General features: G+C 45.3%; 3 protein-coding genes across 4 annotated transcripts in view; 2 read left to right on the top strand and 1 right to left on the bottom strand.

The window, feature by feature from the left end:
* Positions 1-15836, top strand: part of nhlrc2 (NHL repeat containing 2) — a 21000-nt gene extending 5164 nt beyond the window's left edge. Inside the window, exons 3-12 of the mRNA XM_079756543.1 lie at positions 1780-1829; positions 2629-3046; positions 3941-4062; positions 4469-4598; positions 6905-6998; positions 8658-8889; positions 10183-10305; positions 10447-10656; positions 12940-13165; positions 14246-15836. Coding sequence (XP_079612669.1) covers positions 1780-1829; positions 2629-3046; positions 3941-4062; positions 4469-4598; positions 6905-6998; positions 8658-8889; positions 10183-10305; positions 10447-10656; positions 12940-13165; positions 14246-14532 — 1892 coding nt within the window. The 3' untranslated portion in view covers positions 14533-15836. The remainder of the gene's footprint in view (positions 1-1779; positions 1830-2628; positions 3047-3940; positions 4063-4468; positions 4599-6904; positions 6999-8657; positions 8890-10182; positions 10306-10446; positions 10657-12939; positions 13166-14245) is intronic.
* Positions 15837-18513: 2677 nt separating this feature from the next.
* On the top strand, positions 18514-19734 carry adrb1 (adrenoceptor beta 1; the record flags this gene model as incomplete). Its single annotated transcript, XM_079757524.1, has 1 exon — positions 18514-19734. The coding sequence occupies one exon, from the start codon at positions 18514-18516 to the stop codon at positions 19732-19734; it is 1221 nt and encodes a 406-aa protein (XP_079613650.1).
* A 9812-nt stretch (positions 19735-29546) lies between these two features.
* ccdc186 (coiled-coil domain-containing protein 186) lies at positions 29547-67916 on the bottom strand. 2 transcript variants are annotated; one of them, XM_079757043.1, is made up of 17 exons: positions 67812-67916; positions 65730-66807; positions 62521-62647; positions 59365-59493; positions 57925-58137; positions 56038-56157; positions 53661-53765; positions 52665-52763; positions 49711-49797; positions 48663-48805; positions 46551-46806; positions 45935-46124; positions 43793-43876; positions 43549-43575; positions 40880-41153; positions 33872-34091; positions 29547-32675 (listed from the first exon to the last, which is right to left on the bottom strand). In XM_079757043.1, the coding sequence occupies exons 2-17, from the start codon at positions 66785-66787 to the stop codon at positions 32592-32594; spliced, it is 3216 nt and encodes a 1071-aa protein (XP_079613169.1). In that variant the 5' UTR covers positions 66788-66807; positions 67812-67916; the 3' UTR covers positions 29547-32591. The 2 variants fall into 2 exon arrangements, with proteins under 2 accessions (XP_079613169.1, XP_079613170.1); XM_079757044.1 differs by lacking the exon at positions 43549-43575.
* Between the last annotated feature and the right edge of the window lie 4173 nt (positions 67917-72089).

Genomic DNA, 72089 nt, shown 5'->3' with positions numbered 1-72089 from the left:
AATTACTTTATAGCCGTTTTCAGACATGTCTCCCGCATTATTTTCGATAATTGGATCAGGAGGACTGTAACTGTTATTATGTTATGTTGCCCACTCAGACTTTAGTTCAACAAAACAACGACGTAGGGTGATCCAATATCATTCAAGATCTTTGGTTGGATAGGGGTATAATTTAATATGGGGGATGAATTGAACAAATGAGTTGCACTCTTGGTCTGTAAGTTTTGTGGCTGAGTTTCAAAGCTCTGTTCTTTGTAGGAGCAGCACTCGGACAGTACTACCTCATTTTGGTATTATATAACTCAAAATGGATGGTAAATTGAATGCATTTATATAAAGAGACACACATGTCAAATAAGATAGATATTTAATAAAGAATCCATATACACAAGCCTTTACATTGTAAATAGAATGAAAATGTACACTTGAGAGTAGACATTATTCAAAGATTCTGGTGCATTATTGAAACTAGGTAGATTAAGATGAATAAGTAGGGGGGATGGGAACAATGCATGGAATATGAAGCTCTCCTTAGTAACCCCGTTGCATAAGGTTTGCCCGTCTAGGGGCACTTATGTAAGGCTTGCCGCCTTCAACGGGCACACACACAGACCCAGACACACAGTCTGATCAATCTGACTCCTTGTGTCCATAACTAAAGTGAGCCTGCTGTTTTGATAGGACTGATGGATTCTTTTGAAAAGCCGACTGGAGGTTTAGGGCAGCCCCCAAGGATCACAGAGCTCACTTGTGCTCTGTGCAAATCAGGGGAGATTTGTCGAATATCTCCCCTGTTGCTTCTGTTGGGATGTCATGGATCCTGTTTTCAGAGATGAGTGGGCAGTATTTGTATGGCTCTTTTTTTGTCCCCATGGCCGCTCAGAGAGATTTTTAATTTTCTTTTCGATATACTATCTGATTGATTTCCTTTGTGCCTTCTGTGGAGAGGACAGTGGGTTGAATAAAAGAGAGGGCATCATGACATCTAGCATAGGGTTTAGTTGGGTATCAAAACTGTATCAAAACGCCTGGGTTAGCGAACTGGCAGTTGCAGCCACTTTGCCGTTGTGTTTTTGTATATTTATTTGCTCTCTGCACAAAAAAAATGCAAGCCTTGTATGTACTCACATTGTCCCTCAACGTTACATTTCACTCCTCTTCTGCCTCCCATTCCTTTTCCTTTTTTCCTCCTTCTCTTCCTACTCTCCCTCTTTTCCATCATCTCCTTTCTCTTTTCTCTTCATCCTTCTTCTCCTTCATCCACCTCCTCCTCTTCCTTTTTGAAGTTAGCCATTTTACAGTCACATGAACTGTTGAACTGACAACTCATGTTCCTTCCAGTGTGGGGAAATCTACCAGACAAGCGATTGTTTATTACCCAGGCTTTTTTTACCTGCCAAAGGGTCAAATGTAATATAGTCAATGAAAAAATGCAAATAATTGTATGAATTATATACATGTTTCCTCCGAAGAAAGGTTTCCTTTGGTATATTTGCAAAGTAAAAAAAAGACGTTTATTTGTTATTTTACGTTTGTTATTAAAGTATAAATTTGTTCACTTTCCAGTATCACAGCTGAGTTCCAATATTTCTTTATCAGATAATTGTTTGAACAGGGAGGGAATATATACTCATGAGTTGTCAAAGTGGGCAGTTAAATTTTTAGCATTTTTTTTATCAAACTTTTAAATCACTCTGCTAACGTTTGTTTATCCTGCTTGTCTCCCCATCTATCCACTGGTTTGTCCTATTGTCCATACACTGGGATACCCACCTCTAGATGGACTGGTTATTGTGGGTGTACACTCCGCCAAGTTCCCAAATGAAAAGGTAAGTGTCCGATTTGTCGTGAGCCATGAATGTAAAACCAGTTTCAATGATACTTTACCTAAACCCACGCTGGATACTTGAAAATAACAGCACTATTTTAAAGCTTTAGATCCTTGTTTTTTTGCGTGTTATTTTGCTATCTGCACAAAAAATGTGCAAGCCTTGTATGTACTGACATTGTCCCTCGACATTACATTTCACTCCTCTTCTTCCTCCTATTCCTTCTCCTCCTTTTTTTCCTCCTCCTCTTCTTATTCCCCCTCTTACTTTTCAACTCCTTCACCTCCGCCTTCATCCTTACTCTTCCTCTATTTCCTGTCTCCTGCTAACCGTCCTTCTCCCCTTCCTTTTTTTCAACTCCTTCCCCTCAACCTCACCCTGCATCCTTCCTCCTCCTCCTCCCCCTGCTCCTACACCTCCTCCTCCTGCTCCTACACCTCCTCCTCCTCCTCCTCCTCCTCCCCCTGCTCCTCCACCTCCTCCTCCTACTCCTCCTCCTCCTCCCCCTGCTCCTCCCCCTCCCCCTGCTCCTCCACCTCCTCCCCCTGCTCCTCCTCCCCCTGCTCCTCCTCCTCCTCCCCCTGCTCCTCCCCCTCCCCCTGCTCCTCCAACTCCTCCCCCTGCTCCTCCTCCCCCTGCTCCTCCTCCTCCTCCTCCCCCTGCTCCTCCCCCTCCCCCTGCTCCTCCACCTCCTCCCCCTGCTCCTCCTCCCCCTGCTCCTCCTCCTCCTCCTCCCCCTGCTCCTCCCCCTCCTCCCCACCTCCTCCTCCTCCTGCTCCTTCTCCTGCTCCTCCTCCAGGTGCTGGAAAATGTGCGCAGCGCCGTGCTGCGCTACGACATCCGCCACCCGGTGGTCAACGACGGCGAGGCGCGGTTGTGGAGCGACCTGGAGGTGACCTGCTGGCCCACCCTGGTGCTGCTGGGGCCCCGGGGGAACCTGCTCTTCTCCCTGGTGGGCGAGGGCCACCGCCAGCGGCTGCCCCTCCTGGCGGACACGGCCCTGCGGTACTACCGTGAGCGCGGGCTGCTGACGCCGCAGGGCTTGGGGCTGAAGCTGTACCGGGACTCCCTGCCGCCCACGCTCCTCTCCTTCCCGGGGAAGGTTGCCGTGGACGACGGCGGCGACCATGATGGGAAGAGGCTGGCCATCGCCGATACCGGGCACCACCGGATCCTGGTGGTGTCGTCCACGGGGAGGCTGCTGCACACCGTGGGAGGTAGGGGGTCAGAGGCAGGGGTCAGGGGGTTGGGGTCACTCCAGACATCCTGGTAGAGGCCTGAAAACGACAGGGTCCGTCTTTTCAAGAATGTCCAAAGAAATATGTACGGTACATGATGTACTTTTGTTAGTTTTCTTTTATAAAGACAAAATGTAGACAGGTTATTTATGTATAAGGAGATATTTTAATTGGTGCCAAAAAGCATCTGTCTAGCAGTAGACATAGATTCCTGAATCAAGGTTAATCCTGAAGGCTTGGGGCTGTGACGACACAGCAGTGCTCTTCCAGATGCCTTCCATACTCGTGTTCTTTTGGATGCTTGCCTTCCTTTAACTGCTTTTTGTTCAGTCTGATCCTGCTGTCAAAGAATTTCTTCGATAGCACCTTTGTTGTAAGTTTTGTATCACATATGCAACAACATATGGAGATAAGCCTAATTATAAATTCAAGTTAGTTCATGTCCAGTTAATGTTGTCACAGCATTTTCTGTTTTTGCAAACGCGCTGGGCTGTGCTGTGTGTCAGCTGTGTGCATGCGGTCGTTGACTGAACCGATAATGCCCTGAAGGCTTCATAACAGCAGAGGGCCGGTTATGTAGTCGTTTTTATCAATGGGAAGTGTTTTGCTGACTGCTTTTGCATAACTGAGCGCCTTGTGTCCCCGGGTTGCAAACTCATTAAACTCAAAAAAAGCCCCCCAACGTAATTGTATGTTTAGATATAGATGTTTTATGGTTGACTTGACACAGTAGAAAGGCGATTCACACTGCTCTGGTTACTCTGGCCTTCAACAAAGAGGCCGCACAGTGCAGTGCGCCCCGCAGGTCATCGATGTGATTGCCACCCTAATCCCTCATGCTTCTGGGTGCCGCTCACATCTGCGATGTCACAGGTCCGGAGAGCGGGTGGCGGGACGGCGATCTGTCGGAGGCGACCTTCTATGCACCGCAGGGCGTGGCCATGAGGGGCGACCTGGTGTATGTGGCAGACACCGAGAACCACCTGATCCGCAAGGTCAGCCAATAAGCAGCCTCCTGAACTCGAGTTAGTGGTTCCCAACCACTGGGTTGAGAGCCCACTCTGGGACTCCTTATTTGCATATGGGGGTCCTTGGAGATTGCTGACATACAAGCTATATATATTTATGCATTTTCATTTCAAAAATAAATAGCTTTAAGATTTTTTTTAGATAACATAAGATGGTACTTAATCACCTAATATGGCATGTCACATTAGAACAGTAGAAGGGTAGTTCATACAGGTGGTCCTGTATGAACGGACAGACTGCCGTATGAGACGTAGCCATGTGGGAATTACTACGTACCACTTACTGTGAGGCTTGTGCATACCTTCTAAGGGCCGTTGATATAACAGGCAGATGACGGTGGGTTATAACAATGTGTCTGTGTGTGTGTTCTAGATTGACCTGTTGACGGGGAGAGTCACCACCATAGCTGGGGACGGCACTCAGGGAACCGACAAAGAAGGCGGAGCCATGGGACCCCAACAGCCAATCAGCTCTCCTTGGGATGTGTGCCTGGGAACCGCGGGTAAGACATGAACAATTTGTTTAGATTATTTATTTACTTATTCAATGATATATATAATTACATCATATCATCATATACAATTCCTATGGAATAGAGAGGCATTTTAGAGAGGGTAGCAAAGGTTTTGTGATGTTTTGATAGGCTTTTTAATTTATTATTATACTGTTAGTGTCAAGTGATTAGTTTTGGTATGGTTATAAGTAAGCATAAAGATAATAATAACAAGGATGTTGACATTTTCTCACTCTCATGATCCTCAATTTAAGTCAGAACATGATTCAGGCAAACTGACTAGTTAAATGTGAGCTAAACAGCACTTATGTTGACCTTGTGGTTATTATAAGGTTTTTCACAAAATGTATGAAAAACCTACGATTCTTTGCCACCAGCTACAGAAAGCGTATAAAATGCAGAAAATAAATACATGAAATATGTATAAGACATACACAATATGATTTGCCACAGTTGAGATCTACATCAATGCCATCAATGTATGCTATATTATTTAAACTATGCATTATTGACCCATTCTACATGATAAGAGTTTAATTGTGTCTCATCGCATGGATCGTGGTGTGACTTGGAAACACAAGCGCATTAACGGAAAACACAAAGGGCATCTTTTATTGACAGGGGACTATTATTATTTACTCAAACAGTGAATATTGTGGATAAACCACAGGACAATAAAGGACAATAGCCTCACATTGGAATCCATTAAAACTTTTCAAGAACTTTCCTCTTCAAAATGTCAAGGCTAGGCAAAGCTATCCACATTCTACACTGAATGCCTGCAGTATATAATAATAGTCCGCCGGCAATAGGGTCGGATTTTTTTCATTTAAGTTTTGGCCTTTGCATTACTGTTTTGGCTTTTGCGTTTGTGTTCTGGCTTTTGCCTTTGTCTTTCAGAGTTTGTGTTTCCCATTAATGCGCTAGTGTTTTGGGAATTTGGGAAGCCTTTTTGGATACGTTGTTTGCTCAACAACGGCTCGAGCACCGTACTTAGTCCCACAAAACGAATGGGAACCACTGATCTGATATTGAAAGGTTAAAATCATACACTAGAAAAAAGTTGGAGCTTGCATCCAACTCCTATAAGATCACAGTCCACTCCTTCAGAAGAGCCGATCGTCTCAAATGCAGCCTGAGACCAAGATGACCGATATCGGTCCCCAATCGGTCGTCGTTCCCATGAATGCTAGCCGACTGTTAGCACGATCGCAATCTGCGCTTAAAGACAAATTGCTGGTTTTTTTAATTAATTTTTCTTTTTTGTTTAAATGGAGTCTTAGACTTATGAACTGAAAGTGGCTGATGTGGTCTTCAAAGCTTTAAAAAGGGATTAAAAGACAAAAGGATTTTTTTTTTCACTCGCTAACTTCTTTTTCACTCGTCCATTTAGCTTTGGGAAAGAGGAAAAGAGCCGTCAGAATTATAAGGTGCCCACTCTCCTCAGGATCTTTTGGTCATGTCGTATGAAAGTAATTATTAATCTTATATTGCAATCTCCTGCTCCTGATTTAACCTCAAAGCAAGCGGAACGGCTGATATTAAGCTTTTATTATTTTGACCCAGGGCAAGTCCCTTTTTTTCATTATATTTTAATGTTCGGGAGTCTTATCAGTCTGTTGTTACTCAGCAGTATTGGGGGGGGTGAGGGGGGGGGGGGCAGCCGTGACTGTTTTCTTTATCAGTCTGTTAAAAGCTTGTGTAAGACTTGGTATCAACAAACGCTGTCTCTGTTCACTGTGTTCGTCACCGCGGTCATCTGCTCTCTCTCGCTCTCTTTCTCTTTCTTTGTTTTATAAATATATATTGCAATGAACAAAACAAAAACAGATGCCTCATTGCCTAAGTGTAACCTTTATTTGTGTTGGCCTTGATCGTTGTAGATTGTTGAATGTCTTACTTTGAATTCAAATGTGTGTACGGATTTTGAACCATCAAATCAATCGATCCCAGGCGCTGCATGTGGTGTATGAGGTTTCATTACTGCCAATACGGCACTCTTCCACATCGGAGACCCTTTTGCGGAAGTTACTCATGACGTTCTATCCGGGATATTACCGCACGGTAACATGGCACTGATGACTTATGTGTCTGAAGTCATTCATAGGCTTGGTTGAATCCAGTCAGTCTGAATGGATGACATAACAACTTCAATCCACCTTCAGCATGGACTCACTCTGTGTGTCTGTATTTGTGTGTGTTGGTGTGTGTGTGTGTTATTTTTGTGTTTATTTTGTGTGTGTAATATATTTTTTTTCTGTGCCTTTGTGTGTGTTTGGTGCGTGTGTGTTCAGGCGGTATGGAGTGGAACGTGCTGTGGGTTGCCATGGCAGGCTGCCACCAGATCTGGGCTCTGTTCCTGGAGGACGGAGCGCTGCCAAAGGGAAGGTGGGAGACCAGACGCTTCACACCCCATAATAACCCCGCTCAGTGCAGCTCGGCTGGGCCCTGCGTCCCTAAACCCGTTTGATTCATTATTAACCCGTTTGTTTTTTTAGGTTCATGTTGTTCTGTCCGAAAGTCCGTTATTCAGAGGGCTTCCTGACCGCTCCCTTCTCAGTGACATTGATCTGAAGGCACTTAATTAGTTCAGATTAAATTGAGCAGATTAATCTATCTGCTGATTGACTAATTAGTACAAACGTCAAGCTAATTAGCAGCCGCTCCAGAAACGTTGGATACAATTCATCCCTCATACGTTGTACATTATTTCTCTGTTCCAATCGAGTTTGGTCAGTAGAACGATCCAATGATCACCCGTCTCCTTGGTAGATGTTGCTACTCACTGAATCAAATTTCCCCATTAATTATAACGATTATAATACAGGAAATTCAGCTGGCAAGCCCACTACACAATGTAGTGTGATGTGGGATGGCAAAGTGATTGATTTGTGGAAGAAAAGAAATGTCAGAAGATCCCGATCCTTCTTATTACTTGAGCTATCGGGCCCCTGCATTAACGAAAGACGGAGAGAGAAGCAGACCGTACGAGCCCCTCCCTAACGAGGGGGTCCACTCAGAACTGTCAGGGGTTGATAGGGTGGGTGGGCGTTTTGCTAATCATCTGTTGAGTAGAAGACGTAGGCGGGTGCCACTCATCGGTGGGACGTTGTTGTTCAGGCACAATGGGTCCCCCCCCAATCACTGCCTGATGACAATATGATTCGCACAGACCTTAATCCTTAAGAGGGCTTTTGTTTTTTTAGTCCCAATGGAAACACAAACACACGTTTTGGTTTTATTGTCATCGTCGTGAGGATGCGCCGCACACGGGGAACGAGGCTCCAAACTGTACTAGTACCCTGTATATATACTGTGTACTGTGCAGGCGGGGGAAAATACTAGAGAAGTAAAGGTACATTTGAGGTGATTTCGGGTCATTAAGGAGCAGGTTAGAGCATCTTGCTCGAGGAGGCCTCCAGGTAGACTGCAGACACTGGGCTCTGAACCAAGAACCTTGTGTCAGCACAGTGTCCCATCACAAATCCTACTCTGCACACTGTACTATATTGTACTCCTACTCTAGTCTGCATGCTTGTCTATATTGTACTGTATTGTACACGCTCGCTATATGTTCTAAACTGTACTATAGCATATACACTGTAGAGTAGAACTGTCCGGTTCTATAATGCACTAAACTGAATATAAACTGTACTGCACTGGTGTGCTCTGTACTGGTGCGTTCTACTGTACAGTATATACACTATACAGTAGGACTACTAAGTACTACAATATACAACATACATACACTATACCAACAATTATTCGGCGAAGGCGAAGTGAATAGTGGGGAATAGCCCCCACTATTCACGGAGCTTGAGGTGAATAATTGGTATAGTATATGCTACAGCACTCCAAAAATGAGCAAGATAACACTTTTTACCGGGATTTATTTGTTTACATTAGCGAACAAAGCAAGATATTTTGCGATGAAAACAATATCCTGAGAGTGAGATTGCAGTAGGACTATACTCTAGCATGCAGTAGAACTGCACTGTACCACAGTATAGTTGTGTAGCCCCCTCACCTCTGTTTCCCCCCCTCCAGCCCATCCAAGGCGGGGACGTGTGTGCGCTGGGCGGGCAGCGGCAGTGAGGAGAACCGCAACAACTCGTACCCCCACAAGGCGGGCTTCGCCCAGCCTTCGGGCCTGGCGCTGGCCCCCCGGGGCCCCTGGAGCTGCCTGTTCGTGGCCGACAGCGAGAGCAGCAGCGTGCGCACCGTGGCCCTGGGGGACGGGGCCGTGAAGGCGCTGGTCGGGGGGGAGCGGGACCCCATGGTGGGTGAGGGTTCTATTTGGGGGGGAGGGACCCCATGTTGGGTGGGTGAGAGTTCTATTGGGGGTGGGGGGGGATTTATGTTTATGATTAGGTTCTTTAGCTTTATAAATGCAGCGCGACTTATCAAGGGAGCACTGAGGAAAGTGAGGGCCTGCAGTGGATGTGGGAGTTCTGGTGCTGTACAAAGCAACCTTTGTTTGGGTGTGTTTTCTGGTTTTGTAACACTTCATTTTGGTTTGTGTTTCGGTTTGGTTTTGGTTTTGCAACCGTTTGTTCTGGTTTGGTTTTGGTTTTGTAACCGTTTGGTCTTGGTTTTGGTTTTGAAGTGCCTAATTTGCGGGTTTACCTTTGTGGTTGTTTGTGGTTTGTGTTCAGGTCATGAATTCGTATTGGTTTGATTGTGATTTGGTCGTGGCTGGTGAGTCTGATTGTCAGGGGGAGAGAGTGAGGGAGATGGAGAGAGCTCCAGCTCCATCGAGGAGATTAGAGAACAGTAGACATGCAAGCAGTTGGACTGACTTGAAGAGAGCAGAACCTGGCAGAGAGCAGAACGCCAGCAGGCCAACTGGCGAGGTTAGGGAAACAGACTCCTGCGATAACACTGTAGGAATGAACGAAAGAAACAATCACAACAAGGCGGGCTGCCGTGGGAACTTGTCAAGTCGTAGAATAACAAGACCACTGTATAACAAGCCCCTCAGCTCCACTGGAGACGGTGAGCAATGCGGCTAATGAGCCGTTTTGTTTGTTAAATCGGCAGGGAAACGCTTCAATTGTCAATGCTAGCAAACGCTAGATTAAACTTGTCCCTCCTATATGAGGACGTGGTTTTTTGTACGTGGAGTTTTCAATGTACAAAGAAGCGGTTTGGGACTCCCCTTGTGGAGAACCCGATGGTGACACGATTCAGCCTTTGTAGCGTAAGCCCAGATTTAGAAAAGACGGAAATGTTTTCCCTGGTCAATTCCGGGCAGGGTAGGAGGGGAATTCCTGGCAAATCAATTTGCATAAGAATGGAACTATAATCCTAGGCTATGTAAAGGAAATGCTTTATTTCATCTCCATAACACCATTTTATATTAATTCATTATATTGTTACAAATATTATTTAATCTATTATGTATTAATTAATATTTGGCTTAATTACAATTTTGTTCCCCTCATTCCAACTCCCTCTCCTCAATCTTCCATCCCTCCCTCTCTTTCTCCCTCTCTCCATCCCATCCTCTCCTCCCCCCCCTCACTCTCCTCCCCCCTGCCTCCCTCTCCTCCCCCCATGATCCCTCCTCCAGAACCTGTTTGCGTTCGGGGACGTGGATGGGAAGGCGGTGGACGCCAAGCTGCAGCACCCGCTGGGTGTGGCCTGGGCGCCGCAGCGCAGCCTGCTGTACGTGGCCGATTCCTACAACCACAAGGTAGCCCCGCCGCACACTATGAGTCACACACCAAGTAAAGCTGCCCTTTAGCACGACGTATTACACACATCTTCAAGCTTCCAATTTGTCTGTGTGTGTGTGTATGTGTCTGTGTGTGTGTGTGTGTCTGTGTGTGTCCAGATTAAGGTGGTGGACCCCAAGAGCCGGCAGTGCCGGACCCTCGCGGGGACCGGGCAGTGTGGGAACCAGGTGGGGCCGGCGTTCTCCGAGTCGTGCTTCAACGAGCCGGGGGGCCTGTGTGTCGGGCCGGGGGGGCGGGTGCTCTACGTCGCCGACACCAACAACCACCGTATCACCATGCTGGACCTGGACACACACACACTCTCCCTGGTGGGTTCATGTGGTTCTGTGTGTGTGAGGGAATGGTTTTAAACATCTTTCCCTTAGCGCTACTCGCTCAGTACTATCCTCAGTCTGCCCAGTTGGGGTTTCTCAAAATAGACTGAAAAAATATTTATAATCATTTGCCTACTGCGCTTGTTTTTAGTGTTTTGTTTCCTTTTTTATTGTTTTTAGCATTTTCCGTACGCGTTTAATGTCCGTTTTCCCCAATCTGTCTGCATGTGTATTGTTTGTGTGTGTCCTGTAAAATAATCCGTACAGCACTTTGGCACTAACCTTCTCATTTATAAAACATAGGATCCATATTAAAAGTGTACGTGCGCTCCAAAGCAAAAAATGGCATGCGCACAAAAGAATCCGGACTTATAAAACACGGCCTATGCACACCTGCAGGCAATTTTCCCTTTGTAAATCACAGTCCACCTGGAACTGTGCGCACGTGGATCAGCCTCGTGTTCTGCTGCCTCCATGTCCCAATCCAACTGTTAATGGAAAAGGGAAAGCACCACATGAATGTGGCTGCGTATCCATGAGCCAGCTGATCAATGGTACGTTATGGTGAGCCATGTTCACCACCCAGAGAAGGTTGTTTATGTAACTGAGGTTCTTGTGGGTGGAGGATGGAAAGCAAATGTTGCTTGCTGGCCACGGCGGCGTGGTCCCAAACAAAAGAAAAGGCAGCTGCTGCTGGGCTGAGCGCTGTGCCCGCGACAGACAGGACAGGCGACTTCACTGCAGCGATGTTACACCAGAAAGTGCTATATTATCTGTCCAGTCACTCACTCATCTTCAAGCGCTTATCTGGGGTCGGGGCGTGGGGGCAGCAGCTCTAGCAGGGGACACCAGGGGTCTGAAAAGGATATTAGCGCTATGTTGTGAATTTCTTTGGAGCTATTTGATGCTCATAATCAAAGTAATACTAGACTTCTACAAAGGATGTCAATCTCTGCACTCCGGGGATGGGGAAAATGATGTTAGGATAGTGCTGAGGAAATATGGAACCGACTTTGGGTTACGATTCAAGCTTAGGTTTCGGCCAAAGCAGTGTCTTCTCCAATTGAAAGGTGCTGAGTAGCTATGGCTCAGTAAACGCGCAAGTACAAATAACACTGATTGTTAGAATTGTTATAATGCCGTGGATCTAAAATTTGCATTTGATATTGAGTTGAGTTAAATGTGGATGAGGCAACATTATACAAGGACATCTCATCCATTAACCAGTCCCTCCAGAAAAATGCGGCATTCTTTTGTGATTGTTGCGGCCAAAAATCCTTGATTATGCGGCACGTTTTCTTAAAAAATGCGATGAAATATGCGGCATATTTATGCAATTTTATACGATGAAATTGCGGGAACTTGCAAAAATTGCGGGAACTTGCGAAAAAATGCGGGAGCTTGCGAAAAATGCAGCTTTTTGATGACGTTCACGTCGCGTAATTATGTCACTTCATAACGTTCCCATGGCAACAGGGGGAAATGGCTACTCTTGTGTGAAGTAAACGCAACATTTTTCAACTTTCTGCTAAGATATATGTGAGTTTTTTGCAACGAAAATGCGGAGATTATGAAATCATGCAAGCCCCGCATATTTTGCGCGGAAATTGGCAATTTATGCGGTGAAAGTGCGGCATATTTGAAAAAATGCGGCCCCGCATGAATATGCGAACTTTGGCTTATTATGCGTTGAATTATGCGATCGCATAATCGCGTTTTTCTGGAGGGACTGATTAACATACACACACACACGGACACATACACACGCGCACACACACACACACACACACACACACACACACTTTAACACTAAGTAAAGTGCTTTGGGTACCTAGAGAAGTGCTATAGAAATCCAATACATTATGCGTGATTTTGAATGAATTATAATAACTGGCTTTCAATTTACTACCTCACCATCTGCATCTCCAATGTTTATGTACGCATGGGTCAGAGTTAACGTACAGGAGACCAGGTTCAAGATTGTTTTTATATATAACACATTTTGCATGGGAAGTGGCCGTCTCCTCTTTCGGGCCCGTTTTGTGTGCAAGCAACCGTTATAAATAACACCCTGTTTCTTTTTTAATGGCGCTTTATAAATAAAGTTCACTTTAAACTTGAAGCATCCAATCACAGCCTTCCTGGTGATCATGCCCCGCCCTTATAACCTGTAAATGCATCATAACCTGAGGCGGAGCTAGCACCTCTGTCCGTCCCTCACTCTGACTCATCCGGAGTGGACGCTCCCCACCCTAACCCTGCATCCCTCCTCTCCAGTTCCCCATCTCCCTTCCTGACGTCACCGACTCTGGGCCCCAGCGTGCCCAGTCCGGAGCTCCAAGCACCAGAGCCCCCACGCTGCCCAAATCGGCCCCCCACATCAAGCTTGCCCCGGTGGAGGTGGCCCTGGGGCAGAGGCTCACCCTCGAGCTCAGCCTGGAGCTACCGGAGGGGGCCAAGCCCACCGAGGACGCCCCCAGCTTCTGGAGGCTGTCTGCTGAAGGTGAGTCCGGGACCCCACGTCAGGGAGAATGAAGGGGGCTAGGTTCTCGGTGGATTCTAGATTTGGTGTAAATTCAGAATGGTATTAAAATGCAACTTTTGGTTTGGGTACAAGCTTAATGTATTGAGTAATGCATCAACTATGATAGTAAAGTGAATCACGATCGTTGGTTAAAGTTGTATGCTTTAAAGACACGGTATTCTAAGATACCAAACTTCCTAAGAGATACAGATAAGTAATTAACCCTTTGGAGGTGACTGTCGGTAAACAATGACGTGGAAAAGCTCCTCCAACATTGTTTCACCTTCACACTAGACAGACGCATTGCATGCAGCCTGATACACTGCCAAATGAAAAGCCCCTTTCACCCTCCAGATCTTGGCAAAGATTTACTAGCAGAAGGACGATTCAATAAATGACAATAAATAAATACGAAACCAAAGGGCTTTAGTGTTTTAATGTCCTCATGACATGTGATGCTACACATGCTAGCCTAACGTTAGCCTCATAACTACGTCACCCTGGGGGTTCATCTCTTCTTGGACCACATTTTGAGAACGCAATACATATTTTCTCTTTTAGTTTATATCATAAACATTTATAAATTAACTAACTTCCCCCAAACATCCATCCACCAAGAAGGCCAACCCTGGAAGTTGTACCTCACCTGCAGCATTCTGTATTCCACTCTGAATAGGCCTTCAGTTTAGAGGTGTGAGGGCAGGGCCGAACACAGGTGTGTCTCATGCTGTTAACCATGAAGCTGCATGGATATCAGTGGTCCTTATTAACGGGATGGGCTTCACTTGTGTTCACCCGACCATCAAACATCTGTGATGAAGGCCTATTCAATTCAAGTCAGACTGTGCAGAAAGACAGTCGGATCCCGTCCCAATGGTTTCAGAAGAGGATCAGGAGGATTAGTCAGAATTATGACTTTTTTAAATTCAGAATTCTGAGTTTAATCTCAGAATTATGACTTTAAACTCTCTTTAAACCCTAAATAAAATTCCCATGTGGCCCTAATCCCCTTCAACACAATGGTAAAGAGGGTGCTCATCTGCTTTCCCCGTCTCCTAGGTAACGAGTGGCTGCTGGAGGGCCAGTCCCTGGGCGGCGGCATTGTGGACGTGGCGGCCCCTGTGTCGGTGTCCCCGCGGCTGCCCCGCGCCCCCCCGCCGGGGGTGGATCCTGACCTCACCCCCTCCCTCACCCTCAGTGTGTGGGTGTACTTCTGCGTGGCGGCGGGCGGCGCCTGCATGATGAAGGCCGCCTCCTTCTGCCAGCCGCTACACCTCCTCCCCGCCCGACCCGGGGAGGAGGTGGGAGAGGCGGTCACCGTGGCGATGACGCACGCCTTGTTGTAAAAGGTTCTCGCTTTGTCTCGGTGTCCCGCTATCTTTGTCCCTGACTTTGTCTCGCTCTCTCTCTCCCTCTCTCCCTCTCTCTGACTCTCTCTCTCTCTCTCTCTCCCTCCCTCTCTCTCTCTCTCTCTGACTCTGTTTCTCTTGCTCTCTCCCTCTCTCTCTCATTTTCTCACCCTGACTCTCTCTCTCTCCGTCTGGTCTTGCCTGTTGATTTTTCATGATATCATTGTTTTTCTGTCCGTCTCTCTTCAGAATATTTATGAAGTCTGACGATAAATCTGTACGAACCCTGATAATCCGTATGAACCCTGATAATATCACCAGGAATTTTGGTGCACCATGTAATGCCAAGTCGATAGAATCTGTCTGTGTCTTTCACCCTCGTTTAACCAGCCTGATACAATTATACCAAACTGTCATGAATCACCTTTTCATCATTAACCAGCGTCACCGTTGGACGTCATCAGCAGCTTACAGTGTCAAACCTGCTCACCTGTCGAACGGGAGCGATCTATAAAACTATTGTGCTCTCTGTAACTCTATAAATCCGTCCTAAGGGTGTAAAAGGACAAAAATGATAATAGAATTGACAATAGGTATTTTATTTAATGTACGTTATGCAACTCTATAAGTCTTCCATAAGTTGTAAATTAATATATTATATGATTGGGTATCACGGTAGCTAAGTAAAGTATGTAGGTCTTAATTTGCCTAATAGGCTTACGAACTTGTCAGCTTTAACTGGAGATGTCTGGGATTTCCGCCCGCATGCTTTAAACGCTCCTAAAACATGTTTGCCGTCATGTGTCCTTGAGTTTAATATTACGGTGTACAAACAGTGTTGTTCTTGTTGTTTTTGTGCAGCGGTTTGAACAGGGGTTGAGCACAACGCACACGTTTTGCATTGTACTCGCCACTGTTGAAACTGAAAGCACCGGTCCAGCGGATCAACAGTGTGATGCCCATGGGCGCTACGTCAGCCAATAACGACTATGGAGTGCCACGCAACGTAAAGTTTGCTCTTCCGTTCTTTTGTACGATGTCTAATCCTTTTGTGTGTTTTTTAAATTTTTTATTATTTTGTCCGCTAAACGTTCATGTTGTCATGGGGACTGCGCTGCAGCCATTTTGCGTTTATATTCTAATTACGCCTCCGGCACGAAATCCCAACTGTAGGATTCCCTGCACGGTACAAGTGCCTTGGATGACGATGCGTGTGCGCGCGCATGTGTTGTGCTAGATGGAAACAAAAATGTCTCAATAATGGTTTTAAAAGCAATAAAAAAGTAAGTGTTTCCATGTTGGATGTGATGTCTCATTCCGTCCGTTAGCGAGGTGGGGGTGTTGTTTCTCCTGGGATTGTTTGTTTCCCAACCGTTTCTCTTCCTCTCCAACGCCTCACTACTTCAGCGCCTCCCTCCATTTTCCATCTCTAATAGTGTGCTGTTAGCGATAGCAATGGAGCAATGCATTTTTAATGGAGTGTATTTAACTTTACCGCTGGTTGGCTAATGATAGGTAGGTCACACACACGTGGCGGGAACACTGGAGGGGGATGATTTAGGTAGGTGTGTGTGTGTCTGAAGGGGGGGGGGAGGGTCCACGTGGTGCTTGTTATCTGGCTGATCAGCCCTGAAGGCACAGTGGCACCACAGGTCTGCAGCAAGACGCCCGCAGCCCAGACAGCATCTCTGCTCTCCACATGTACGCCATGTGTCTCAAGAGTCATTAATGTCTCCCTTGGCTCTCGGTATTGTAGACTTTATCATCTACATTTCTACTTATGTAGTATTTAAGTATATAGACATATTGAGTCATTGTATTATTGTTTTTATCAATCAATTGCATTGTTCCAGTTCAGAATCTGATGAAACCTTTAAAAAAACAAAACCTATAGATAGTTAAAGACACATTATTAAAGCTAGGGTCTGCAATTTGGGGAAACCAGGCGGGGAATAAGCCCTCCCCACCATTCTGGCCTCCCTCTAAAGCTACTCCCCAAAAACATATGAATAGCTCGCTAGCTTTAGCCATTGGTCTGCCTAGCCTTGTGGGAGACTCAACTCCTGCGTAATGAGTGCAGGGGCAGTGGTTGGTTGAAAGACAGGTATGCATCCAATCATTTAATTTGGGCCGAATGAGGCCTTCGACAGCCACAGACACCAGCTTTTAAACGGTTAACGGACTACATTGATTTTCTAACCAGTGGCCACTGAAGCGCTTTTCAATATTGCCTCACATTCACCCACTCATGCCCATATTCACACACCAATGGCGGTGTCAGCCAGCTTATCTGGAGCAGCCAAGGTGAGGTGTCTTGCTCAGCGACACCTCGACACTCAGCTAGGAGGAACCGGGGATCGAACAGGCAACCTTCCGGTTACCAGCCAACCCGTTCTACCTCCTGAACCACATGCCGCCCAGTGAGAGAAGTCTTGACATCCCTGTGGCCTGATCTTTTCTCCTCTATCCAGGGAGAGGGTTCTACTCCGGCCCACCTGCCATCCACTCTCCTCTATCCCACGAGGGCCAGGGCTTCAGCGGTGAGAGCTCCTGTTTTAGGATCATGGAGGGTACTGGAGGTGAGAGTCTAAAACCCAGCACTGCCTGTGGAGAGCAGAGAGAGCGAGGGGGTTAAGCTGGCACATGGAGAGGCTCCACCTCCATAGATAAAGTGCAGGTCTAAACATAGCCCAGGCACCATGAGGACACACTTATGGTCGTTTTTGGCAAAGATGAATTTCAAAAATCCATGATTCAGCTATGATCTAATATCCTGAGGCAAAATGGTCAATTCTTTCTCTCTCTCTTTCTCTCCCTCCCCAACGTTCTCTCTCCCCCCCAACCCCCTGTTTACGTTTACATTGGGTCATTTCGCAAAGTCTTGCGACTTACAAGGGTCCATATTTTTGCATATTCATGGTCTGTTGCTCTCTGCTGCTGGAAGCACCGAGCCGCTCATCAAACGGCAGGAGGTCACAGGTCACAGGGATTCACCTGAGTAATTAGGGACGTTACATAGTGGTTCTCTGTGGCTCTCAGTTTCTCTAGGGTAAACGTCGGTCTTCTGGTTGGGTTTGTTCTTCTGGGATTGGTTTTAAGAGCCAACCTCCAACCTCGAGGTCAGAGATGGAATTTCCCACATCTATGTGATGGCAAAATAAACCTAGTACATATTAAGGTATTATGAATAGGCAAGAAAACAGATTACAGACCATCTATATGCAACTCTCATTCATATCCCGATATTGTGTGTGTCTGTGTGTGTGTGTGTGTGTGTGTGTGTAAAAGTTATCTCATATTAAATAGTATTTCTTAATATGATAAAATAATTGAATGTGTCCATAGGCCTAGGCTATATGTTTCCATTTTTTGATTGTTGATTGTTTCATAAAACACACCAGTGGAAAGGATTTTTTTTTCATGGACTGAAAATGCTCTTGGCTTCTCTTTAGTGTTTGGAGTAGGTTTTTGTTGTATGTTTGCATGCAGTACAACATTTTAAAGGGTGACTTTATGAATTTAAAGTGACACTTAGGACTTGCAGGTAGCTTTTTGTAAGCAGAGCAGTGCGTAAAACAGGTGCTTGTAGGTCTAAGGCCACCAGAAAACCTCGATATGACCTTATCAAGCGGAAAATGTTCGTACAAACTCCGTTCGTTGTTATTAGCCTGAATGGCGAAGGAGTTCGAGCTGTCCTGCTCGGGCTCGTTGTTCAAAGATCCAACTGACACGGCGGCTCGCGCATTGGCTCTGAAGTGCACTGACGTCACTGCGGCTTATAATGTCCCGGAGCGGCTCACGGGAGGAAGAAGAGCACGAAAGCGCAAGAGTGGCTCCAGATGGAGCTGGCGCGCGCTGGGAGTAGCAGCAGCACCATCAGCACCATCGGAGCTCGCGGACGCACGGCGCCGACGGCGGAGCAACGCTCGCTTGCCTTGATGTCCTCGCGCTGCCTTCACACACACAGCGCGAACCGTCATGGGGGAGGGTGGTCTCACGCAACTCGCCAATTTTCCCAATGACACTGAACCCGTGACGGCAGCGACCGATGATGCCGGTGCCGCGGCTGCCGGCGCGTCGGAGCGCTGGGCGGCGGGGATGAGTTTGCTCATGGGCTCCATCGTCCTGACCATCGTGTTCGGCAACATCATGGTCATCGTGGCCATCGCGCGCAACCAGCGGCTGCAGACGCTCACCAACGTGTTCATTGTGTCCCTCGCGAGCGCCGACCTCATCATGGGTCTGCTGGTGGTGCCGTTCGGCGCCGCGCTCGAGGTGCGCGGTGCGTGGTTCTACGGCTCCTTCTTCTGCGAGTTCTGGATCTCGGTGGACGTCCTGTGCGTCACGGCAAGCATCGAGACGCTGTGCGTGATCGCCATAGACCGCTACGTGGCCATCACGGCGCCCTTTCGCTACCAGAGCCTGCTGACCAAGGCGCGCGCAAAGGCGGTTGTGTGCGCCGTGTGGGGCATCTCCGCCATGGTGTCCTTCCTGCCCGTGCTGATGCACTGGTCCCGGGACCGCGTGGACACCGCGTGCTACGAGGACCCCGAGTGCTGCGACTTCATCACCAACCCCGCGTACGCCATCTCGTCGTCCGTCATCTCCTTCTACATCCCGCTCACCGTCATGATCTTCGTGTACGCGCGCGTGTACCGTGAGGCGAAGAACCAGCTGCGGAAGATCGACAAGTGCGAGGGCCGCTTCCTGAGCGCGCTGCAGGGCAGCACGGTGTCCGCCGCCGCGTGCAAGTCCAGCAAGAAGCGGCCGTCCAAGATGCTCGCGTTGCGCGAGCAGAAGGCGCTTAAGACGCTGGGCATCATCATGGGCACGTTCACGCTGTGCTGGCTGCCCTTCTTCATCGTCAACGTGGTGCGCGTGTTCTGCGCGGAGGTGGTCAACAAGAACCTCTTCGTGTTCTTCAACTGGCTGGGCTATGTCAACTCGGCGTTCAACCCCATCATCTACTGCCGGAGTCCGGACTTCCGGAAGGCGTTTAAGCGGCTGCTGTGCTGCCCGAGACAGGTGGACCGGCGACTGCACATCAGCTCGTGCGACCTGTCGCGCTGCTCCGTGGGATTAGTGAACACGCTCGTGCCCAACACGCTGGAGATGTGGTCGGACTGTCACGCGCTGGACAACAGCGACAGCAGCTGCGAGGGAGGCGGGAAGCTTTCCCGCTCCGAGTCGCAGCTATAAACCGACAGGACAGGTCAGGACAGGTTGGACCAACTCAGCGCAGATGAGGCGCAGCGTCTGGGCGGAGATGTCTGACCACCGGGGAAGCGAGGCGCAGCCCCAGGCGGACAGGTTGGACCACCGGAGCGCACACGAGGCGCAGCGTCCGCAAGAACAGGTTGGACCGCCGGAGCGCAGCGCCTGACGGTCTAATTTCTGCCTTTCGGTAAAGAGTGGCGCATCGCACATAGGAGCCGATTCACGCTGAAGACGCTGTCATTTTAACTTAAACTTGTTAGTTTTTTTGTATTGTACTACTACCAGATGTAAAGCGGAGTGCACGTTGGACGCTTCGTTCGTCCCCAGGAAGACCTTGTGTGTATTGGGTGTAGAAAAAACGTGTTTACCTCATGGCCAAAAAACAAGTGCAACTTGAACTATTTGTTTATATTAAACATTTTTATGTAAATAACATTTCTATTTATTTGACTTTTCCTACAATTAAATAATTAGATGAACACACACACTCCGGGATATGACAACATATCATTTATATTCGTATATATATTGTATCCTTATTGATTCATATTCATCTGGTAAGCCCCGCCCACATTTTCCCTCCGTCTGTCTGTGTCTCTCTCAGCCTTGAGTTAGCTATTTCTGCATCGACACTTTGGATTATGCCAAACACACATCAACTCTGATGGGCATATTTTATAATTAGACGATAATGAAGGAGAGTTATCAAGATGTCGATCAGAAAGTCTTAATAACTCCCAATATTAACATGTAAGAACTCTTCCAGTCACTTCTAGATGTATAATTAAAGAGTTTCTTGTGTATTTTTGGTTTTATACAGACCATATACATCTGAAAACAAGTGATTGATTCATATTGCTATTTTATTAGTTCATTGGTGGCCAGTGTACTTCTATCATAGGACGTATTGCCCAACCAAACAAACAGGAGGGTTGTTATTCGAAGACTTGGTTAAATCACTATTTAGCAATTATTTGACTTCAGTAACGAGCTAATGGGGCTTCCTCAACTGGAAGTGTTGTTCTTACAAAAACTCTAGCCTTCAAACGACCGATCAGTAACACTTCACACACATAGGCTTTAACTAACAGTTAACTAACTGTTAACTTATGGGCTGGTATTCATTGACAAATGGTCTTCATGTTAACTAATGTAATGGAGTTCATGTTAACTAAGGTATTCCTTTCTTCATTATTTAATAGGGTTAGGGTTAAGCCTAACCCCTATGCTAATGCTATATAATAATGTTTATTACTGCATTAACTAATGTTAATTAATGGTTAATTAACGTGCCGTTATTGTCAAGTGTTACAACGGACCATTTTTTGTTAGGTTTGTAAGATTGCTCATTTGTATGGACCGAAAAAAGGCATTATAGTATGGACACAATTGGTGGAATATCAGAATGTCAGGCGTCTCTGCTCTGCTTAGGACGCTGCCAATCACTTTGAGTTTTGACAGTTGGGTAAACGTGTCCTTTTGGGGTGAAACTGTTCTGGTTTTCTGTTCCCATGATGCTTTAGAAATGGTTGTTTTCGGTATTATTAAGGGGGTTGATTTAGGTATAGTTAAAAAGGTGGTTTAGGTAAAGGGATTGTCAAGTTTAGGTAATGAGATGGTCAAGTTTAGGTATAATATAAGAGATGGTTAGACTTAGTTGTTGGAGAAGGTTAATTTAAGGCATGAGGTTAAAGATGGTTAATTGTAGGTATCAGGTTATAGATGGTTAGGTGTAGGTATCCGGTAAGAGATTGTTCAGTTTAGGTATCAGGTTATAGATGATGGTTAAGTTTAGGTATCGGGTTATAGATGGTTGGGTGTGGGTATCAGATAAGAGATGGTTCAATTTAGGTTTCAGATGGTTTAGTATAGGCACTCGTTTGGAGACGGTTGCGAATAGATGCTTTGGTGCGGTTGAAACCAGGGTAAAGATCTGGGGGAGTGCAATGCATCATGGGATTCATTTCTATAACAGTCAGAGAGACATCTTGATTTCGGCCCAATTTCATGCCGATGCCTTCTTCCCCTTCATCAGAACATACCCTATCCAGCCTTAATCAAACTGAAGAATGTGTGAGAGCTCTTTGTGCTTTGGGCTTTTCAACATATGAATGGTCACCCTGACACATCCCTCTTTGTCGTTGTTATGCACGTCAGCGAGACTGCTGCACCTTTTATAAACCGTCCCTTGTCTACGAGGACTTATGAGGAGACACCAACTGTAAACTATGAAGAACATGTCAGTGTGCTTTTTGTGCGGCGTTGTCACTTTGGAGAAACGCAAACATCACACTGTCGGCGTGTAAGTGTTGTGGTATTTGGTTGAAGACGTAACTGTGTGGTTTCTTGTTTGTACCAAAGCGTGAATTAGCTTCATTGTGTTTAAAACCAACATGTTGGCTGTTTCCTTTTTTTTCACTCTGAATGTTATCAGCGTTTTTTGTCTTTAAACACCTTTTATCAGCTGTTAAATAAAAATATGTTTGTTATAAAACTCTAAGTTCTTCTCAATATGGTGTGTGTTAAGTTATGCAATGCTGGTTTGGTGTGTAACTCGAGCGGGCACACACACACAAACGCACACACACACACACACACCAACACAACCTTTCCGCAAGGTAATTCCCTCATGGTTTTTACCTCACAACTCTCACCTTGCGGCAAAAAACAGTTAATGTTGTGCTTTAGTGTCTTGCTCAGCAGGTCTTTGGCAGGACTGAGTTACCTTCTGACCAGCCCAGAAGCTCTCCTGTCAGTGGTCAGGAAGGTTCCAGGTCACAAGAGATGCCTGCCTTGCATGCTGTTCATGGAGTTTGATTACCTGTGGACAGATTGCAGCACTGTTATATAATCTCTCTCTCTCTCTCTCTCTCTCTCTCTCTCTCTCTCTCTCTCTCTCTCATATATCATTTTAATAATGACCTTAGTCATCTTGGGACTAAACTTCCCCTTTAATAGCTTCTATTCTTGTACAAAACTATGAACCAAGCGTCCAAATCGTAGATCAATACGTGACCCATTAGATCATTCCTGAATAATGACTGATTAAAATAACCAACCGCTCCGTGATTCCCTTTCAGTACAAGTGTTCCCTGTTTCCATGCTGGCAGGCCTCCACCACCACCCTGCTCTACCTAGTGAGCTCCCTCCCTTTGTAAACCACAGGTTCATTTGTCTCTCTGTGTGGAGGGAATATCAAACAGCACTTATGTTCTGCTGTGAATTGCATTATGGGAACACCTGCATTTCCCCATCCATCAGCCAGTGGGAATGGGAAGAACCAGCTGATCCAGCTGCCCTGATTTTTGCGACGACAATAGCATGTAGCTCCTGCTGCTTTGGGACCCCAGTCTACTGGCCGAGGGCCAACTCATTATTAAGCATTAGTGCATTGGCACGGGGGTCCCTGTTTGGGCTGGGCTGGTGTGGTGATGCAGATGGAGTGGCCTTATCGCCGTCTCATAACACTCGTTATGTCCAAATCACTTGTGTATCAGCAGACATTTTGGCCCGGGGAACGACACGAGGGAAGGGATTTGATTTAGTGGTTGTAATGTTGTAATGACCCGTGGATGTGTAATGGGAGAGCCATGATGAAGGTAACCGTTGTGACCACTTGTGTGACCACCAGAGCGCACTAATGATGAGTGTGTGTGTGTGTGTGTGTGTGTGTGTGTGTGTGTGTGTGTGTGTGGGGGGGGGGGGGGGGGGGCTGCTTACTTCTACTATGAGAAGCAAGACGGCTTTCTGTCGGTCCGTTCCGCTTGAAGCTGCTGATTTATGGGTTTTAAGAGCTGGTAGATAAGAGTAGAGAAGGACAGATTTCTTTTTGTTAAATAAATAAAGGGTCAGCTTAGCTCAGGAGGTAGAGCAGTTGCCTTGTAACCGAAAGGTCGCTAGTTCGATCCCCAGCTCCTCCTAGCTGATTGTTGATGTGTCCCTGAGCAAAACACTTAACCCTAACTGATCCTGACGAGCTGGCTGTCGCCTTGCATGGTTGACTCTGCCGTCGGTGTGTCAATGTGTATATTAACCGATGTAAGTCGCGTTGGATAAAAGCGTCTGCTAAATGCCCTAATTGTAATTGTAAAGTTCCCTCCTTCGCCGCGCTATTTCTCCTTATGTTCCTTCACCAATGAGAAGTGTTTTTGATAGGAAAAAACACTTCTTGATGGGATGCCCTGATTGGTCAGAAATTAGCGGTCTCAATTTGAAATCATATGGGATATATGTAATTTTAACCTTTATTAATTTGTCACACTTTACTAGTAACAAAAAAACGTTTTAATAGTTACTTTGTTTTAGGTATTATTATCTAATCGGATAGATTCTAGTAACTAAAAAAAAGTACAACTTTTTATTCATTTATATATTTGTTACTATCCATCTATAAGTTTGATACTAAATGCTTTGTGAGAATATGTGCCCTGGTTGACACCTCGCTGTATGGCAAGCTTACATTAAACTTACATTTTTATTGTAGTATCTTTTGGAATATTTACTCTATGGCACTCCAATTATAGCTCCTAAATCTCACCTACAGCACCTAAAGCCTATAAACAAGTAAATTAAAAATAGTTAGTACAAATTAAGTCGATCTCAGGATAATAAATATATATATATTGTCCTCAATTGATAGAGAATGACCGGGTTAGGGGTTCGATTCCCACTAGGCCATAATAACTAGGGTAGAGAACTATGTTAGGAAAAATTGCTTGCACATTTGACATGATGTCCTGAAATCTCTTTCTAGAACATTTCAGTCCAGAACCAGCAGTTTTTCACTGAAAAACACGAATGTGTACATTTTATTCCTGCAAACACATCAAGCCTACCTTACGTAGAGGCTGTCAAAGCCACGAGAGAGAGAGAGGGAGAGAGAGAGCGAGAGAGAGAGAGAGAGAGAGAGAGAGAGAGAGAGACACACACACACACACACACACACACACACACACACACACACACACACACACACACACAAGAAAGACACACACAAAGAAACAAAGTCACTGGCATTCATTCTACCAATACGTGATGTTATTTGTTCCCCTGCTGCTCTCTGAACTCAGCCCAGGACTCAAGCGTCATACACACAGATATCAAAACAAACGTCATACATAGACGGCCAGTCTATGTTCATGCCCTGGGCTTCCAAACATAAACACAGTCAGTTCACATCGTATACCAGGTTGAACGGCCTGTACCAGTGGCTGATATTGAGCAGTTTGCTCAGATATGTCACTTAGCTCCATACACACACACAAACACACACAGTAGAAAAATGGCATACTTCAATGTATATTATATATATTGTTACCTCGCTGCTATTTAACAGCTTTGTGTGTGTGTGTGTGTGTGTGTGTGTGTGTGTGTGTGTCTGTGTGTGTGTGTGTGTGTGTGTGTGTTTGTGTTTGTGTTTGTGTTTGTGTGCAAAGGTACTTACTCACAAGACTATATATAATATGTATTTTCTTTAACAGCATCTCCTGCCATGTGTCTGTCCAGGGTGTGTGTGTGTTACGTTGCCTCCTCTCAGTGTGTGTGTGGCTACTGCTGCCGTCCGTATGGTCTGGCTTGGCGTGGATCACTCTCCATCTGCCAGGGCCACGTTTTGAAATGTCCTCCTTCAACAAGCATCATGTCCAAACAGCAAGTCTGTGTACACGCAAAACACAAACAGAGTTGGAAGTCACCTCGACAGACATCAAAAATCAGGAAATCATGAAATAGGTTTTGTCATAATAGTTTTGGGTGAACACCGGTGTATCTCATGATGTAAATTAGGGATCGGGAATCTCTTGGCACCTCATGATTCGATTAGATTCTGATTCAGAGTTCAACGATTCGATTCTAAAGCGATTATCGATGCATCTCTAAGCATTTTTTTTTTATGTGCATTCCTATGCGGGATTTTCCCAAAAAAAAATATACATCTGAATTTGCTACTCAGAGTTTTCTAATCATTTCCTACTTTCGTGATGATCATTAAAGAAATCAACTGATTAATTACCTTATCTTATATTTTATTAGTGAAAAAGCTTTTGTCACCAATATAACTTTCTATGAACAATGCAATAATCAATGCAGCTTGCATTACAACACACTATGGAAGTAGGTAAAAAATAAACAGATTTAGTTTTCTTTTCTTTCTAATCTTTCTTTTCTATGTCCTTAAAGAAAAAGCTGCTCTTAGTCAATTGAGTTTGGATGTGAGTTTGCGTGCATGCTATGTGTAGGCTGAATCGCAATCGCGTCCAGACAAATCAGGTTGGCCAATACACATTGAAGATAAATTAAATAAATTTAAAACTACTCAAATTATCCCTCTCTGTCGAACAGAATGTTGCAGGAGGCAAACAGATTAAAAGATTTTTTTTTAAAATTCCGATTATTAACGTATCTGACGAGACGGAATCGTTCTACACAGAATCACAATGCATTGAAGAATCGATTATTTTTCCCACCCCTAATGTAAATGATGGCCCCTAGCTTGCCTACAGACCTAGAAATAACTAAATGAGCTGTTCCTGTTTTGGTCTATTGTTTATTTACTGACCCGGTTAGCTTACGCACAATTCTGCAAATGATGATACATCAACCAACAGTGGCTGTTGAACTCATTGCTGCTATTAATCAATTGTTGCTTGGAGTGTACTTTGTTGTGTTGTGCTTGATTACCCCAACTCAAATTAAATCTAACCTAGTTTTATTCTGAGATGCTCTGCACTCTCTCCACTTGTTCTACAAACCTGCTCATGCACCACTTCTGTACAATGTTTGCAGTTACTCCAGTCTTTATTGTAGTCAGCCTCATAGCTGTAGGACTACTTTCAAATCGAAGTTTCCAAGCGGTTAATTTTATAGTGACATAAAGGTGACATATTTTACACCCAGGTGTGAGTGTGATAAGCTGTTACAAGCCGTTTTTCTAGGTGGACACGCCCAATTGTGATGTCACAAGAGGCAGATATTCAAAATCGCTTGTAATGGCTAATCACACTTACACCTGGTGGTATAATATGTCACCTTTAATAATTCATGGCCCTTTGTGAAGTTGGACTCAGCCTCCGACTGCACAGTGGCTGGAGGGGTGTTCGCCCGGTCCTCTTCGTGAGGACGTTGGCGTTCTGTACCAAATAAGATGATCCCACCAATCCCAGTCTCCGAGCATGGCCCTTCTGGGGGATTAGTGAAGAATTGCTGAGGAATTACAGCACACATAACGTCTGTCCGTCAGTCAAACTGCTATTCTGAGGAGTTTTATTAATAAAGTTGTTTATTGCCTCGGAGATGTCACGGAAGAGATTGGCTGGAGCCAAATATGGTGGGGGAGTCAGAGTGTTGACGAGTTGGTTTAACAATTAGATCAATTAAATCTAACCTAGTTTTATTCTGAGATGCTCTGCACTCTCTCCACTTGTTCTACAAACCTGCTCATGCACCACTTTTGTACAATGTTTGCAGTTACTCCAGTCTATATTGTAGTCAGCCTCATGTCCAAGTGGCTTTGGCTAAAAGCATCTGCTGAATAGCCAAATGTAAATACCTATAAGGATAGCTGTAGGACTACTTTCAAGTCGAAGTTTATAGTGACTTAAATGTTAAAGGTATTTTACACCCAGGTGTGAGTGTGATTAGCTGTTACAAGTCGTTTTGAAAATCTGCCTCTTCTGACATCACAAGTGCGTGTATCCACCTAGATGTGTACCAGCCTACCCAGTGGACTGTAGCAAACATTGTTCATCTATCCGTCTTATGCCGCCTTCAAAACAGCTCAGAGGTTCGGAAGCTCTTACGTGTCTTTACGTAAACCTTTCCTTCTTCCGAAATGAGAGCGTTCAGGAAACGGCCCTCAGAATTGCGTAGGCTGTGACATAAAACCGGAAAAACAGATCGTTAGTGAGACTAGACTTCATAACAACTACAATTATGGATGCCCGCAGGGACTTCTTTGTGCTTCTTTGCTTAATCAGATGAATCGGTTATTAGAATTGCTTGCGATGGTTGAATATGAGCGAGTATTTCAGGTTATAATTGTAATCTATAATGTGTCGCAATGCAAATGTTAGAATGGGTGTTAAGTTTGCCTCTTAGTGCTTGCTGTAAGTTCACTTTAGTCTATCAATGAAATGGGCAGCCATTATTGTGACGTGAACTTGGAGGACTCGGGTAGCTCTACTTCCGCATTAAACTCTGAGCGAAAACCTGGACCCAACAGAGTGTTCAAAGCACTTTCCTCCGAGCTTAAGGTCCGAAACTCCCAGAAACTCTGATTGTTTTGAAGGCTGCATTACATCTAGGTGGACACGCCCACTTGTGATGTCAGAAGAGGCAGATTTTCAAAATAGCTTTAATTGCTAATCACCTGGTGTGATTGTATATATAATATGTCACCTTTAATAATTCATGGCCCTTTGTGAAGTTGGACTCAGCCTCCGACCGCACAGTGGCTGGAGGGGTGTTGGCCCGGTCCTCTTCGTGAGGACGTTGGCGTTCTGATCCAAACAAGATAGTCTCCCAGCATGCCAATCCCAGTCTCCGAGCATGACCCTTCTGGGGGATTAGTGAAGATTGCTGAGGAATTACAGCACACATAACGTCTGTCCGTCAGTCAAACTGCTATTCTGAGGAGTTTTATTAATAAAGTTGTTTATTGTCTCGGAGATGTCATGGAAGATTGGCTGGAGCCAAATATGCTGGGGGAGTCAAGAGTGTTGTCTGGCTGAGACAGGACCAGTCGGTTTAACAATTAGATCACAGCCCCTGTAATTAAGATTGAAATTATAATCAGATAAGCTTTCCCTCTCCCTCTCCCTCTCTCTCTCTCGCTCTAATTTTCTAACTGTGCTGGTGAAAAGGGCAGTTGGAGAATATTAGTCTCTCGTGAGTGTCGACTGTAGATTTTGTCGGTCCTTGGGGATGCAGTCTCCACGACTCCAGACAGGCCTTCACATGGCCAGAGAAAGGTCAGGGCAGGTTGAAGGCCTGGATCACTGAAATGACAGCTCTGTGCGATGAATCAATAACTAATCTTAGGTATCAACATAAGTAAACTTGAGTCATAAACAGACAATGCGATTGGCCTGACCGGATTCAATGAAGCAGACAGATTAAGATTAATGTCTGAAAAAAAGACACCTATTGCAATTTTCCACTTGTACATCACTTTCTTCCCTTTTCCTAGCAAAGCCTCCCCGGTTACAATAATACATACTCATACGTTATATAACTTTCGTAATATAAATCTTTTGCGGTATACAGCATTAGCCTCTCTGCATCCAGCCTCAAGCAGAGACCCCAGTTAGCTTGCAGAGTGGGGCCCTGGCAGACAGGGGCCCGCATGCTGTATCCCAGTTAATTAGTTTATTGAACAGTTTCTTATGTATAAGAAATGAAATTTAAGTGAATGTATTTTGTATTCCCAAGGGGAAATTTGGCTGGTTGAAGTGAAGTACTTCTTCGTAATTGGTAGAGCCTTAAATCATAATTTATCTCCAATAGCATGTATTTATGATAGCCCCTAACCCTGGAAGAGAAACTCCCTTAATTAAAAGAGAGCATGAACACATCCCTGCTTCCAGGGATGGTTAGGAGTGCAATGGGGGCCATAATTGACATACATAATAGTATTACAAGGAAAGTCTAAATTAGGATCTTTAATGACCTTAGGGGGGTGCGTGCAAGTGCATTCGTGTGTGTGTGTGTTCATGTGTGTGTGTGTGTTCAGGGTCTGGAATCAAACTGGACGAAGACGATTTAAGAGACTTCTTTTTTTATTCCCTGGAAACACCACATGTACAAATTTAATCCAGAATCAGTATTTCTAAAAATGATAGTAGCATTGTACAGATTATATACAAACACACAAAAGTATATTGTTAATCACAGTTTGGGTATCTCACAAAACAACTGAATCATGACGAGGCAGAAGAGGAGACATCACTTGACAGGACTTTCAAGAGTATATAAACACTGATACTTCATAATTAAAGCCACACAGCGTGAATGGCTCCTCTGGTCAAACGCTGGTACTGCACTGGCTAATTTTAATGGCATATACGGTATAATATCATATTGCAATGACCTGAGTTTCACCAGAGGGCTCGCCATCTGTGCAGATTTAATATCAGTGTCTGGTGGCTCTTTAAAGTCACAGATTCAAACCCACGCGTACTTCAAACATTGAATATCTTTTTTCTTGCATTCCTTCACAAAACACTGCAGCATGGCTTGGATTTCGAGCGGTGGAATCGTCAGTTTCCAGAGTCCTACAGAGTTTTACCACGCAGGGAGAGAACCAGGAACTCGCTTCCAACCCAACAGAGGTTCTGTGCATAAGTTGCATAACTTGGTTTGTCGCACTGCTACTATGCAAGACTGTAATAATCCATCATGATTATCTATATATATATATACACACATATATATATATGTATATATATACACACACACACAAGAAGGATCAAATATATATATACCAGATTCATTCTCAAAACATATGAAGGTCTCGACAGAATTCCATTTCCCAACCGCTTTTCCTCTTTTAAGATCAGGTGACATTCCGATCCCAAATGCTTGCCTTTATCGTTAAATGCCAGGAAGGAGCAGGGAATCTCTTGGATGGACGACTTGATAAGGGATTCTCAGCACTGGGACCATTGATGGTTTCAGAGGATGGAGTAGAGGAGGTGTGTTCTGAAGGCAAACACATGATAAACCCTTCAGGACTGCGGGATATCGCTTGATGAAGACATCCCAGCATATCGGAAAGGTGACCTTGATGGGCGGGGAACATCAATTAAGAGCCCAAAACCAGCTGTCAGTTCGCAGTGGGTGGAGCTTCATTAGGGAACTGCATAATGAACACATACCTAACCACCGGAGAGAAAGCAGATCCTGTACATGGTGGGTCTGTGTATGTGTGACTGGATCCACACAACCGTCGGCCAGTGTGCGTTTATGTGTGGGTACATTCAAACCCAACGTCCACGACGACCTCTTAGAGACACTTCGGCCCCAGACAGGTTGGCTCGTGCTTCTGCTTATGCTACCGCTCACCACAGCACCGGACAGAAACCGGATGCTAACAGTCCCGTCAAGGGTAGCCTGTGCTAACACTCACAACAGCATACATACCTACCATACATGCACACACAACATGGACGAAAATAATTACACTTTACAGATTAATTTACAACAAAATGAGACAAGGAAAGGGCAGAAGAACTATTAAAGCAAAGGCATTGCACTTTATCCCTGGTCGCATTCCCGTTGGCTTCCTCTTCATTGGCCGTCCCTCGTCCCTCGAGAGGAACAGGACTCTTTTCCCTCTTATCCCGCAACACTAAATTCACTAAGGGTCCGGCATGGGGAGAAGCACTACAACAATATGTCACTCATGGAGTGGGTGGGTCTGTTTGAAATGTTTAGCCTCACACTCTTGGCACAGGCATTCCCTGGGAACATAAAGGATAGATGCATTTGGCAGCTAGCAATGTCTATGGGCTATCAAATAAAGCTAATATGGCTAATGGTATTTAAATAAATTATGTGGATGAGGTTGCTAACATGATGGTAATGTGGTTGCCAACATGATCCTATCATCACTAGGAAGATGCTAATCTCACAAATTCTTAATTCTGCTGAAAGTAGATAATTAATGACAATAATTCCCAAATATAAGGATTCCCGATCAAGGCTTGGTAATATGAAATATAGGAATCAACTTTTATCAAATAAAAAAATCTCAACAAGCACTTATAGCCCCCCAAAAATGAATCACATGATTTTCAAAACAAGACCTAAAAAAATATATTCAAACCTAACTTAAAACAAAAAGGTCACTCTATAAATTAAATAACATTCAAAATCGATCTTCTGAAGACCAGACTTACATTCAGACCTTGGATTTATGTTAATTTATGCCATTGAAAGGAGTTTTTCAAAGTAAGACTTCCGACACTTGACACTTTTACAGTGCCTTCGGCTGCTTGGAGAACACACAGTGAGGGACCTCCGATGTCAATTCAATCCACCAGGGGCCACAAGAATACAGGCTTTAGGACCCTGGGCAGACAAGTCCCTTGGTTTCCGACAAGAGCGACAGATGGGGGGGGGGGGGGGACTCTGCAATGGTTTGACTATAGTCCCCATGGGGCTTTTGGGAGTTGAAGTGCATATGTATTCTTTCCATTATTTTTACTGCTTCAAAACATTTTAGATTCTGTCCAAGTAGACTTCTGAAATACTTGAGGCGTTGTTTGGCAGCAGATGAGGAATAAATAATAATTACAATAATGTGGCAAAATGATGACATCATCTTCAGCATGGACTCACCCTGGAGCTCAGGTGGCCACTGGTCGATGGGATTTACACTTGGATGAAGACACACATTTTAAAAATGGACATTGTTCTTCTGTTCTACGGGAAGATCTCATCGGTAGTTTGGACCATTTCTAGAACGCACTGGAAGTGTAAATTCACACATTTAATTTCATTATGGCCGCTCAAGCGCTTCAAGACAGTGAGGAATTTGAGCTAGAAGAGCTAGCTTCATGCGTTGGAAGGGTGAAAACCAGCTGAAAGCGATAGGAATGATCAGAAAGGCTGGACGGGGCTGCGGGGATGGGGCCACCGGTCGGGTAAACCAAAGCATCCCGTTGGACAAGCGGCTGTTATGAGTGCTGACATTCAAAGCTGCTCGCGTTTCCGCCTCGCGGATTCCAGAGTTCAGAGTTCAAACTCCTTCCTGCAAAAAAATGTTTGGGGGCGGGGGGGGGAATTTGAAAACCTAGAGTTCCCGTGGCCCTTCATTTGCTCCTTCCTGTGACACGATGATGTCACTTCCCCCGGACGGTGGATTCAGTTTCTCTCTGGCGTTTAATCAGCCTCTCGATCTCTGCCCCCAACGTCTGCAGGTTCTCCTGTGAACGAGGAGGAGAACAGACGCTGTTAAACACAGCTGAACAGAGTTAACACTAATATGGGACGGATAAGAAGGATCATTGCTCTCCAATGCCGTTATATTTCATCAGAACTTTGCCAGCACAGATGCTAGGCTAGGCTAATGATGTTGCTAGTGGCCCCCAGGAGACTCAAAACAAAAGGAAAACGCCCCCCAGGTGTTAGAGGCTATAAAGGAGAGCTTTTCTTCACTTGGGGCACCAGTGTTCGAGTGAGGGTTAAGCTTCTTTGGAAATATCTAATACAACGCTAAGGTGTGCGTGCCGCATTTCATACACAACATCGCTCATCATAATGCTTATAAACAACAACGGTACTCGAAAAGTATCCTAATGTTGCCGTGGGTCGTAACATGCACCCCCTTCATAGAACTCTCACGTGTTCGGATTCCAGCAGAAATGGGGCTTTCACTTAGACTTTAATGATATATAGGTCATCTTTTGAAACTTCATCCCATTTTGTCTATATTAGAGGCGCCGTATTAAAATTCAACATCTATTCAATTAAGCAGATGTCTGTCTGCAGACAGAGAGCTCCTTCCTACAAATAAAATACATGCAAACTATAAATACATGTGAATGTGAATTCAGTGTACTATAAAAACAACACGTCACTGTATAATTTAGCAGAACAGATAAATTGCACTACTGAGTGATACCGAGTATCACTTTGACTGACACGAGAGGGCTCAACATATGCAGTGAGAATAATGGATCTATGAAAGTAATTGACTACTATAGTGTTGAGGAATAATAAGTGCCTCCCCCATTTTCTGCCACATGTATCATGGCCATGGAGACCGTGGCAAGGTGGAGTGACGACGCAGGATGGCGTGGTGCATACCTGTTGCTGATTGGCTAAACCAATTATTTGCAGTCTAGAGCTGTCAATAATCAGCCTTGATGCAAATTAAATCAGCGTTGCCTTTTCGCAATAACGTGACCGTGGTGCATATGAATGGATCCATGATTTGCAATTACAGAGAGAACGTGTGGCTTAACCTCCACCAATCCACTGGCTGAGTCGGGGGGGATGGCAGAGGGTCCCAGCCCCGGGTCTGATACAACAAGGCTCACTCATCAACAACAGCGAGGGGTTGCTACATATACCTTCCCAAATATCAGTGTGTGCGTGCGTGCGTGCGTGTCTCGCTCACCTTCAGCGTGATGTTCTTGAGCAGCGTGTCCTCCAGCACAGCCTGCAGCTTGCGGTTGATCTCCAGAGAGAGGTCCAGGGTGAGGCCGGCGTCGGCGGGGTGCGAGGTGTACAGCGAGGCCATGATGCCCCCCCGCCGGCCCAGGGCCACCTTGTTGTTGTCCGACGCCTCGGAGGACAGCGCCCCTGACTCCTCCCGCAACACATAGCTCTGGAGGATCCTGGGGGGGAGAGAGAGGGAGAGGGTGGGAGGAATATAGCCTTATTTTTTCTTTATTAAATGTACTGAATTAGTATTTTCAATTTGGCTGTTTACGCGTTATTTATTCTTTTTTTCACGGCGTTGCTGCCAAAGAGCCCTCGTGTTCAGTCAACCTTCCATTGATAAATGACGGTGAAACTGTGTGTGAGAGTGTTCCAGTGAATATACCTACATGTCAAGGGGTATGTATATATGTGCACATGTGTGTGCGCGCGCGCAAACGTGTGTACATGTTAGTGCGGGCGTCCGTGCGTGTCTGTACTTGTGTCTATGTGTGTGTGTATGAATGCAGGTGTGTCTGTACATGCATGTGTGAGTGTACTCAAATCCACTGAGAACCACATGATTGGGGCACAGCCAGCCCAGGGAGCTGAGCTGGTGTCGGGGTGTGTGTAGCAGAGGTGTGGGTTCTCAGCTGGAGGCATGGAGCTTAACAGATAAACAACAGCAGCTCATACTGTGCTAACAAGCAGATTAAGCAGGGTCATAGTTTCAAACCAGGCCATCATAAGCCGACATTCAGTCACACTAAGGAACCCTACAACAGCATTATTATCTATAATAAGAGAGGTCGCTTTAATATAAATGTGTTCGTAGGTTTCCTGTTTCTGTGTCTACGTGATAGTGCGCCATTCCAATCAAACAGAGCAACATAAACAACAATAACCCCACCATCAGTTTCCTTCAGCACCGCCTTGTAAATTCACCTTCCTTTTCAAGCCCAAATATATATCAGAGGGGCAGGGTGTTTCCAAATAATAGCAACGAAAGTCGGTAGCAAACAGTAGCAGTAGGGAACTCCCTCATGCGTAGCAAAGCAGAATGTGTGTTCATGCTACTCTCCTCCTCACAAACCAACATCAGGGTTACTTTACAGATGATTTCTATCATGCGTTGGACTGTGGCAGAAGGGGTGGTAAAAAGTGAAGAGTGAACCACCACCATGCATTAATCTGAAAGATTCTCACCCACTGTGCATCCGTGCAGAAACTCTACAACATGTATTCAGTCAAGGGCGTACCATATATAGGACAGACGGCATACAAATTCTAATTATCAAGAAACAGGGGAGGAAGACAGGTCATTCTAGGGGCAACATGCTTCAAAATCCGCCAGGTCTTTGTATTTCAAAATAAAAGCCCCACCCCTGCATACAATACAGCTACATCTACTCTACGTACTTAAAAATAATAACAGTGGACTAAATCTACAGAAGCAAAGCAGAAACATGACCGCTAGCTATGTCACTGCAAAGACGGAAGTCTCCATCCCACATTTAAGGCCTGAGCATACTTCACGTGCAAAGGGAAATTACGTTTGCTCATGCCAAAGAGTTTAGCACCCAAAGGGGCGCTTTGATCGCAGCTGTCTGAAATTGAGGGACATTGCAGCACATCCGCTCTGAGTGGACAATTATCTCATGTACTATTTCAGGCAACGTGTTACTGGCTACTTGCGAGTAGCTCTCTGTGACTATGTTAAAAATTGTTAAATAGTTTGTAGGCGAGTTTCAATGGCAAAAACACCTAAATTGTCTTGTAAGCGTTGCACCACATTGAAACGGCACATATGTTCATATCTAGGTTTCTTAACAACCTTGTCGGTAGTTTGCGATCCCCAAAATCCGTCTAGCGCCATCGTGTGGCGTGGATCTCCGGTAAGCAGAGAGATCGGATCGTATAGGATCGTAGCGGGCCACAATGGACCTTAGCCGTTGAATTTGCACATTGCAGGAAGTATACTGAAGCCAATCGCACCAGCCACACAGACAGAAGACAGGGAACGACACTTACCTCGTACTACACTTGTGGTTGGGGTCCCCAAGTGAGACCCCAGCTCCGATGCAACAGTGTTGTGGTTAAACAAATACAAAATCAAAGAAACAAGGTGAAGCGGGGCGCTGGAATGAGAAGCATGCAAGGACAGGAGGGGGTGGTGGTGGTTCATTCTAAGGGGACCTTCCTTAGAATGAGGGTCCGTCATTATAAGGTTTGGCTTCCTCTTTCTGTGTTGAGCGGGTAAATTGACCACTAATGGAAATGGAAAATAAAATAAATGGAAAAGGACACGTTTACCAGACAAAGACTATTTAAAGACTGTTTAAAGAGCATGTCATTGATTGATGGGGGGGGGGGGGGGGGGGGGGGGGGGGGAGTCTCCGTCAATACACAGCTTCGCAAATTAAATCATCAACTGCTTCAGTTTTTGGCACACGATTTTGAGTAAGTAGGGGTTAGGGCATCTTGCCCAAGACTTGACGTTATGTAGGATGGAGCCCAGAGCCATGACGGTCTGGAGTCAAACACCCTATCATATCCTGAGGAACTACAAAGGTGGCCCCTTTAAATCAACTACAAGAACCAATCAATGACAGCCTCAACGTCAGACCCCACCAATGGGGGACCGGTGGCTCGGCTGACATGGAGACTGCGGGGATAACTTTGAAGTGGCTCACTGTCCTTATCTCTTCCCCAGATGCAGACTCTCAATCTGCCCTTGGGCCAGCTTTGACGGCGGCCGACAAAGGGATGAGAGAGAGCAGGAGAACGCTTGCTTGACCTCATTCCAACTGCACCCAAAAGAGAGAGAGTGGCTGTCGATATTTCTCGACTAGAAGGGTGTTGGGGGTGGGGTCATTTCCGGGGCATTGTTCCGGTCTGCCCTGCTCACCTCCTTGTAACGGGAAGGTTGAGTGACACAGACCCAGTGCTTTGGTGCGCCAGTGAGGGTCGGTGATGGGCGCTGAGTGACTTGTCACGCTGTTCTGACTCTACGTTTCCAATCATGTTGAATTATGTGCGGTTGAGTAGCCTCCGCAGGTGTGCACTCCGTTCAACACTGGTGGGGCCCGGAGCCGGCAGGCAAGGCTACATGCCTGCTTGGTCTTTCCTGCTGAGGAGGAGGATCATATGCGTGTTCATTTGAATGACGATCAACTTCCCATTATATAAAGACGACCAGATGTCTTTGACGCGAGTATAATTAGACGTATTCCGTCCGAATGTACCCACTCTCAGAATCAATCGGCTAAACAGTCTCAAATTGCTTAAGCCTCTGGGGGGGGGGGGATGTGTGGTCACTGGTCGATCCACCCTAGATCCTGGCTACTCCCACTATCTGCCAATACTTCCTCATCCTTTAGGTGCCTCCTTGTTTACAGTCCAATGCTCAGTGAGAAAGGGAGTAGAGTTGACAGATCGAGTGTAAGCAGGATAAGTCCAAGGGTAGCCAATGTATGCACGTCTCCACAGCACTGTCAATGTGTACCACTGCAGGTTGAGAGACACATTTCAAGTGTTGTTTTGTGCCTTCCATCATTCCGTTGTAATGTTTTCCATTGTAATGTTTTTTGTTATTATGGGTTTAGTCAACAAACACAGATGGAGCATAAGCAGCTCAAGGACTGTCTCCAACTGCCCACGGCTTTCTTGCAATAGTGATTGTGGGTGAAGGGGGCACTAGCACTCTTTGCTTAGCCCTGCATGTGAATTAATATTAAGATATATTTTTGGCCAAAGACTCTTGATGACAATATAGTGGTACACTCCCACTCCCAAAGTCGATTGGGGTTGGGAGCAACTGGTCCACGATATTATTTGAAAGAACAGAGCGTGCTAGCTTGCTTATCGAAGGGACCCGTTCAAGTGTTCACTGCTAGCCAGGAGATCATAAAAACACAATCATGTCCGCCCGTGATTGTGTAACATAAATGTTACATACATGTCTGTATGTTTGCCTGAAGCCTTTTGATTTTGCATTCATCCATTTAAACAGAGGACTTCATACCAACCGTGTCAGGTTTAACGAATGCTAAAAGGACGAATCAATTCATTGATCAAATGATACAATGAACACCATGCCATCTTGTCAGACAAGTGGACAAGACACTGAAGACCTTTTTTGCGCTTTGGTGACTTTTGATTATTTTCCACTGACATTTCATAGACGAAAATGATCAGCTAATTAGTGCAACAACTTATTTATCATTAGCTGCAGGTTTACCCAAAGGCTTCTAAGGAATCTCGGATGACGAAAAAGCATTTTCCAGTCTAACGAGCAGAAAATTCCCATCTGTTCTCATGCCTCTCGTTACAGAGAGCTGCTTGGATTCTGAGGGCGTCCGTGTTTTTTTCCAAAAGGAAAGAACAAGAAGCAGCTCAGAGAATGGCAAGAGACTCAGTTTATACCTGTTCCATTCAACACAGGGACTGAGTAAGCACATTTATGATATATAAAGAAATAAAAAGAATCCTGGTTCGTTAACTTTTAATGAGCTTATGTTGGTTGTATGGCTCAAGCAAAAAAAAAACTACAAGCGACTGCAGATGAATAGCAGCGAGCTCCTATAGGACGAGAGCCGTTTCTTAACTTGTGTCCTCTGATGTCCCTCCAATCTGCGGGCTGACCTCGGCCCGTCTCACGGACGGCCTGAGCTGCTGTTCCCAGCGCGCCCCCACTGGGATGACAGCAAGGACAGACCCACATGGAGGGCCGCGGATCCCGGGTCTATATCTAGAGCGGCGGCAGCCGGGGGGAGGCGTCCTCTTGCTTTATAAAGGCCACAATGTAGGTCACGGCTAAAGGCTTCAGTCTGAGACGACGGCAGGCCGCCAGACGACTGGAAGGAGGAGACCCGTGTCAAACCGCACACAAAGAGGACAAGATTGTACTGCGAATGATACTGTACATGCATTTAGTTTTGATAAGACCCCTATCCTGTCCAGCCTTCCAAAGTAAAAGCCATATACATTAAGGAGTTTTTTTTTTACGATCGTCTAGGTGGAATTACTTTCAAACCGATAACAGAAACTACATATAATTATGCGAACAACTGAAAGATGTTTTTCTTCAGGGCACACTGTTGTATCCTCTATAATACTTAAAAAAACAAGGACTCTATCCAGACACATTCAGCATTGTGAGAGTGTGGAAATGCATTTTTTCTTTAACCGATATTTAAATACAGTAAGGGTTCTCACTCCTCCATGGCTTCCACCTGGCCCGCTGCAGTCCCAGCCACAAGGAGATAGGATGCCCTACGCCAGGTCTCTGTTGTTTCACCGGGAGCCATTAATGTGATGGGTGTGGCGTTACCCAGGAACCTTGATGCAGCACGTCCTCCACAACCCCCACCACCCTATGCATGACCTCGGGTTACCGAGTGCTGACACCAGTTTGAACACAGAGATAAGAAGTGCGGGATGGATATAGATACAGACAAATTAATAAAAGAGCGAGAGCAAGAGAGAGACAAGAAGAGCGAGACAGAGAACGAGAGAGCGAGCGTACCGGAGGGAAATGTAAAATGAAAGCGTGCACATCAAGGTCAGGGGATGAATGTGTGTGTGTGTGTGTGTGTGTGTGTGTGTGTGTGTGTGTGTGTGTGTGTGTGTGTGTGTGTGTGTGTGTGTGTGTGTGTGTGTGTGTGTGTGTGTGTGCGTGTCAGCGGCACAGACTCAACCAATACACTAATACTTAATTAAAAGCCTCTTTAATTCCTATTAAACTGCCAAGCAGATGATCCGGGAACACATCGATTAAACCAGATAAGTTAACCAGACCCAGACAAAGAGAGCTCAGGTATACTAGCCCTGAGGGAGAAAGGGATCTGGACTGTATTGATGCACACAAAAACAACCAACTCTCAGCGAGAGAATTTGACCCCAGTCACAACCATGTTCCAGTCAACCACAAGGCAGACACTTTCATTCAGAGTGACTCACGGTCAAACACTCATGCTCATTCAGGGGCATGGACCATTGACGCGTACCCGGTACATTGGAGATGGAACCCATTCCCTTAAGAGAGACCTCGGGAGACCTTAACCCATGACCATCACGCACCCCATCCCACCCCCTCTCAATGACCTCCTTACATCACCCGATCACGCGTGTGTGTGTGTGTGTGCGTGCGTGTTGAGAGAGAGTGTATGTGTTTGTGAGAGAGTGTGGCTGCGACACAGACTGAGTATGTGTGTGAGATAGTGTATGTGTGTGTATGTGTGCGTGCGTGCGTATGTGTGTGTGTGCGTATGTGTGTGTGCGAGTGCATGCAGGAAATGGTTGACGTATTGCGGAGGGTGCGGGGCTTTGCCGTGTCTGTCCTACAGCAGTTTCTCAAGGTCATTCAGAGAACACTGTCAATGGCGCGAGGCGAGAGTGTCGGGAGAGTGAAGGAGGTGTGAGCAGTGTTTGCAGCCTCACTCCCAGGAGAGGAGGGGAGCAGGAGGAGGACGCAAAACAAGATTAGCCTGAGACTGCACTCCACCCCCTTACCTCTGCAAATAATTAGCCAATGTTGCTACATGAGCCCGGGAATTAGCATACATTTGCATCTTTATGAATGAGACTGCAGTCCCTGTAGGTGAAATCAATTAATCACACAAGCGTTTCTGCCCCAATGGTCCCGGCGGCTGGTTCATCGTGGTGCAACCTTCCGCTGTCCGTCAGCAGTTTAAGGCAAACGCTGATGTGTTAGAGAACGGCCAACAGCAGCATACGCCTGCATCCCCCTCCTCCTCTACCCCTTCCTCCCTCAAGAACACCTATTTATCACCTCCTCATCCTCTGCCTCATCCTCACCTCCTCCCTGAAGGTCGACCCCATTGCCTTGATCACCTCCCACCAACATCTCCTCAGCCTCCTGCTCCTCATCACACCCTCCTCCTCCTACTGCTCCTCATCACATCCTCCTCCTCCTCCTCCTCCTCCTCCTCCTCCTCCACATCACTCCTCCTAGCCCACTCACTTGGTCTTCCTGCGGATCTCCTCCACCAGCTGCTTGATGTGGTCCTCCATAAACTCCATCTTCTCCTGCTTGCGGGCCAGGGCCTTCTGCAGCCGCACGATGCGCTCCACCAGCAGCGTCTTGTCCACCTCGGGGTAGCTGTCCACCACCATCACCGACGGGGTCTGCAGGTGGTGCTGCTCCGGGGAGCGGTCCTCGCCGCTGCCCCCGCCACCGCCGCCGCCGCCGCCGCCGCCGCCGCCGCCGCCACCGCCGGGGCGGGTGTTCAGGGAACCTGATACCGCAAAGGGCCCGAGAGGAAGGGCCGTTTGGTTAATAATAGCATAACATGGGGCGAGATGGCCCTTTAGTAATCCCTGGCGAGGTATTAGCATGGTGAGACCATCGTGATCTTAGAGAGCTTTTGTTTCTCTCTGCAGGTCAGGCTGGCCTCCGGCCCGTTGAAAGCCTCCTCAAGAAACAAACAGGAAATGATAGGACCCATCAGCGCTAGGGGAAGGGAGTTACAGTTCATGATCAGCAGGGCGCGCCGAAGTCTACAGATGTTAAAGGTCACATATTATACCACCAGGTGGGTGTGATTAGCCATTACAAGCTGTTTTGAAATCTGCCTCTTCTGACATGACAGTAGGAATTTACCACACCTGGGGTTATAATATGACACCTTTAAAGAAAAATGGCAGCACCCAAGGAAAGCTTAGCAATCAACGGAGTAATCAAAACGGTTTTATTCGAAAACAGACTGAATACAATTGTGGAGTGTGTGTGGCAGATGGTTGGTTTAAGCAGCCTCACTTTGCCCGAGTCACACTGATTGGCATCTGGGGCAAGGTGAAGACGCCCACCTGTTGCAGATTGAGCAATCAATATACAGGTTGAACAAGCCATCAACACACTCAAGGAGATCTCCAGCATGGCACCAGGTAATGAATCATTATCTGCAAACCGTACAAAGAAATCGCAGCCACCTTGGTGGCGTGTAGCATGGACATTGCTACAACAATGTTCACTTCCAACCAGACTGGGAAAGAGCAGGAGAATAAGAGCATCACTCTGATTGGCTGGACGTTGTTGGACAACGAAAGACTACACCCAAATGTGGTAATCAATTGCGACCTGTATCATACCACATCAATCGCCAAACACAAATTTCAATGTCTGAATGGCCACAAAGGCAAGGAAAGTACAGGAGAATAGAGAAAGTACAGTTCTCTATTTAAAATTTCTTCAACTGGTAGAAATTTTAAATCAAGAAAATGTTTTAATTAAGAGGAAAAACTAAACAAAGTAGTACAGAGTACAGAATGAACACTGCTAGGGTTAGAGGTTCTATTCCCAATCAGGCAACCCATACTAGGAAAAATGTTCAATCAGTATTGGAAAAAAGTTTAATAAAAGTGTCCACCAAAGGATAGACAGTATCTATAATCAACTACAATATGAAAAATGAATTAACAATTCTGATAAATTGATGGCAATCAATTCAATATAAATAAAAAATGGAAACACAAAAGACAAAGGGAAAGAGGGAATAAAAGTGCTGCATTGGATCCCACTAAAACCAATACACAAGACAGCTCGGATACCATTACAGCCATGGTCCCCAGCCAATCAGAATCCAGCCACCACTAGGGCCAATCAGGACCCAGACTTCACCAGCCAGAGGCATGACCGCCCCTCCTCTACCCTGCTATACCCATAACCAAGTCTAATGTATATTCTAATTACTCACACACACACACAAACACACACACTAAATAATTGACTAGCTCTAAGTAGAGCAACGCAGAATTAGATCCAAGAGACGGCACCAAATTTAGAAGCAAACACAATTAGTTTAGTGTGATGTCACTTGCCATAGTTAACTACATAACAGCCAATTTCTGCCAATCAGAATGAGCTGCAGTAACCAGTGTTTTGCCAGAGAGGGCGCTCTCCCTAGTGTTGTACTAGTGGGTAATAGTGAACTAGTGAAATGCTAGAATGTCAATGTTTATTTACTTTTACTGAAATATGCAAGATTTTCTTGTTCTTTGACATTATTTTGTGTATCCACTGGTAAGGATTCACTGTTTCTGCAGAGAAATCAGATTAATTCCATTCTAGAATTTTTCTAGAGGGTTCTCGTTTTCTGGCCAACCTACAGCACGTTCTGTAGAACATCTGTGATTGGCCCTGGATTTTATCAACCGTGAGCCTTGGATGTGATAGCATCCACGGCTACATGGATGTGCTGGGGATTGAGGCCGTGGACTTTATCAAATGAATAAATGGGACTTTCACTCTCATAGCTACTCAAATACAGGCTTTAAGACGGCTTTAGAGAGAACAGGGAGAGGGAGGAGGCAAGGAGCAGAGCGGTTTATTTTAAAAGTATAGACAAGGCTAGCTAGAAAGATAAAATCTTGCACATTCTCTAATTTAGCAAATTCTCAGAAATTGTAATTACTTTTACTTGTAATAATTAATTGTATCTGTTCTTCAGGACGTGTGCTGAAACAAACCAAATGGAATAATTTAATTATTAAGGTTAAAGAAATATATTTGAAGCTTTAACATCTAACTAGCTTTCCCTAACTTGGAAGACTTAGGGACAGATGAACGACGAGAAAGACGACAGCATCTAAACTGTCGTATGTCTCGTCAGCTCCATCTAGTTTTAGACTAACCATTTTCTTGAGGACGGCAACGATACCCTGGAAAGCAAACGCATAAATAACAAAATCAGGAAACTGCTGAACAAATAATACCATTTTGAATTGCCTGAAAGCAGCAGAGTCAGCAATTTTAACAAAACAAAACAAAACATGAAAATCCTGTCCTGAATCCATCTTGACGTGTCTTGAGGGTGAGTGTGTGTGAACTTGGTTAGGGTTAACAGGAAGTAGGCAAAGGAGCAGGAAGTAGTATTACCTGAAGAACTGGAGCGACTGCCCATGCTGCTACCCTCTCTGTCACAGCCCCCGTTCTGGTCAGCCTGGTCAAGCCTCTTATGAGCTGGGGGGGGGAGGGGGGGGAGAGGGAGAGAGAGAGACAAAGAGAGAGAGAGAAAAAGAGACAGAGAGGGAGAGAGGTGCAGAAAGAGCGAAATAGAGTCAGACACATGCTTTCGTTGTAATCCAAGTGACGAATGGCTTCTAAGGATGTAGTTGGTCATTGTAAATCGACTCTTACGTAGACACACTCAAACACATACATTAAAATATAAGCACTCTCAAACGCATGCACACTCTCAAACAAATGCACCCAGACAATCACTCCATTAGTGACATTAAAAGCTCCCCTTCCTGCTACAGCACTGAACAGAGCTGGGTCAGACACAGAGGCCTGTGGTGCCTTTCATACACAAACAGATCTCAGGGCACAAACACATTCATAAGCTGTGTGATTCAAATTAAAAGCCTAACTGCTGTTATATGGTACAACATTATATCTTATTCATGAATCATTTAACTTGTTTATGTAATTTAATTGAATTGTTATGATTAGTCAATGTACATTTGGTCTGTTTTCCATGCCAATAAGGCCAATAAATTGAATTAGGAGGGAGAGAGACAGAGGGAGAGAGAGAGAGAAAGAGGGAGAGAGAGAAAGAGGGAGAGGGAGAGACAGAGGGAGAGAGAGAAAGAGGGAGAGGGAGAGAGACAGAGGGAGAGGGAGAGAGAAAGAGGGAGAGGGAGATAGAAAGAGGGAGAGAGAGAGACAGAGGGAGAGAGAGAAAGAGGGAGAGGGAGAGAGAGAGGGAGAGGGAGATAGAAAGAGGGAGAGAGAGACAGAGGGAGAGGGAGAGACAGAGGGAGAGGGGGTCGGAGAAAGATACACACAAGTGCTTCTGAATTAAGTTTCTGAGCTGCAAGAGATAAAGCTTCCAAGCTAATCTTAAGCGTTAGCTGTGCAGCGCAGGCTAGCTAACAACGCACCCTGCATGACAAGTGGGTAGCCCCCCAGTAGCTCAGGTGCTCTCCATTCCATCACAAGATATCACTACAGAAAACACCACCACCACCACCACCACCACCACCATCCCCCCACCCTGAGCGGCTGGGCCATTAACCACCTCATCTCCACTAGTGCTCTACCCCCCCCCCCATCTCCACTAGTGCTTCACCCAGCCCCCCTCCTGATGGTCCTAGTAATCGAGGTAATGAATGGCTTCATGAGTACAGAACGGAGGACATATAAAAACACTGAGTGAGTCGAAAAAAAGGAAAAGGCTAGATTCTAAAAAAAGAAGCATGATTAGAACAATCCAAACGGGGTCAAAAGATCAAGAAGGTTCAAAGACGGCCGCCCCGAGGGTGAGAATAATTTGGTTCTTTCCTCATGGCAGCTTAAGTGTGTGCAGTAATTATAGGAGCAGCCCATCACGACGTGACGCTCACTGCTGTTTTCTACTGCTGTTTGGTAACCTCGTTGCCTGGAGTTTGTGATAAAGACATTTGGTGTCTCAATTAGTTTTTCTCCTCGATAAGCCCAAATAAAAAAAGTCCCAGCAAGCACATTTTAAATATGCTGGCTTAATAGAGCTGTCTGGAGGTATTGCAAAAAGACTGGGAAATCACTGGTGTGGTCCCTGTCGAGTTTAATAAATTACATCTTTGAATAAAATTAAAGTGCTGGGTAGAATAATAAGCAGAAGCAGAGCTGATAAATATTATCACAATAAAAGTCTTGGGATGTCATGTCACAATAAAGCGAAGGGAAAGTCAGATCAAAGAAGTGTGGGGGACGTCAAATCACAATATAATGGTGGGGTAATCATACCACAATAAAAGTGGGGGTGTAGTCAGATCACATTAACAGTGTGGGATAGTCCTATCACAATCAAAGAGCAGCGGTAGTCACACGATAAAAGTGTGGGGTAGTTATCTAAAATGGAAGGGCATTCAAAATATAAAAATAAAAGCACAGGCGAGTAATTTCAAAATAAAAGCTCAGGATAGTCATATCGCAATAGAAGCCAGGGGATCACACAAAGCACGGGGTCTTATCATACAAAGCATGGCGGTCGTCCTATCACAATAAGAGTGCAGCGGATGGGGGGATGGGGCTAACCATGGATGAGCTGCTTGGTGAGGTCCTTGATGCTGGCGGCCTGCTTCCTCTTCTGGGTGACCAGCTCGTCCCTCACCTCGTCCAGCCGGGTGCTCAGCTGGCCCACCTCCGTCTGCAGCGCTGCCCGCTCCCCCTGCAGGGCCTGCACCTCCTGCTGCCGCTGCGCCTCCTCCTGCCTCAAACTCTGGGCCTGGGGAGCAGCGCAGAGGGAGGGAGGGAGGCAGGAAGAGAGGGGTGCAGAGGGAGAGACGGCCGATTTAACAGAGGGTTAGAATGGATGCATGGGTTCAGAGAGAAGAGGCAATGAATGAATGGATGATGAATGAAGGGGAAAAGACATGGGGGAGGGGGAGGCAGTAATGAACAGAGCCGGTGAGAAGGGAAAGACCGAGGGAGGGAAGGAGGGGGAATGCTTGCGTGACCTTAGGTCTACTTCAGAATATCAAAACAGAGAAAGGCTCTGATAGTCCGTCATATTTTGTCTTTAATATTTTATCATCAACGAGGTCATGCCAATCGAACTTCCTCTCAGATTCCCAACCAGCCAGCACTAACCCTAACCTGCCGGTCCCAGCCCCACCTCCCCAACGACCTCCCTCCCCCCGGGGGCCCTCACCTTGTCCTGCAGCAGGCCCTGGGTGTCCTGAAGGCGGGCCTGGAGGTCGGCGGCGCTGGCCCGCAGCGCGTCCAGCTGGCCCTGCAGGCCGTTGCTCTCCGACTGCAGCTGGGCGTTCTTGCTGCTCAGCTTCTCGGTGAAGCCCAGAAGCTCCGCCTCGCGCTCCCGGCTGCCCTCCACGTCGCGCTGGAGCTCCGAGATCTGCCCGTTCAGCCCACCCGACTCCTCCTGCAGGGCTGACACCTCCTGCTGGTCCCTGGGCGACGGACGCACAACAAACAGTCAGGCTGAGGGGGCGGAGGCTCACACAGGAGCAGGGCCTTTGGGTAGTGGGTAAAGGTTGAGGATGAGCCACGCTTGACAGGGCCGTTGGTACGATGTGAGGGTTGTCAAGAGAAAGAGGGAGATTTAGAAACAATATCAATTCAATACATCCCCTCCCTGTCTGTTTTTTCAGTGATATCTTTTTGGAACCGTTAGTATCTCATTGATACCTACAGGTTGGTCTTCTGACATAGGGAATCCAACGGAGAACCTTTCAAACTGGCAGTCAAATTCGCTCACAACTAAGGGTATCCCGACGGAGAAACTAAACGTCTCCGTCTTGGCTCCTTCCTTCTGGAACCTCCATCACCTAAACAGAATCAGGACAGAGCCTATCTGCTTTTCTCGAAAGCATCACTGAACACACGCTTGCATCTTTTAAAAATGACAATTTCACTTTCAATAAACATCTAACCAGCTTCCCATCTTGGTCTTATTTTCTGTGTTATTATATAAAACATTCAAGCATTTAGAAAAGTGCCACAGAAATATAAATGGATTGCACTCTGGTCTAATACACAGACCATCCTGGCAGCCATGTTGGCTTTCAGCAACACACAGAAAGCCATATATGCAGATCTGAATTTCAAGTGCTTGCTGTATACGTCTGTTTGGATTACCGTAAACCCCTTCACTACATGTATGTATAAGTGTAGCATCTTCCACACACACACACACACAAATACTTTGGCTCTGTGGTTGGTGCATTGCACAAAGGATTAATATATCATTCTGAAATAATGTTTTGAAGGGGAAAGAAAGGGCGATGGACTACATCACAGTCTCCTAATGCTGTCCAGATTAATTCAAGTGTGGCCAGAGAGTAAATAACTGTCACTGGCCAAGGTTATGACTGCAGAGTGCATACTGTACTATGAAGACTAAAAGCTAGAGCTGAGGGGGACTTTTATTGTGGTGAATCTAATAGATGCGGGTCTCCAGACTGTTCTACTGCTAACTCGATTTGCAAAGAGCTGTTCTGATTCCCTTAGAGTTTAGTCATTTCCTTCTAAGATGAATGGCCTTCATCTCATGTAGTACCTTAAAAAAAAGGAAAAAAAAGGTACATTCATTTTTGTTCCCTAAAAATGAATGACTTTCTTCATCTCCCTCTGGCGCCCTGCCTCCCTCTACCCCCCTCGGTTTTAGTGTGTCCACAAAATAAGACACAATGTAATTTTGAGCAGCCACTTAAAAAAAAAATACAGGGCTTTCCGAATGGTAGAATTCCCCCACCAGTCATACGCTTCACTGAACAAAAGTCTTCCGGGTGACATCAGTAGTACTAATCCTGATACATAGTCCAGCAATCCATCCATCGATAAATCAATGGCGGTGATCTGTGTGGGTCAGGATACCCTTTTTCTGTTAGGGGTGTTAGATTTTTAAGCTACTTAATGACCTGTCTTACCACTACTGCTCCCAGATGACATGCTTGTCTGTTTGTGTCTCTGGATGTGTGTCTGTGTCTGTGTGTGTGTGTGTGTGTGTTTGTGTGTGTGTGTGTGTGTGTGTGTGTGTGTGTGTCTGTGTCTGTGTTTGTGTGTATACACAAGTGCATGAGTGAGTGAGTGAGAGTGAGTGTACACAAGTGCATGAGTGAGTGAACACAAGTGCATGAGTGAGTGATTGAGTGTACACAAGTGCATGTGGGATTGAGTGAACACAAGTGAGGTGAGTGAGGTGAGTGAGTGAGTGAGTGAGTGAGTGAGTGAGTGAGTGAGTGAGTGAGTGAGTGAGTGAGTGAGTGAGTGAGTGAGTGAGTGAGTGAGTGAGTAATAAGCGTACTGTAGGTGCTGCTCCTCCAGGCGGTCGATCTCCCCCAGTCTCTCTCTCTGTTGGCCGATCTCAGCCTTCTGCCTGTTGATCATCTCTCTGTACTTCTGGAGCTCCTCCTCCCAGCGCGGCCGCTCTTCCTCCAGACACCGCAGCTAAACACAGAGCAACACGTTATAGACACCATGTATCTGTATCTCTCTCTCGCTCTCTCTCTCATGTGCAATTTCAGTTTAGCATAAATGCAAGGGTCCGCTCTGCCATATTGATGACTCATGGCTCAAGGGTTTTTACTCTTATTTACATTTTTCTAATTATTTTTGAAATCCTATTACAGTCCTGCACTTTCTGCAGTGACTCCTGGCTTTTCTTCTATTAAACCACCTTCTGGAGACCATTCCCCACAACGAGTAAGCGCAACGGGTTACCAAAGCTCTGCTTCAGCTCATTTCCGTACGGTGGCATAATTTAAGATTTACGAATATGTATTTATTATTTTATAAAGTAAAGCGATATAGATACATCTGTAGAATGTGCTAACGACTATAAATAAGCCGTGGGTATCCCCAGGGTTTACCCGGCCAGACCCCTGGTTAAAGTCACAACCAGCGAGTGGGCGTGGCTGATGTGTTGATGGCATTTCCATCTACAGAGTCAGCATCACGGTGTTGGAAGCCTCACCCGCCATCCTCGGAGGCCGGACGTGACGCAAAAACGTATTCAGCGGTAGTCACAGTGTTTTGTTAGCAACACATCGAGGATGGTTTGAATACGCAAAACTTATTAAAACGTGTTTTGGTTACAGCATGGTAGTTGCAGTGTTTTGTGAAGAACGTATTCAGCGAAGATGGCGGGTGAGGCTTCCAACACCGTGATGTGAACACCTCTGATGCGGCTTATCTCTGTGTGTTTTGCACGTGTGAAAGAGCAACTCTGGATCACCTCCGGACCGGTTCTCCAGAGATGATCCAGAGTTCATGAGTGAAAGGCCTCAAAGACGTTTGAAACTAAAGACGGTTTTAGGTCCGCTGGTGCAGAGAGTGGGCTGCGTGAGGCTGACCTTGGTCCGCAGCGTTTCCAGCTCATCCATGGACTCCTTGTACTTCCTCCTGAGGTCTTCCAGCTCCTTGGCCTTCACCCTGTGCACCTAGTGGGGTCAAAACACAGGTCGGAGGTCATTTACACACCCATGGGACATGAATCTGAAGGTCAAACCATAGCTAACACAGTTGTGATAAGAGACCCTCAAAAGGTTAAAACAAGGTTCATGATTCATAGTACATTAACACAGCTCTGATACATGAAGCCAAAATGGGCAGATCATTGTTCATCAAAACACCCACGGAACAACACTATCGATTTCAATCAGTCTCGAGCTAGTCTCAGTGGCTGCAGACACAACACAACAGGATAACATCCGAATCCCCCATGAGTTTCATATGAGGACGACCTGTATTCAGTGGCCTCGATGTATTTAACAGACCTTTTACTGTTGCAGAGCTAGTGGGGTACAATTTTAAACTGTTATCTTAACCATTTGGAACATTTTGAAACGTGGGAGATGTCTGGTTGAAGAGTATTTAGTCAAGCTATTGATTATGGAAGGGTACTTAGTAATTTGCCTATTGTGTAGACATATTGTCCAAATGATGGATCTATAGAGAGGAGCGCTGCTGCCAGACAGGGACGGTATTACTGCCCCCCCGTCAGCTACCACCGCAAGCATAATCGTATTATTAGCGAGTTCTTTTTTGTATGATTGTTCTGACAACAGATAACACGCTGGGCTACCCCATTATTTAATACTTCACTGATTGTTATCTGTTATCTGTTTTGCTGTCAACTTATCTAATGGTAACCAAGCAAGTTAATGTTACATTACTTGTTGCAATTTGATTTGAATGTAATAACATAACGTGAATAAATGTAACATGAATCAAACCTTAGAAATCATGTTCACGGATGACTTAATGTGACAGAGGGAAATTTCACCGGCAATGTAGGTGAAGACATCAACCCGCCTGTTCCCACGCTACTGCGCAACAAACAACTTGTTTTGTTATTGTTCTAATTGAGAGACACCTTGCGGAAGAAATTATCTATTAAAACTTTAAAAATGATAACTTGCACCCAATTTTCACAAAACCTTACATTAAACGTGAGCCACTGCCCAAAAGGATCACAGTACAGACCGTTTCACAGAATACAGCCGCAGAGTTTTTGCTCAATACGATTTCATTTTTCTTTGCATCAGTTCCTTAGACCCCTTTTAATGGGAAAATAAGGTACAGGTTGAAAAATCCTTCAGTTATCCTTTCATAATTGTATACCCAGAAATAAAAAAATAAATCTTGCTGGGAAAACGATTCAGGCCATGGCAAAAACACACTCCCAGTTGTAATGTATTCATGAGGACCGGGCCTCAGGGGACCACGGGGGGGGATCGCGGGGGCCGATCAATGCGTTAACAGGGCAGGTGAAAGGCCCACTTCAAAACACACACACTAGGAGGAGGCACTTGTCCTGTGCACAAACGGGAACAACAACGACAACAACAAATGACCAAACAACTACGACTACGACACCAGTAGGTGTAAAACAAGCGCGACGGTAAACACGAGGTCCTCACAATGCACCATAACAGGGGCAGTGTTACGGTCTGGTCACTTGGGTAGGGGCTGGAATGTGGTCGCCGGATTAGGCAGCCAGGGGATGGATAGTGTGGAAAACGGCAGTCAGTGTCCACTGGGGTTGTTGTTCGTAATCGCAGGGATGTGTATTGATTCTTTCTAGGCCATTTATTTTTAAAAGTCCCCCCAGAACGGGGCTTTGAGAAAAACAGGCGGATGATTTGGAGGACGGACATTTTTTAGAGAGTGAGAGAGAGCGAGAGCGAGAGACCGAGCGAGAGAGAAAGCGAGAGCGAGAGAGATCGAGAGAGACCGAGTGAGAGAGCAAAAGAGAGAGAGCGAAAGAGAGAGAGAGAGAGAGCGAGAGAGAGAGAGCTGGTGTGTTTGTGAGGCCCTGCTGTGAGTCAGATTATTATTGGTTGTACCTTGGTGAGGTTGGGAAAAGAACACTTGAAATAGAAAATAAACATTTTACAGAAATAATCAGGGCTAAATCTATTAACCAGCACCCCTATAAGGACAAGCCTTGGATAACAGACCACTTCACACTGGCAGAGTTAACACCTTCATCCTTCCTGTGATGATGAGGGTGCCGCTCTTACAGAGAACAACACATCTCTGTACATAATAGGACTGTTTTTTTACTTTATATAACTAGATGCAATTTTGACAGGAAAATTTGAGCCATATAAATATAAAATCAGAGGGTAGTGGAGTAGCAAGTTTGATTCCCTAGGCAGTGGCACTACACTGGAACTGGAACCGGGTTCGATCCCAAATGCCCACAGAGCAAGCCACTGCTCCTGAATGATGTCCGTCTTCAAATTCAATGGAAGTCACTTTGAATAAAAGCGGCCGTGTGTGATCATCGCTTTGATTGGCCTAGCCATGCACAACCTTCGTCTATCTCTTTCTTACGTGTATGAGTGTGTTTGAGTGTGTATATGTGTATGTGTGTGTACGTTTGTCTAAATAATTGCATGTATGTTCATGCATGAACAGTATGTGAATGCTTGCTCGTGTTCATATTTGTATGTACATACATTATGGCACTCTTAATGCCACTGGAAGGAGGGATCCAACAGGTGCACTTGACTTGTATGTGAGTCTATGAATGCACATGTATGCATGTATTTCACTCTGTATATTTTCAATGGGGTCATTGAGTGTTTTTGTGCGTGTGTCGTGCAACATAGAAAAAATAAGGTATTCCATTTGATCAAATTGCCGTGGAAATGTTTCAAAATGCCTGGTATTACACAGAGGGGATGAACGGAATTCCTACCCTGGTGTTTATGCCAGTATGTATGCGGGTGGGCATGAGTATTTCGTGCATGTGTGTGTGTATGTGTATGACGCATGTCTGCGTGTTCATGTGAGCTACCTCCTGCTGGTCGTTGTGCTCCTGCTTGCGTTTCTCCAGCTCTCCCTTCGTCTCCTTCAGCTTTGCATCCAGCTCGTTGGATTTAATCTCCTCAGACTCCTGCAAACACCAGTGTCAAAACTACTGCGCTATACACACACACACCATACAACTATGTACACACGTATATATGTATGCATGTATGTCATCATCCAGTCAAAACTTCTTCCCTATACACGCACATATACTTCCCTATACACTGGGGAACAAATTCAAAACATTCTAACTATGGATCATTACATTGAAGTATATGTATATTTAAAGTATAGTATCAGACTAAAACTTATTTTTCTTTTGTCTCCAACGTTCAAAGCTCATAAGTTTGTCCTTTTATTGGCATAACTTCTCACCGTTATTAATTGAGAATATAAAACTGGTTTCACCACAGGTCGATATCTTCAGTTCAGGACGATAAAATTCTATTCAAAGATAATATTGAATTTTTGCCTAGCCCTAGCTTGAACCCCTCATAAAAGTCTAGAGATATGAAGAGAGCGAGAGACATCAGATCATTTGTTCTCACTGAAAGTATTTTTCTAAAATTAATTAAAACAACTAAACAATTGACAGCGTACACTGGCTTCGGGCAACCAAGCTGAATAAATGATTTCCAAACCTCTCCATGTGGTCATAAATTAACAGTAGAAGGCCCTCAATAGACCAGGAATTCATTAAGAGATGAGAAATTAAGCAACAAGAAAATTTGTGCGCACACACACACAAAAACAACCCGAGGCAATGCATGTTTCTTTCATGGCACCCTAGTGAGACGTGGGTACTTGTCACTGAATTATTACACGCACACAGTACATTTATAATGTACTATGATCATCCTGAAACGCCCTTATTAATATCAGGAACACAATCACACACACACACACACACACACACACACACACACACACACACACACACACACACACACACACACACACACACACACACACACACACACACCTGGTATGTTCGGATCATGTCTTGACAGTTCTTGCGAATCTGTTCCGTCTCTTCTTTTGCCTGGGCGAGTTTGGCTGTCGTCTCCTTCAGTTTATCCTTAGTCTCCTACACACAAGCACACAATCACAACATGTTAAGTGAAATACATACATTGACGTGCAAGCCACAACCACATAAACATTAATGAGAACACGCACAAGCATGTTTATACATTCAAGAATGAATCATGTGATATTATTTTCCCGTAGGTGACCATGTTCAGGCTGTATTAGACAAGGCTCCTATGAAGTGGGAGAAAGCGAGCTTAAAACGTGTTTTTTAAAATGGAAAAAGCTTCCAACTTCATAAGGAAGAAGAGGCCATTAATCAATTAACAGAACTTTATTTATATCAAGATTTTTGTCCAAACATACCAACACAAAAGTGCTTTACAAGAGCTTGACACAATTACAATAAATTGGTTTAAAATAATAGTACATACACATATGTATCTCAATCACTATGACATGCACTATCTACATTTTCCAATAAGCAATTTTTAGTGAGTTATAGCTTTATTATTTAACATTTACTGTCGTCTGAGATGTTCACATGGTTGGGGGCGTGAAAGTAGACCTGGATGGATTGACTCGTTGGATGGCTGCTTTTTATTCTAGAGGAATGTTCTTGTTCAGATATTTTTAGCTGCAGTAGAATTTGCCATATTTGTATTATTTCTTTCTTTTCTTCAAGGCAAAAAAACAGGCAAGAGACTTCATCAAAAATACATTATGTTGCTGCAAATTTCGTTGCATTTTCACTCAAGGGTCATTGCTGAACTGGCTTTGGTCTTCTGCGATGCCTAAACTAGAAATCATCATACATTAATGGGACAGATTCCCTCCAAGAGATAAGACTCAAGTTGGGTTTTCATGTCACTGATGAATCAGCCATAAAAACAGCATTTCCCCAGTCACCGTGTGCAAAGCTGATGGCTTTGCACACACAACTACATACACAACTTCTTTGACCGTGACCTCATTATTAGATCTGAGCTTTTTAAATATATATATATATATATATTTTTTTTTTAAGATTCACTTTTGCATATTTATGCTTTATTCATGACAGATTCAGTGAGAGTTAGACAGGAAGGTATGGGAAAGCGAGAAGGGAGGACATGCGGTAAATGACCAGGGCCGGGAATTGAACCTGGGTTGCTGCCGTAAGGACGGAGCCTTGATGGTACGCGCTCTACTCTGCCCCCCTCCGAACATTTCTTGATTTCCCCCGACTACTTCCATCTCTCCACTGCACAAACATTAAGTGTTTAGGAGTAGCTCGCTCATGGCTACCCATCATAATCCTCCTGTCATACACAGGACCATTTATGAGACCTTTCAAATGTTGATGTTTCCAAAATATATAAAATATCCATGCCATTAAAGTCAGCCCTCGACCCTATGACCTTTATGCTCATGTCATATACTTATTTTTGTGTTGTGGCATCCCGACCCCCACCGGGAGGGTCCGGGGGTTTGTGGTGGAGGGCGTGTACCACCGCCATCCGCCAGCCGGCGACAGAGAGCAGCACAACCCTCAACCCCATCAGCCGGATGAGGGACACCTGGCCAGAGGGAGGACACGTGGGCACAGACCTCTAAAAGGGGAGCGGAGGACGGACTCGAGGAGAACGGAGATAAGGACGACACGGAGGCGCCAGAGACTACGAGGCTCGCGGAGACCCTAGCTCAGCATTACCGTATTTAGTGTGTTGCACGGCTTCGAAATAAACGCCGACTGTGGCTTTAACCCTTGATTCCTGTGTGATTCCTGCCGGTTATTGACAATCGGGGAAACGGGTTGCCACAGTGTGTGATGTTGTTCATGATAGTCATGCCGTATGCAGTCCTCAAAACCATCAGCGATCTTCTGACCACGATATCGTTCTGTATTTCATGCTATATCTCAGGCAATATCCACATAGCAGATAACAGATATACCGGCCAAGTCTTCCTCTTCTATGCGCCATGCGTCATTGTTTACAGTGAGATTAGAAAGAGATAAGTATTGACTCTGGCCGCCTCCGATAAACATCCAGTGTCTCGGCCAGTGTTCTCCATCCTCCGCGAGGGTCGCATGAGATGCATACGACCTCACGTGGTTTTCTGTTTTATGAATAAGTATAGATATTTAATTGTGAATTCTCGCAATGAGTCATTGGGATGTTGATATCACAGGTTCTTGCTGTTAGGGTTAATCTAACAAATGTGTGACGCACCAGATTCCCATTTAGGGTTTTCAAGATTAATTGCAGGCGTTAATAAAGGAGTCCCAAGCCCTGACAGCCCAATGCATTTAAGCTGTGTGTTTGTGGTGAGAGGGAAGTGGACCCTACCTTGTGGCCATCGCTCTCGCTCTTCAGTTTGTTCTGAGCCCACTTGGCTTTGATGAGCTGGGAGTTGATCTCCTCCTTCAGCTTGTCCAGCTCTCGAGTCGTCCGGCTGACCTCGCCCTCCTGGCGGCATGCAGAAGACACGGGTAGACAAGGGGATTGAGGAACAAACAGAACCTCCCAGCCATTTCATTGGCAAATCCCATGACATCTCAAAAGAAAATTGCAATGCATTGCTATGTTTGGCTGTTTTTTCCCATAACTCGTAATGTTCAACCCTCCCTCTTCCGTTTTGCAGATCAAATTATTTTATTATTATTTATTATTATTATTAAATATAATTATATATATACAACATTTCACATACTTTTTACTTGCAATTCTTGATAAGAATCTGCGTCATTTGAATGTGGATCAATGAGGGTGTTTCCTCTTTCCTTTAGTCCCCCATCTACTGGTTCAGCAGCATCAGGCTAAACAATACTAATAAACTGGGCCACCTTGTGGAAGTGAGCCATAAGATCATGGGTGCCAGCCTCCATGATCCCTCTCATCTTATACAGGGATAAGGCTCAGGCTGTCGTCTCACACTCCTAGCCCCCTGTATCTGCCCCAGTTAGCCCACCAGGATGTGTAGCTCTAATAGATACTGGTTGACTGCTTTCCCTACAGCTGTGGGCTTGTTGAACAATCGTACCTAAGGTGTTTTTGTTCAAGCGTATTGATATCCACTCTACTCACTTCCACGTTTGTGCATTGATATTAGCTTCACTAAGAATTTAGTCCCAGTGTTTGTCTTGGGCCCTACTTGTCATTGTCTGTGTTCCATTTCAGACGATGATTATGTTTGTGTTTTATTGTTTTTTAGGGTATTTTTCTACTATGAATAGTGTTGTAAAACAAATTCCCCCTCAGGGACATTTCAAGTTTTACTATACTAGTTGTGTCCCATGACATCATGGTAGCGATACAGCTCTCATTGCTTGGTGTCTCTCTTTCTCCTTTAAGGCTGAAACAGGGTTTTCCCCAATTCTACAAAGGGGTCAGTTTTGGTCTTGTGTCAGGTTTACATACAATGAACTGTATTGTTTTAAGGGTGTGTGGTAGTGACTGGCTGGGGTGTTACTGTTCAGGTGTGTCGGTTCAGTTTGTTTCACGAATTCTGGTCACGGTTTTGATAGTATATATTTATGAAAAACGATGGCATTTAATCACTACCCTGTCTGTTCCCTACATGAATGTCTTAAGAGCATATTTTGTCAGAAATTATTTCAAAAAGCCAGTCTCTTCCTCACTTTGTTTCTACATACATGTATACATAAATAAATACAAATCCGGCGTAGTTTTTTACGGTATCGTATTTTCCGTCCTGAACCGTTCAAGTGCACGCACTGATTGTGCTTGTCATCCAGTAAGGTACATTGTATTACCGTACGGGTCAATTTGGAGCATTAGCATTATGAAGTGATCAACTGTTATCTGCGGTATCACAACATAATCATAAATGTACGATTTACCATTACCCTAGCATCATGGAGCTGCTGTAGCATTATGTTTTTATCATGAATTGTCTGTCATCTTTCCCCAATCATCATGGAGCTGCTGTAGCATTACATTATTATCATATATTTACTGTGCACCTTTACCCTAGCATCGTGGCTTTCTAGGATGCTAAGGTAATGCTAGGTGACTGTATAGCATTACCTTAGCATCCAAGGTCACTGTTTAGCAATACCTTAGCATCCTAGGTGACCGTTAAGCATTACCATAGCATCATGGCTGACTGTTTAGCATTACCTTAGTATCCTAGGTGACTGTTTAGCATTTCCTTAGCATCATAGGTTGCTGTTTAGCATTACCTTAGCATCCTAGCTGACCGTGTAGCATTACCTTAGCATCGTGGAGCTGCTGCAGCCGGCCTTTCTCCTGGGCCAGCTGGTTCCCCCTCAGGGCCTGGCGGTCCACCTCCTTGGTGGCCTCCCTCAGCTTCTTCTCCAGCGACTCCTTGTCTCTCCGCAGGTCCAGCGCCTCCTTCTCCCCCCTCACGTACTTCATCACCATGGTCTCCTTCTCCTGGCGGGCCTCGTCACACTTCTTGTTCAGCTAGACAGAAGTAAAAGGGGGAAACACTTTTACCGGTTGTCCGTTATGAACTGAACACGGCAATGGATGGAAAAACTTTATTCTAGTCATATCTCACCAACGTTCATTATTGATTATATAGAGTTCTTTATTTTGTACTAGACAACTAGACAAATAATCAGATCAACTTTGTTTTCGACAATAGCGAAATAATAAAAAATATTACAGACATTTAGACTGATCCCTTCTCTTTCACAGATAAATCTATAAACGGGCGAGGGTCTGACCAAAATACAAAACTCTGCATTTTCCAAAATATCCATAATCTCCAATCTATTGAGGAGAAATGCGGCAGGAGAAGGCAGGAGGCAGGGATCAGGGGAAGAGCATATTTTCAGAAAAGGATGGCTTGCGCACAATTTCCCACTTTGCTCAGCGGACGGTGAAATTGAACTCTGTTGGGTGTGACGGAGCTGTCAGGGAGGGCTGCTTCCAGCACGGTTACATCCAGGTTATGAATGGAGAACTTGTACTCATGGCCCCCCTGGTCGCTGAACAACGGCGCTAGTACTGTTGCGCTAAGCTAGCTTGGCGAGCTTAGTAAGCGGTAAGCGTTGCTGTTCCTCCTTGTAGAGATGGAACCAGTAGTGGCTAAAGGGGCCAAATCAGTTCTGAAGAGGCATACATTTGAGTGGGGGGATAGGATAAAGGCAAGGGGGATTAAATCCCAACTGAAAGGTTCTGGGCTCAAACACACTGTAGGCTGTATTTATTTAATGTGGCAGTGTTTCCCAACCTTGGGATCAGGATCCCACTTCAGCGGATACGCAGTAGGGGTTGCCAGAGATTACTGACTTATCGATAGATGTTGTATCGAAATACATTTGATTGTCTCATAAAAACAAAACATACAAATAGACTTATGATTTTTAAACATGAGTTAACTAATAATTTTCTCTTAGTGAGATGTTGATAGATCGAGGTGTGGGGGAAGCTTTCACCAAAGCAGTTGGAAAATCGCAGCACATGAAAAAAGAAAAAAAAAGGGTGGGGCCACCCTGATTCACTTTGTGGGCTGGCTGACCGGGTCACACTGTGCTCTTTGGGAGCACAAAGAGAATAGAGAAGCTGGCCTGGAACACAAGGCTGGGAACCACTGTACTACAACAGCACTGAGCCCGCCTCTTTGAAGCCTGGCGTGGGGTGTCCCTGTAAACCCAGTGTGAACCGACAGCCGGGATCCTGTACCTGCTCCAGGCGCTGGGCCATGTCTCGCTGCAGCTGCTGCACCGAGGCCTTGGTGCTCTGGTCCTGGTTCACCATCTTATCCCGTGACTCCCTCAGCTCCTTCAGCAGCTCGCCCACCCGGTCCTCCAGCTGCAGCACACGGGAAGAGACAATGGTGGATACATGATGGACATGGCACCGATGTAGGGGTCGGCAGTAGCTCGGGTTGGCTGGTGACCGGAAAGTTGCTAGTTTGATCCCCGGCTTCTCCAAGCCGAGTGTCAAGGTGTCCCTGAACAAGGCACCTCACCCTAACTGCTGCCGACGAGCTGGCTGTCAACTTGCATGGTTGACTCTGCCGTCGCTTTTTTAACGTGTGCATGAATGGGTGAATGTCAGGCCATATTGTAAAGCTCTTTGAGTAAAAGCGCTACATAAATGCATGATTCTGTGATAGGGTATGATTATTTTTGGACTTTTAGAGCCTTTTGTCCAGCAATCAATGTAATACGACAATGTGGGTCTTTGTTGCGGTGAGTCATGCAACAGCAGCAACATTTGTGATATTAATATTATAGTATTGGCTTCTGAATCAAATTCAAACCTACGCTTTTGTTTTGTACTCTTGTCTAGGAGTGAGCTGCACTATAATTCTAGTACATTACAATATTATAAATTCTAGTTGTTATTAAAATCCTCAAACACATATTTTGTAGGACCATTAAACAATTATCAAAGGGCCCACACTGCCCACTGAGTATGTAACAAACTATGTGGGCTCGGTCTAAAAATACAATTCATCTGGTCATTCAGGTTAATCCACACCTCGTTTTACCGCTAGCACCGTCTAGTACGTCAAAACATTTGAAGGCTTTTGTTAAAACTGACACGACTGGAAACAGAAGGTTGACATTTCTTTCAAGCCTTAGTCACAAGGGAATGTTTTACATAAAAGTCGCTGGCAAATTAAACCTTTGACTAATCGAAGGCTAAACGCCTCTGGCTGAACACCTTGTTTACATGTGTGGTGGGGAACAATTAACTATTGATCCATCAAGCAGACACTGCCATCTAAAGTGTATTACAGTCAATTTCACAGTCTTTCAGTCATTAGGGAGTAGGTAGGGGTATGGGGGGGCATCTTGCACCAAAATGCCTACATGCTAAGCTGTGGACATTGAAATCTGAACCGGGGACCATTGGCTGGGAGTCGAATACCCTAAACGGTTAGTTTCTCCTGACCCTTCGGACAAACGTCCTGAATAATCACAAGGGAGTGGGACACAACGCTATCAAGTGCTCACTCTGAGAAGACAGCAAGACTGTGACCATTGATTTATCCAGAACACATGGGAACAGAACACAAAACGACACAAAGGAAGCCCTCTTGCACGACCGAACACGGCACGTCTTGAAAACAACACAATCGAACTGACAGCCCCCTTATCTCTCTCTCTCTCACACACACACACACACACACACACACACACACACACACACACACACACACACACACACACACACACACACACACACACACACACACACACACACACACACACACACGTGGCGTTTGAGCATGGCAGCCCTTCGATCTGAAACGCGCTGAGCGAAGAGTTTCAGGAAATTCAGAAAGAAAAACATCAAAAACAAACAGATAGGGCAGGGACCGGCGTACATGATCGCCGCCAGTCTGCGATCCAGGCAGTGTGGTGACGGTTCGGCTCACTCCAATCCCACGGTTACCTGAATATTTGACCCAGCCTTCACAACCAGCGGAACGAGGAGGGGGGCGGGGAACCACACCTCGACTTAATTTGGAAAAGCAATTTCCTTCCGTCCAGGGCTGCAATGTGGCATTTAACATTTACCTTCCTGCCTATTACAGTGAGGAGCCACGCACAAATTCAGCCATGGTGTGTTTTTTCCTCTCTTCTTGATCAGAAAGCACGGCTATTTATATGATAACGGCATCCTTTTCCCAATCATAAACAAGGGAGGCAGGCAATGTACTCAAGTAAACAAGGACTCATCAATCAAACCATAAACAATCGAACAACAAAAATACAAAAATGTTCATCCTAAATCGTATGTTCAGGACAGAAACCGGATCGAAAAGCTGATTTAAAAGGCGCGTCCTCATATTGGCTTGCCTCCTCACGCTCTGGGACGTCATGGAGGTCAACAGCAGGAGGAAGGTCAAGACCGTTCTAAAACAGGACATCCACCCGTTTAACCTGACCAGTTGCCGTCTGAAAATGCCTCTTTTTAGGAAAAAGTATTTTGTGCCTTTGGATGTTGAAATTTCCAACATGCTAATTATATGCTTTTTTTATTAAGCTTCTTACTGGTTTAACAGCAAATGTTTCGTCATAATCTTTATACCTCATCTTTATCATTCCCTCTTAGAATATGAGGTATAGTACATGTTTTGTGATTGTGTGCATGGGGAGACCCTCCCACTTTCCACCTTGGGGATAAAGATAAGTCTGTCTCACGTTTCGGAATTTCCCAAATGGATACAACACTGACATTGCTGTTTAGAAGGGCTAGAGCTAAACCAGTGAAATGAAGGTGAAAAAGTGTTTGGAGCTCTGGTGTTGGATTAACAAACACAGAACACTGATTTATACTGACCTCGATAGATGCAAATTCATGGAAATTATTGTGAGTAGAGATTTGGACCAGTAATTAAATTAGAATCTCGTGGCATTTCTTGCATCCCTAACACATACGAATCTTTGGGCCTAGTAAAGAATATTTAAAGCCATTGAGAGTGGTGAGGGTGAAGAACTATACATTAAAAAAAAGTAAAACCGAAATTCAAATGAATAAATGTATAACCCAAACTTATTTAATCGATATATAATCATAATCCACACATAACCAACGTTTGATATAATCATCTTAAAATAATCCATATATAAAACACATTTATCAAAATGAAATACAAAAAAAATTACCCCTAGTATTGTAATACCAAATGGGGAAAATTAACTGTTAAAAAAACAGGTTGATATCCACGATAAGCCATGTGACACACAGAAGAGAAGCTATGGTAACGATTAGGTATAGAAGCCATGGTAACGATTAGGTACAGACGCTATAGCACGGTGCTGCAGTGGCCGGCCAGTTGTGTGTGTGTGGGGGGGGGGGGCTGGTTTCCATGACGCTGACCTTACTGATGGTGGCCACATGGAGCCTCTCTGTCTCGCCTCTCTTCTTCAGCTCCCCCCGCATGGTGTCCTTCTCCGAGCAGATACCCAGGATCAGATCCTGGTGCTTCTTGTTCTCATCCTGTAACCTAGACAGAGAAACACAGACGCACATACACACACACACAATTGAAGATGAATACAACTTCTTATGGATACATGCATATCACACTGCACAGGAACTCAGACACATCAACCATGTCATGCTTAAGTACTTAATTCAGGTTAATCCATTAATGGCACCAAGGGAATGCTTAGCGCCTATCTAGAATGCAATTGTCACTTAAAAAAAATAAAGAAATGGAGGAGCCCTATATTACCACCAGCTGTAGGGTTGATTAGCCATTACAAGACACATAAAATACAGTGGGAGTGTCCGGATAGAGGGATTGGATGTTCGACTGACAGACGGACCAACAGATCCGAATCACAGCTGTTGGTAAAATAGGGGTTCATTAAATCAGTGAACACGGGCAGTAAAGCTGGGAAGCCTGGTCCTGCTGCGGCTGATTGAGCCTCACCAGAGCCTCACCCGGATGGTCACACCGCCAAGGCTGGGGGAACGATCTTACTGTAATCAGCTCACTGGAGGATTCGACAACGTACAGCAGAATAGCAGAAGACCATATGAGCTTGACACATTAGATGAACACAACAGTTTCCCTCCATCGAGTGAAGTGCATATCGTTTTGGCAGTGTATCTGGACAAAAGACGGCGGTGGCGTGAATTTCAATCATCTGCAATGCAGCGGGTAATGCAAAACATGTTTCGAAGGTGGATGATGGACCAAGGTTATGGACGCGTCTCTTCGTCTCACACACACTCTGCCAGGGCGTCATGTGTGACGTATCCAGCAGTTACATGGCTACGTTTGGGGGCTCTGGTGATGATGTGTGTGCGCTCAACGTGATTAGATGAAACATTTACCAAAGGGCTGGAGGACCTCTGAAGCACCCTCCCTTGATGCCAGAGAGCGGCAGATGGACCAGAACCAACAGCTTATAGGTTCACCCCCCCTGGTCTCCATCACCAGTCGTTCTCGAAACGCTACTGGCTGCTGCATGTCATTGATGATTCATGTGAGAGAGCTTGGTGTGGCCTAGAGGTAGAGCGGGTTGGCTGGTAACCGGAAGGTTGCTAGTTCGATCCCTGGCTCCTCCTAGCTCCTTGGGTCTTGAGGTGTCCCTGAGCAAGACACACAACCCTTGTTTCTCCTGACGAGCTGGCTGTCGCTTTGCGTGGCTTACACCTCTTGTAAAGCTCTTTGAGTGGCCACTGGTTAGAAAAGCGCTATATAAATGCAGTCCATTTACCATTAGAGAAAATCAGCCATAATGGCAATTCATCATTTGTCAATGTGCACTTTTGTATATTTATTTTGAGAATATGGGGTGTTGATGTGTGAGCTGAAGCTGGAACGTTCCGGTCTTTGAAATGTGAAGGAAAAACCTCACAGCGGGCCATTTTAAGATAAGCTTTTATTTATTTTTTCGTACGATGTCTGTTGAATGCAAAGTTAACATTTAAAATAAATGTTTCTCCATTTCGTAAAGGTTAATATGAAATCCCTTTTTTCAAGTTATGGTCTACAAACACCGCCAAGCATTTTGTTTATCTTGATCACTGACCACATCACACTGAGCCCTGCTCCGTATACAGGATACTCCAATATATAAACTGTGTACAAACACAGTACCCTGCTATACCGTGTAACACACCATACATATGCACCACACTAGGGCTGGGCGATATACCGGTAATACAATTTATACCGGTATATTTTTGAAAGAGATATGCAGTTGAGACAATATCGCCATACTATATATTATTTTGATGTTGCCTTGCAAGCGTCGACCGCTGCTCTCTGAGCCTACAAGCCATGTTCAGCTGCTCAATCCCGCCCCTTACATGTACGTAGTGTTGACCCACCCACGTTACGCATCACAACAAACTTTGAACAAAAACATGGTGGTGGAGAGTACAGAACCCGTAAAGGGACATGGGGTAAAAAAAATGTTTTTAACGTTTCTCGTGAGAACGAGAAAGTATCTGGTGCTCACGAGAAAGTATCTCGTGGGCACGAGAATGTATTGTACGCGTATCACTGACAGTGTGTGTGTGTGTGTGTGTGTGTGTGTGTGTGTGTGTGTGTGTGTGTGTGTGTGTGTGTGTGTGTGTGTGTGTGTGTGTGTGTGTGTGTGTGTGTGTGTGTGTGTGTGTGTGTGTGTGTGTGTGTGGACGAGCGAGGAAAGCGAGCGGTAGCGTGTGTCAGTTTAGTGAAGTAATGAACAAGTCCGGTTGTGTGTAAGAATAAAGTACCCAGCCTGTCAAGAATCGGTGGCCGCTTCATTCCGACCATATTCCGACCTATAAGCAGACCGACTGCCGGTCAAAGTGAAGGGTGTTGCCCCCGAGAGCATCGGCCCTGGAGGGAACGTCTCCCTGCCAATGCCGTGGAACGCTCTGTTCACTTGCATGGGCCCTTCACAACTTCCGGCAGTGAATTTATATTTGATAATTCACCGTTGCTAAGTATAATTGACCGCTGTCAAGGAAAACAAAGGATTTTTGTCTCTAATGACGTCTTTGGTATCACTCCGCAAGTAGTCGGGTAACTTGTCAGCTCCAGCGTCTTCGGTTGCTAAGCGACGTCAACGTCTTTGGCGGACAACACTATGAATGCTGGTTACAAATAAATTGTAAAAAGACACACCATGAAGTTATTTTTTCGTTTAGGCAAGTAACCGTGTAATAAGCGGGATAATGTCTAGAACATCACCGGTCATAATCGCAAGACACCTCCGCTGCGCGTCCGTGTCCTGTTTGCCCTGTCGGGGCTTATTTTCCCGATAATGACCGGCGTTCTATACATTATCCCTTACAGATAGTTGTTAAAGCACAGCTGTGCTTCGTTGAGCAAAAAAACTAAACTATACCTAAATAAATGGTTGACGGTGAATACTTGTGGCGTGGAGTTAAAACTACACACTTTACCCGTTTTATTCAAAATATCGTTATAATATGTTGTATATCGCCATTCGAACAAAAAATATCGAGATATGAGTTTTGGTCCATATCGCCCAGCCCTCCACCACACCATTATAAAGCATCACTGTGGATGGAACAGAAAGCCATTTCGTAGGCGGACGGGGTTCAACGCGCTGGCCTACCTCTTGATGGCCTGCTCCTGCTGCGTGTACTTGTACTGCACAACCTTCTCAAAGGCCGCCATGCACTCCTCCTCCTGCTGCTCCTTGGGAACCCCGTTCACCGGCCGGTTCCCCTTTCCTCCGGGCCCTCCCTTGCCGCCGGTGCTCCCGGGCAGGCGGCAGGCCAGGATCTCCGACTCCAGCTCGTCCAGCAGGGACTCCTGCGACACCGAGCGCTGGATCTCCGCGAGGAGCTTGCGACTGCAGTCCGTGTCGTAGGGGCTGGACAGGGCGTGGGAGCGGACGGCGGCAGGGTCGGGGGAGTCGGTTTGCGGGCTGGGGGCGACGGAGGAGGCCGCCGGGACGGAGGGCGGGGTGGAGGGGCCGTTCGAGACGCCGCCGTTGGCCAAAAGGGTCGGCGGTGGCGACGGTTCGGGGGGACCCTTGGCGGATGAGGGGAGCGCCCCGGTCTCGCTCGTTGTGGCTCCGATGGCCGGGGAGGACCCCGTTAAACCTTGAGGACTCGGGTTCGAGGGGGCCACGTCCCCCTCATGAGAAGCCTCAGCAGCAGGAGGAATAGGAGGAGGAGTGTCTCTCACCTCCAAAGTCAATAGGTCTTCCTCTGTGGTCCCCTCGAGAACTGAGGGAGAGCTTTCTTTTAGGTCACCTGAAGGGCTGGTTGTGGGGGGCAGAAGTTCCCCAGCCCGGTCTGGAAGAGAGCGGGTTGAGGGTTGATGGTCTCCACTGTTAGAACCGGCACCGGGTTCCCCCTCCTGGTCCCCTGCTGGCGCCTGACCTAAGGGTTGGGTTGGAGGGGCAGGCTCGCTGGGTATAGACTGAGCATCCTTTTGAACGTCAGGCTCGGCCTTGTTCTCGTTACAGGCGAGAGGCGTGTTGGTTCCTTCTGCCTCGTCTCCACTATCCAGACAGATCTCTTCCTCATCAGGATCCGAAGGTGTGGGGTCGCCGACACCGCCGTCTTTGTCGTCACCATGGTTGTTATTGTTGTGGTGGAGCTGGTCGGCTGGGAGGGCTTCCTTCGGTCCGTCCATGATGCCGTCAGCACCCGGCTCTTCCATGGTCCGGCTCACCTCCAGGTCTGGTAGATGAAGAGACGGATGGATGGGATCGTTACTTGTTGTCAAGTATAATACTATCAGCAAAAGACATGTAACCCTTACCTAACAAACCCCTATAAACGAGTTATTGTCAGAGAGCACTCAGTGGCTGTGGCCCTATGTTAAAATTTGATAGGTTAAGATTAGCTATTCTCAGGTCCAAAAGTAAACAATGACAAACCCAGCAACGATACAGCTAGAGCTGTAGCATACACCCCAAAAAATCGACAGACCACGACACACAGTTTTCTAGTCAATTATCTTCTTCTCAGATAACGATTACACAGGTGTGGCGAAGTCAACAATCCCTTTGAATCTAAGCTATTTCAGGAATTGTGGGTGTGTGTGGTGGGTGTGTAAGTTTGTGTCTGCGTGTGCGTGTTGATGTGTGGGGGGAGATAAACCGTAGATCGGTCAATAAAAAGAGCCACAGTACCTGTGCTGTCATTACAATGACATTCAACACAACACAACACCACGACCACACAAGGCACTAACATCAGAGTACACGTCAAGCCACCAGCTACACTAACCCACAAAGTGCATGGTTGTTTCTTCACAGAGGCATTTTGAAATGGTCAGTGCTGGGGGGACCCCATTACATGACGATAAGACAGCTGTCAGGAACGAAAGTTAAATGTAATGATTTACACTTCAAGCTTTTTAGGTGAGCTCGGTTAATCCAGCTGCACTGGCTTGACAGGACTAGCAACACTTGTTAGCTTTAGCTTGTCCTTTGACATGTAATCAACCACTGCTGAACATAACTTAGAAAGGCAGACTGATACTCTACTAAGGACATGAATAGCAGCAATACGTTCAACACCATACACGTTAAAGCAAGTCGCTTAACAAACAGTACAGGGCAACAGAGGATAAGGCTAGCCGTAGCATTAGCTAGCTCTATTGGCTGCTATCGCTAGCTACAGTCTGGTGGATCATGTAGCATGCTAGCAGATATACCGCGTTATTATTATTCACCCACCGAATGCGCCAGAGCCATTGTTGTTGGATGGGGATCTGAAATGAACTAAATATTGATCTCTCCAGCTAGTCGAGGAGGTGACACATCAACAGTAGATATCGCTACAGCAGGGAACTAGGGATGAGTTGCTCAGCCAATCAGCGTCTAGGGAAAGTCTGACGTACGTGACGCCACAGACACCTACTGGGAAATTTGCTCTTTAAAATAAACTAAATAGGATTAAATATATTATTATAATAAACAAAATAGGATCAAAATACATTTGATGTAAGTGTTGAAATTCGATTGTTTTTGGAAAATTTTGGGCTCTGGAATCTTCACACTGCAATTATGTCAGAAATTGTTCAAATGACTTTCAAAAATACATATTTTTGCATATATATGGTTAAAGGATTACAGTTTATATCAAAGGAAAGGGTCAGGGGAAAAGATATGGTATCATAAACCATATCACACAAACATGCCCATTAGACCAAGGAAATAAGATGTGAAGGATATTCCCATGTAAGAAAGTAAGGTTTGATCTCTGGAAAGCTAATAGAAGAGATATTAAGGGATCTACCGAGTAGTTAGTTTCACGGTTTAGCAGAGGGGAAAAAGGGATTGTTTAAACATTCAGGGACAGCCTACTGCTGGTGCGGATCTGAAGGTCCAGGAAGAAGGAAAAATGAAAAATATATCTATGTACTGTAAATGGTAGCTAGCTACAGTTGGGGCAATCCAATGTACCTAGAATAACCTGGTGTTATGTCCCATGATGCCTTGCCAGCTCCCACACCCCCAGGGACCTTACTACCTTGACCTTAACAAAATCAAACACCTCCATTTCAACCACCACCCACCTCACCTGGAGGGTTCATCTAGTCAGGCGGACGACAGACCACTCAAATGATTTATAACATTTCCAGTGGAATTAAAATGTCCAAAAATCGTATTAGTGTACCCCACACACACAGCCAGAGGTTGGAAAGACATTCTTTAATGATGACAATATGACATATGATATATTTATAGGACAGGATGGTGTAGTGGCTAGGTCGCTTGTCTCTCAGCTCATAGGTACTGACGTCAATCCCCCAATATCCGTAGCTTACCTGTTTGCCTCTTTGAGCAAAAGGCCCAAAAAATTCATGATAATTATTGAATCAAGATATACTTTTTTTTTTAATAGTTTGTTTAAATTGTGTTAATCCCAGACTTGTATTTTGACCTTCAGGTAGGCGTCATGCATGCCACATTTATATATAGTTTTACATTTCTACCCCAGTTATGTAATACTAATGCCCTATTTTAACATTGAAACAATTCTCATGGGCCTCGAAGAGCAACTACATTTATTTAGTTGCTCTAATTCATGAATTTTCTTCCACTTTCGTGTTCAACTATTGACTTTGTGCTTCTTATAAGTGTGGTATTCATTCGTCATTAATAAATACCTGGACCATCAATATTATACTACTGCTACTATAACATATGCACAGTGCATTCCTTCGTAATGTCCAGATAACCATCAGATTGTCTGTGCTTGACAGTTTCTATCTGTCATGATCCGCCCCTGGTTTTCCCATTCACCTGCCTGCCACCCTGATCACTCCCAATTAACCCAACCACCTTCACCTGTGTTTCCCCTATATCAGTCCTTTCCTCCCAAACATTCCCTGCCAGATTGTCTCTTGTGTTTCACAGTGCTTTCCCGTGATTCAAATCCTGACCTACCACCTATCCTGCCTGCTCTCTGATCCCCGCCTGTCTGACTATCCTCCCTGATCCCCGCCTGTCTGACTATTCTGCCGGTTCCTGATCCCCGCCTGTCTGACTATCCTACCTGCTCCTGACCCCCGCCTGTCTGACTATTCTGCCGGTTCCTGATCCCCGCCAGTCTGACTATCCTGCCTGCTCCTGATCCCCGCCTGTCTGACTATCCTGCCTGCTCCTGATCCCCGCCTGTCTGACTATTCTGCCTGCCGATCCTGAATCCGAATAAACGATTGACACTGTTCCACGCTCTTCGCCAGTCTGTGCACTTGGGTTCAGCCAAACGCTCACGTTACACTATCTATATATGTATCACTCTCTCTCTCTCCCTCTCTCTCTCTCTCTCGCTAACAGAATGATATTTAAGACAAAGCCATGAGGGGTGGACTATTCAGACTATATACAAAAATAACATATATTAATAGCAGTATTATATAATAATTACAAAAGCCCCATTCATGTAAAGAAACACTTGAATCAACCATTTGAATGGTTGATTCAACCATTGCCACGGTTTTGCCATGGCTGCACAGGCGTCACCCTGCTCCATGCCCGCGTTGGTACAGGAAGTGATCATCAACGGCGTTATGGCAGGCAGAGGTGCCATGTGTGTGCTGTGTGTGTCTGAGTGAGGCCCTTTACTGAGCGGTACCATTGTTGTAGGGTTGAACTTTAGACATTGTTGTGAAGCTTAGAAAGTACTTAATATGTGATCTGCTGGCATTAAGACCCTTGCCCTAAAGGAAGTGATGTAATTACTAGGGTTCAAAGACACTTGGGAGTGAGCTAGAGACCTAGGGTCTCTTTAATACAATGGAGGGCCTTAAGGACATGCACAATTATCCATTATGGAGGGCTCCAGGCCTACAGAAAGTGATTTACAAAGCCGCCACAAATCCTCCATCTCATGATGTCTTAACCCGCGACCCACCAATTTTGGGGTTAGGGTTAGGGGAGCTCTGCTGTGCATGACCCCAAGGATCCCCCTGATTGATAGGTCTATTCTCCAAGTCCCTATCTCTTATTACGGAATTTAAATAAATTATTGCAATGCCTTTTAATTCAATTGTGTTTCAATGGAGTATTTGATTGGTCTCTAGCTCACCCACAAGTGTCCCCTAGCTCAATTACTAATTACAGCCATTCCTGTAGGGCTCAAGCCTCCAAAGTGATAATTGAATAGGCCTCCAATAGGCCTTAATGCCCTGATTCATATAAAAAAATACCAGACATCTCTATCTCCCTCCCAAGTCTCTGCTATGACTATGATTTTTGTAATGATTATCTTGTACAACAAAATGTATTTACAAAATTAACCTTTGGAATAGATATTTTGGCGGAAACAAAGCAAACGTTAAAGTCTGTTGTGCTCCAAAAAAACACTTCAGCCCAGTCTGTTCCAAAGAAGAAGAATAAATATCATCCCTTGCTCACAAGTGAATCTATGTTTTCTTTGAAAGTGCATTATTAGTTACATAAAATAACATCAACATAACATAAAAGCTCAGATCACAATGCAATGTACAATGTACAATGTACAATGCAAATACATTGAATCAAACAACATGCAAGCTGCGTGTTTTCAGGGGTGGTTGCATTAAATAACAAACCTGTAATAAATGTTGATATTTTCAGTAAATCAGTAAACCTCTGAGGCGTATTTATTCAACCGATTTTATTTGACATCAACCTGGACATCTTTATGATTACTCATCCGGTACATAACTACGTAACATGTCTCTCCTTTCAGATCAACTGTAGTGTGATTTGTTACATGAATACTACACAACTAAGCTATTCATTCATTGAAGAAAGATTATGAAAATAAAATGCACATTTCTTGCTAGAAATGTGCATTTTTGTTCCTTTATCTTAAAGCGCAAACGAATATCATCCAATTCGTTTTGGCTGATATTGATACTGACATATTTCTGTTTCTTCGACCAGTCCATAGGGGGCGCTGTTCCAGCGACTGCTCAGATGGGTAATTTGGGGTCATGTTGAAAGATGACACATTCTGTATTTTATTTTGAAGAACAGGCTGAATGTAGTCCAACTGGTTTGCCATTAATACACTTACAAAAATAGTTAGTGTTGTATTTCTGATCCCTTTGCTACTCATGCCTCTAAGTTTATTAGGTTTCTCGGCCTTACTTGTAAGGGGGTACTTGCTTTGGATAAAGCGTAGTCTGCTAAACGATAAAGTGTGGGTGTGTGTGTAACCACTATCTGCTCCTCTATAGAATACATCAAGTTGCTGTCGTCATAGTAATACCACTGACCGCTGTCACACACACGTCTGGGAGTTTCAGACAGAAGGCTTTGTATTCTTCAAAGTGATGGCTAGACCTCTTGTCTCCAATAATATAGTGTTCCGATTGGAGATGAATTATTAACTGGAGAACAAAAGTAAGCCTGAGGAAAGAAATTTAGAGAGAAAATTCCCGGGATCGAATGACTCGTGGAGAGGCACACTTTACTCTTGAGAAACTTTCTAGTTCAGATACTTTTTAATGGAGTGAA

The sequence above is a fragment of the Pollachius pollachius genome, assembly GCF_949987615.1.
Source record: "Pollachius pollachius genome assembly, chromosome: 19".
Taxonomy (NCBI): domain Eukaryota; kingdom Metazoa; phylum Chordata; class Actinopteri; order Gadiformes; family Gadidae; genus Pollachius; species Pollachius pollachius.
The sequence above is the reverse complement of the archived record's forward strand: the minus strand, read 5'-3'. Positions and strand labels throughout refer to the sequence as shown.

Coding starts and splice junctions, on each gene's coding strand:
- ccdc186 (XM_079757043.1), bottom strand. CDS start 66,787: ATGGAAGAGCCGGGTGCTGACGGCATCATGGACGGACCGAAGGAAGCC. Junction 43,576..43,792: donor CAGTCGCTCCAGTTCTTCAG/GTAATACTACTT, acceptor TTTGCTTTCCAG/GGTATCGTTGCCGTCCTCAA. Junction 32,676..33,871: donor TCAAGAACATCACGCTGAAG/GTGAGCGAGACA, acceptor CCTCGTTCACAG/GAGAACCTGCAGACGTTGGG.